The sequence below is a fragment of the Taudactylus pleione genome, unplaced genomic scaffold, assembly GCF_031769625.1.
Source record: "Taudactylus pleione unplaced genomic scaffold, aTauple2 ptg000790l, whole genome shotgun sequence".
In the NCBI taxonomy this organism is placed as follows: domain Eukaryota; kingdom Metazoa; phylum Chordata; class Amphibia; order Anura; family Myobatrachidae; genus Taudactylus; species Taudactylus pleione.
In genome coordinates, this window is record NW_028285192.1 from 589,273 (window position 1) to 661,361 (window position 72,089).

General features: G+C 45.0%; 1 protein-coding gene across 1 annotated transcript; it reads right to left on the reverse strand.

The window, feature by feature from the left end:
• Positions 1 to 25,292: 25,292 nt before the first annotated feature.
• Positions 25,293 to 53,333, reverse strand: LOC148474997 (protein kinase C delta type-like). The gene is made up of 9 exons (XM_088457874.1): positions 53,201 to 53,333; positions 40,938 to 41,023; positions 36,128 to 36,295; positions 35,620 to 35,711; positions 34,834 to 34,896; positions 33,889 to 34,042; positions 30,222 to 30,398; positions 27,567 to 27,695; positions 25,293 to 25,442 (listed from the first exon to the last, which is right to left on the reverse strand). The coding sequence occupies exons 1-9, from the start codon at positions 53,331 to 53,333 to the stop codon at positions 25,293 to 25,295; spliced, it is 1,152 nt and encodes a 383-aa protein (XP_088314000.1).
• Between the last annotated feature and the right edge of the window lie 18,756 nt (positions 53,334 to 72,089).

Genomic DNA, 72,089 nt, shown 5'->3' on the forward strand with positions numbered 1-72,089 from the left:
CCACAAACGGCAGGCGTTCGCTTGGGAACGCCTCCTTTTGTGAAGCCACCCCCGGCCACGCCTACAAAACGGCTCGAGCTGTCGATCAACATTGACAGCCACCCCTTTTGTAGTGAGCCACGGAGCGAGTGCTTTTTGCGCTCGCTCCGGGGCTCGCGTACACCGCGCGTGCACACTGGGCCACCATCGACCTGCTTGCGAGCGCTATGCGCTTGCGAGCGGGTCTGAATGAGGCCAAGAGACCAGACATGTATTTTTGTATTTCTCTTTATTATATACCATTGTATGCAATACTATACAAGTGTTTTTAACTACTAGTATTGTTTTATTTTTGATGCTGTTTCTTTTATATGTATAAAAAATACAATAAAAATTTATTGGATTAAAAAAAAAAATCAGTTGGCATGAGAGGCGGCATGCATTAGTTGAACAAAGAGGACGGAAAGGAGAGTGAAGGGAGATGAGGTCAGAGATGTAAATGGGAGAGGAATGGGTGAGGGCTTTGTAAGCGAGTGTGAGAACCTTGAATTGGGTTCTGAAAGGGAAGGGGAGCCAGTGAAGGGCTTGTAGGAGATGGGAGGCAGATGTAGAGCATTTGGAGAAGAAGATGAGCCGAGCAGCAGCATTGAGGACAGACTGGAAAGGAGAGAGATGGGAGTTGGGGAGGCCAGATAGGAGGAGGTTACAGAAGTCCTATCTTGAGATGACCAGTGAGTATATGAGGGTTTTAGTAGCATCCTGGGTGACAAAGGGACTAATATTCAAAATATTTTTAAAATGGAAATGACAGGACTGTGAGATGTTCTGGATATGTGGTTTGAAGGAGAGGGAGGAGTCCAGGATAACTCCAAGACAGCACACTTTGGGGCTAGAGGAGATAGTTGTGCCATCAATTGATAAAGAAATGGTGGGAAGTGCGGTTATGTTGAAAGGTGGGAAAATGATCAGCTCAGTCTTAGACATAGTAAGTTTAAGAAATTGCTGGGACATCCAGGAAGAGATAGCAGAGAGACAGTTGGAGATATGAGTGAGAAGAGAGAGGGGGAGAGGTCAGGGGAGGAAAAGTAGATCTGAGTATCATCAGCATAGAGATGATAATGGAGGTCAAAAGAGCTGATGAGTTCGCCTAGAGAGGACGTATAGAGCGAGGATGGGAGAGATCCAAGAACAAAACCTTGGGGAAAACCTACTGTAAGAGGCAGTGGAGGGGAAGAGGAGTCATGAGAGGAGACAGAGAAGGATCGGTCAGAGAGGTAGGAGGATAGCCAGAAGAGGGCAGAGTCACGTAGACAAAGAGAGTGAAGGATGTGCAGCAGGAGAGGATGGTCCACACTGTGGAAAGCAGCTGAGAGGTCAAGGAGAATGAGCAGAGAGTAGTGGCCCTTGGATTTAGCAGCAAGGAGGTCATTGCTGACTTTTGTGAGGGCAGTTTCAGTGGAGTGGAGAGAATGGAAGCCAGACTGAAAAGGGTCAAGGAGGGAGTGGGAGGAAAGAAAGGTGGTAAGGCAGTTGTAAACAATATGCTCAAGGAGCTTGGAGGCAAAAAGGGAGGAGAGAGATGGGACAGAAGTTGGAGAGATGGTTAGGATCAAGAGTAGGTTTTTCAAGAATGGGGGAGACAAGGGCTTGTTTGAATATAGAAGGAATAGTGCCTGATGAGAGGGAGAGATTGAGGAGGTGGGCAAGATTGGAACAGGCACAAGGAGAGAGTTAGCAGAGATGTGAAGGGTTAGGGTCAAGGGGGGAGGTGGAAGGGGGGGGACCGGATGAGGGCCTTGACTTCTCCAGATACAGGGAAGAAGGATGTCAGAGTCGGTAAAATGGATGAGGATGGGTGATCCGGGAAAGGAGGAGGTGGAGAGCTGGGAGACTGTTGGGATATGATGTCTTGACATATGGAATCAATTTTAGATGTAAAGTAGGTATCAAAGTCAAGGGCAGAGAGCGAGGAGGGGGTGGACAAAGGAGGGAGTTGAAGGTGATGAAGAGACGCTAGGGATTTGAGGACTGGGAGGAGATGTATAGTGTGTACCACCCAATTCATCGTTTCATGAATTCGGTGGTCGCAGTTTCTCATCTGATGTGCTGTAGTCACATTGAGCATGTAACCATATCTCGTGTCATCGTATGGCAGATCATGCAATGTGTATGGTGATCAGATATATATCGATACATTACCCCATCTCTGCTCATTGCTGAGGTGTGTACTTATATTGCTTTCCTTGTTTGAAAATAAATGTCTTTGAAGTGTTTTTTGTACTACTGATTTCCATGGGAAAAATAAATCCTTAGCAGAAATCACCTTTTGACTTTTGTGATATGATAGGGTGCAAATTTGTAAAGCAGATATGTGTCCATTGATTTTCAGAATACAATGCACAGTAGGATTACAGGATACAAAAAAAATATTTAAAATACATATCTGTAAAAACAATTAAAAAAGTATGGGCAAAGAAGCCGAAATGGCATCGGAGCCCCCGCATGGGGGATAGGCATGGGGATCCTGCGGGTCAATGGCAGAAAAAAAGGTGGATGGCCAGGATTTCCTGTACTACAGTAGCTTTAGCACCTTGGCAGACCCTCCAGTCATTCAGTGGCAGAAGGGCTAAACAAGCCTAGGGGGGTTTACGACGAGTTGAACGGGATGATGTCAGCATTCTGGTTCAGGATTCTTCTCCCTCCACACCACTCGAGTGTGCAGCACTGAGTGACATTGAGATCAGCACCACTTTTTACAACGCACAGGAAAAACACAACTTCTTCGAATGCTGTGTGACAGAAAACTAACTGTGCTAGAGGGGTGAAACTTGCAAAACCGCTTTGGGATAGTCCAAGGTCAATGTTCCCCCACTCCCTTTTAATTCACACAGTATAGTTTATATTTTTACAAGTACAGTCTTGTTTTTTAATAGCCAGATTTGCAGCTATTGTACTGTATATCGTGCCAAGACTTTTGTAATGATTTACAAATAAGACATCACACAAACTGGTCTCTGCTGCATATGTACATGCAGGTCTTTATTGTTTTAGAAAAACCTGTTTATGGATCGACGTCCAATTTAGAAAGCAAATTTCTATATTTTTGGGCTTTTCTAAACAATACTAAAGATTGTGTAAAGACCATGGCCCTGATTGTTTTTTTTTGAGTCCGGCCTTCTGGCGGCTCGCTTTAGCGAGCGGCCAGGTGATGGTCGCGATTGTCCCGACCATCGCGGCTTGCGACAAGACCCTTGTGGTAGGGTCTCGTCTGCCGCAAGCCCCAGTGAGCTTCCGGCTCTAATAGAGCCGGAAGCTCACAACTGACATCACTCAGTGGGGCTGTCCCCAAACGGCAGGCATTCCTTCGGGAACCCCTCCATTTGACCAGCCACCCCCCCACGACCCGCCTACGAAACGGGGCAAGCTGTCGATCAACATCGACAGCCGCCCCTTTTGGATGCGAGCCCCGTAGCAAGTGATTTCTCGCTCGCTCCAGGGCTCACGCGTGTGCATTGCCTGGCTATCGACCCGCTTGCAAGCGCATAGCGCTTGCGAGCGGGTCTGAATCAGGCCCCATGTGCATACAACAGTGTGAAGTGGACCTAAAACAGGGAGCTAAATTCATAATGGACTGATTTCCTTGAGAACATTAAACAAGTTTCTACAGGTCTCCTTTATGTGGAAACCTTGTTGTAGTTGGTTTATAGATGGTATCTTGAGCCATTAGAACTTCACATCCTTCTTTCTCATTCAAACTTATGATGGAGAACCTTTAACAATATATGTTGTTTATCTCGTCTGTTATGGGACTGTACAAAAGTCAAACCAACACGGAAATTTGTATATCATCACAACGAGAGGCATTTGGGAGGGGGATTGTGTGCAGACGTCCGTGGGCCCCCTCTCCCTAAGAAAAAAAGCAGGCGCCAGCAGATTATGATCTTATGTGCATATCTCCAGTATAGTCTACAGAAACATGGTGCCACACCATAATTACAAAGCCAGTGCCGGAGACCTGCACATGCAGCGGCCAGGTGGTAGGTAAAATGATGGGTGCAGGGTGTGCAGTGTAGGCCCCTCTGGACCAAGAGGCCCATGTGCACGGTGCCCATTATAGATATGCCTATGATCATAACCATTCAACTGGTCTGCTAATGTTTTGTAAGATACGTTCTGACCCGTACTCCCTATCCTGCAATCAGACAAGATCTTCAATCAAATTGTTAATGCAACTAAATACACCGTCACCAGTGTTGGAGGATACCAAACCCTCTGGTGCTGGTACAGCGTTGGACGCAATTTACTTTTAAATGCTGATATAAATTGATTCCAGAAAAGATCTGCATTTTGCGCAACGGGGAGAACCTGCAATTCTGCATAGTATTAAAAATGCTAATTTTTCAGCATGATACATTAATAGTGTAATATGTGCTTTAAATATATCGGAACTGAATCAGAGTAGTACGCAAACACAATGGCTTGCGTACAACTCAGATGTTTGAAGTTCTGCGCATACGCAAGATCTGTACTGCGCATGTGCAGATCTCTTTCTGCGATCTCGCAGTGCACAGACGCAGCCTGATCAATAAGCTGCGGCTGCTGAGTGGCGATGCCAGGCAGCGTCCCAGAAAACAGAGTAGTGTTGACCCACATTTTCTGGGCATTCTAAAGTCAGTGGCTTCACTGGCTTGAAAACACTGACCGTCCTGAGTAACCTGAAGGTTCACGAAAACAGTGATCTGATGCTGCGTCTATACAGCGGCTGCGCCTTTAACGTCAATCTCAGTCTATGAGTCGGCAATTGCATCGCCCCTCGAAAAAGCACTTATGGAGCAAGTCAAAATGCTTGCCCGCTTTCCCACTTATTCTAGGTACACATTGAGATGACAGGGCCTGATTCAGAGCCGCTCGTAAGCGGCCGCTTGTTCGCGCCGAGCGATGTTCGCACATCTGCGCATGCATATGGGTCGTAATGCGCATGCGCCAACCAGTCACTGCGGTCGGAAATCGTGTGCTCGCAAAATAGCGAGTGCCTGCTAATTTGAGTGACAGGATGAGGCGTTTGTGAGTGGTAACAGGGGAAGGTGCTTGAAAACGGGGAGTGGAGATCCGAACGCAGGCATGCCAAACGGTCAAAACGGGCGTTTTAAGGGTGTGCATAATTAACAAAGCAGCGTCATCGACCACGTCACTTGGTTGTCTTTTAGTCCGAACTGTTCGCATGATTGCGTTAGGAAAATCCAACCACAAGCACTGCGAGCAGTTCAGACGCCTTTCGATGTACTCGATTAATCAAACAAATAGCGTCCGGCTCTGAATCAGGCCCAGAATGTTTTTTTTTCAGATGTGGGCACCATTCTTGAGCATTGGAGCAAGTCCGGGAGTCTGAGGGAGCAGCAGAAGACCTTAGCACTGCCCTGGACATATATGTGCATATCGGTCTCCTTATGTACTGGATAGCGTATTATTTTACAGTATTAATTATTAACCCTATTGATGGTCTATAGCAGTGCACCCCTAACAGTGCATGTTTTCCACATCTCCTAGTTAGTGCACAGGTATATTTATTACTGGCTGACACATTTTAAAAGATCCACAGTTGGTGCTAATCATTTCATTTGTGATACTGAGAAGAACATGCAGCACTAGTAACATTCTATTATATTACTATTTCTATTGTGGTCATGGTGTGTCCTGGAGAGGGGTTTTCCAGGCAGACGGAACCCCCCCTGCATTTGCCTATGAGCATCCCAGCAGCAGTGGAAATCCCGATCGTCCTCAGGTAAGTATAAGCTAACCTAATTCTACCCCCTAACCCTAACCCTCCCTTAGGGGTGCCTAACCCTAACCTCACCCCCAGTACCTAACCCTAATCCCCCCTCTAAGTGGCTAACCCTAAACCCCCTTCCCCTAGCCTAAACCTAACCTCCCGGGGGGGTGCCTAACCCTAAGTCCCACCGGGAACACTAAACCTAATCCTCCCCCCCCGCAGCTATCCACGCTCGGCATCCCTTCGATCGGGATGCTGGGTGTCGGGCTCCTGCTGTATGTCTAATGACAGGCGTCGGCATATCGATGCCTGTCTTTAGACCCTTTGCCGGGATATGACAGTCGGGAAGTCGGCTGTCAGGATTAGGTCCGCCGGCTTCCCGACTGTATACCTTTGAAATATGGCTTCCATATGTACACACCATATCAACCACAATAAGGGAGGTTTAAGGAAATGCTTCAATCTCACATCATGGTACAATATGGAAGTACTTAGTTCTAGAGTCCCTTTTTGAGATGTGTATCAGATTACGTTCCTTTTTATTTTTCTCATACTACGTATATCGTTAATTGGTGTACTTTATGGTGTAATTCACCCATATTTGAATGTTTCAATTTATATTGAGTGGATAATTGTATAATTTTTCTATATTGCTGTAATATGACTGTCATGTTACTGTATTTTGGTTGTGAAACACATGCCTTATGAATTATATATACCTGTCAAAAAAATTTGTTGAAAAAAAAAAAAGTTGAACAAAAAAAAGTTTTCTTTTGCTTCTGATATCCACCAGGGGGCAGTGCAGTCTCACTTTAAACTACACAGCAGCCAGTGTGCTTGGCTCAGAACTGAAATTGCTTTATATCTGTACAATTCCTCTCATGTCTGACAAACTACTGAAAAGCGCAGTGTTTTTCTGCATTGAATAAACAGGGAGGATTGTAGCCGCTGGGAGGGACAGTGCAAGGTATTAGCATGCATATAGATGTTTTGCTGCATTCAGCCTGCTTAATGAATATGTAAATACATAACATGTACACTTGACAATAAATATGTGTAAGCCAATTACATCTTTATTTTGTTTGCTGCACTCATGTATATAAAAAAATGTGTATGTTTAACTATTCCATCTTAGGTTACAAGGATTTCATTATAAAACAAACAAACAAAACATTGAAGTGATTTCCGCAGGACGTAATCTCCAGTTCACATCAAATCTCTATTTTGCAGCACTCCCGAGATGTAAAGAAAATTATGCATTTTAGGAACACAGAAGCACTATACCAGGGATGGGGAACCTCAGGCCCGAAGGCATTTGGTCTGGCCCTCAGAGCTCTTTTCTGCTAGCCTCATCTGGCTAGCAGGGTGCCTAGAATGGCACACTGCAGCTAGAATCTATGCAGCAGTGCTGTCTGCAGCATCCTTAGGACATTTCAGACAGTCACCCCTCTGCCCTTACATCTTCAGGATTCTCTGGGCATTGCTGTAATCACAAGCGATTGTGGCCCCGCCCTATGTAATGTCACATGCAGGGGGCATGGCTTGCACCAGGCCCGCAAATAATGTTATATATATAGCAAAAAGGCCCTCGGCAGCAAAAAGGTTCCCCACCCCGGCACTATACAAACATTATTGCATGTTACAATGGCTCCAGAACAAACAGGTGTGTTTAGAGATGTTTGGTTCCAGAATGTTTGAGGACAGACCACAGAAGGCTTACTAGATCACTTTGACATGGTTATTACATTTGATAATTGGGTGGAGTGGAGATGATCTATTATAGAATAACTCAACTGATTTCCCAGAGCGTCCTGTAGACTCCCGAATTTCAGGAAGGGACAGGAGACCAGCCCTTGAGATACTTCTCACTTCCCCAGGGAAGAGGGCAGTCCGGGACCTATGACTTGCAAATTGTGGTGCTACGCTTAGAGCTCTGATCACTTGGGCGTATCCTCGGGTATTCTTGCAGAGTGTGACTTTAGAAGGTCATAAAGAAGTATGTATTACAGCATTGCAGTGATGGTCAACTGTAGGCACATTATTCTGTGTACAATTTTTAAAAAATGGCCATACTTTTGGACTGGATATCAGCTTACTGTATTTGAAAGTGAATGGGGAGGTTTGAGAGGATGTCGGGAGAAGAAAGCATATGATTGGGCCTCAGCAGAGGCTAATAATTCAGAGGACACCTTCATCCCAAGACATCACAATACACCGGTTAAAGCTTCCTTGTTCCAAGAGATTAGGAATATGTATACAGCATGCACATGTGTGGAGTTTAGTCACTGGATGTGTAATGTCAATTGTAGACAATGTGCTGTTCCTGGACGGCACATCGCTAACACCTGTATCGCAAATTTCCTGCCCCACTCTAGAGAGGTGCGAGGGAAAACACAGTAACTGGCTGATATGAGCTTGGCAGCATACAAATGAATTCCCCCAAAGACAGAGGTTCCCAAATGCGGTCCTCAAGGTTCCCCAGCAGTTCAGGTTTTTCAGATATCCATGGTTGAGCACAAGTGGTTAAAACAAATTGACTGCGGTACTAATTAAGTCACCTGTGCTCAACCATGGATAGCTCTAAAACCTGAACTGTTGGGGAGCCTTGAGGACTGTGTTTGGGGACCTCTGTCCTAAGAGGTAGATTTACTACCACTTCTAAAAAAGAACACTGGAGGTGTCGCCCCACAACTGCCAATCAGGTACATTCTAGAAAGGATTGGCTGCAATGGGAAACTCCTTCACGTCTCCTTTTAAGTACATCTACAACAGGGATGGGGAACCTTTTCTCTGCCGAGGGCCATTTGGTATACAGAACATTATTCACGGGCCTGGTGCAAGCCGTGCCCCTTCCGTGTGACATGGGGGCAGGACCACAATTGCCGATGATTACAGCAATGCCTGGAGTATCGTTAGGATGCTCGGGAGAGCTATAAGGGCAGCGGTGTGACCATCTGAAGCATCCTAAGGACCCTCCAGGCAACCCTGCTGCCTAAATTCTGGCTGCATGATGCCATTCTAGCCACCCAGCTAGCCAGAGGAGTTTAGCAGAAAAAAGCTCAGAGGGCCAGCCCAAATGATTCCGCGGGCCTTATACGGCCAGTGCTCAGGACCCCGGTGGTGAGAATCCCTACGCTGGCATCCCAGTTAGAAATCCGACGCCCCCAGGTAAGTAAGCCTAACCTAACCCCTAACCCTAAGCCTCTCTCCCCGATGCCTAAACCTAACCACCCCCCTAGTGCCTAAACCTAACCCTCCCTCCCCGCAGCCTAACCCTAAACCTCCCCCTAGTGCCTTACCCTAACCCTAACCACAGTACTTAACTTCGGGATTCCCGGCATTCTCACCTCATCCCCTTTCAGATATATCGCATCTGCCATGCTGCATGACCGATGCGATATATCAGTAAAAGACATTGTACACAGATATATCGTTCAGTGCATCGGGTCGTGTGTGCACGCGATACATCATTTGTTGGCTGTACGCACGATATGCCACCCAGTGTGTACCCAGCATAAGGGAAGCAGCTACTGTCTCTATTGGAATAGCTACAGTATTTATTCTCAACTAATACCAAATAAATGTGATGCGCTTAGATCGGATCATGTAATAGTCATCTTACAATATCATTCAAAGATTTATACTATACCCGATAACAACATGTAAAAAATTCAATAAAAAAAACATCACATTTCTAAAATCTTCTAACAATTAGAAATACCTGTTGGTAACTATATAGTTGACTTCCATGTGAAAAATAGCATCATAAACACACACAAGTGTATTTTTCCAGACTAAGGGGGAAATTTACTAGGATGGAAGTTCTATTTAACCAATCAGATTCCAGATATTATCTTCTAGAAGGTGCTAGATAAATGAGAAGTAGAATCTGATTGGCTGCTTTAGGCAACATCACTTCTTAAATATAACTCCCATCTTAGTAAATTTACCCCTAGGTGTAATGTTATGCTGCACAAATCCAAGATAATTAAATTGTGTGTACTTTTATAAGGTATATAACACAGCAGTCCAACAACTGGAGAAGAGACGTAATATCCAGGTGAATTTAGACCAAGAAGAGTCCTCCAGTAATAAATGGTGAATACGCCACTAACTTCCGAAATGTTTCTATGGGATAAAATTGTCCGCCTTGTGCCCCGCTGGGGGGTCTTACTTTGGGGACTGATGTGAGCACTCCAGTTTCACGTTAGATGTCTTAACAGTAGTGGTGTAAATTTGTCAGAGACAATCAATACGAGTAGGTGAGATTGGTTTCACAATTGAATAGACCCACGGGTTCCAATCTTCCCTTTTGGGACCTAGAATGAGACTTTTGCCGGATATAGTCAGTGCCGGAAATGTTAATGCTTCAATGTTGTATGTGACCATACTTTTGCCGCACAGCGGGAACACTAGCTGAAGAACAAGGGGTTAGCGAGTATCAGCCACAGAGTTAGCCCAGCAACAACAGTGCCAGGAGCCATTTAGCAAGCTCACAGGCTGAAGGGAAACGTCCTTCCCCCTCTTTCGATCTCCATCATGACCTTTCTATATGGGGTATATTTACTAATGTTAATTTAGATTTTTTTTTTTTAGTGATTTGCAGGGCTGCCATCAGGGGGGGGGGGCTGAGACTAGAGTCCCAGGCCCGGGCACTTAGCAGAAATAGGGGGGGGGCTGGCCCCTGCAGCGCCCTCCCCATTCCCACTTTCCCCCACACAACTAAGTCGTTTGTGGCATTTTTATTTTTTATGAAGAGCAGCAGCAGCATTGCTGCTGTCTCCTTCAGATTAGGTTGAGCCAGCGGCGAGCACTAGGACCCATCGTGGCTCTAACAGCCGTGTTCCATCCAGCAGCGCACAGGCGCGCCGATGTCCCGAATAGGAGACAGCACTGCAGTGGCACGCAAAGCAGGTAAGTTCAAATGCACTGCCAGCATGCAGTGCTGTGCCTTTAAAAGAGGAGGGAGGGGACTCGATACACAGAAGGGGCCTGGCTGTACACTTATGAGATGGGGGCCTGGCTGGACACTCATGAGATGGGGCCTGGCTGGACACTTATGAAAGGGGTTCCTGGCTAGACACATAGACAGGGGCTGGATGGACACAGACAGGGGCTGGCTGGACACACAGAAGGAGACTGGATGGACACATAGAAGGGGGCAGACTGGACACACAGATGGGGGCTGGCTGGACACAGATGGGGGCTGGCTGGATACACATGAAAGGGAGGCCTGGCTGGACAGACATGAAAGGGAGGCCTGGCTGGACACTCATGAAAGGGAGGCCTGGCTGGACACTCATGAAAGGGGTTCCTGGCTAGACACATAGACAGGGCCTGGATGGACACACAGACAGGGCCTGGCTGGACACACAGACAGGGGGCTGGCTGGACACATAGAAGGGGGCTGGCTGGACACAGATGGGGGCTGGCTGGACACAGACGGGGGCTGGCTGGATACACATGAAAGGGGGCTGGCTGGACACACATAAGGGGGCTGGCTGGACACACAGATGGGAGCTGGCTGGACACACAGACAGGGGCTGGCTGGACTCACATAAGGGGGGTGGCTGGACACAGATGGGGGCTGGCTGGACACAGACGGGGGCTGGCTGGATACACATGAAAGGGGGGGCTGGCTGGACACACATAAGGGGGCTGGCTGGACACACATAAGGGGGCTGGCTGGACACACATAAGGGGGGCTGGCTGGACACATATAAGGGGGCTGGCTGGACACACATAAGGGGGGCTGGCTGGACACATTAGGGGGGTTGGTAGTACACAAATTAGGGGGCCTGGCTGGATGCAGAGAAATGGGGTCTGGCAGGTTGCACATATAGTAGGGGCTGGCTTAAATCAGAAGATGGCAGGCTTGATATTTTTTGGGCAATTTTTTTTTTGTGTAGGAATAAGGTAGCGGGGGAGGGCCTGCCGATTTTGTCAGTCCTGGGCCCCACAATTTCTGATGGCAGCCCTGGTGATTTGTCATTAGATTTGCATTTGATTTTGCCTTTGTAGATTTACTAAAGGCAAAACCGAATGTCAAATCCAACATAAAACAAAATCCCACCCAATATCGAACATCGGCAAAACATCTGTATCTTTTACATAGACCAACATACAAATCCCACATCTACTAATATTTGATTTGAAAAAGAACACCAAATCGAACTTCAAATCCCCAAAATAGTAGACCTGCTTCAACATAAAATCAACTGCAAAATCAAACTTTGATAAATATACAGCGCCCCTATATCTCCCTCCCTGTCCCTCCCTCTCTGTCTCCCTCCCTCTATCTATGTTTCTCTCTCCCCCACCCTCCATCAGGGTACATCTATGTAAAGGGATCTTGCTATAATCCTGCAGCAAAAGGACCCGGGCACCTCCTCGATTCGTTAGGCTCCGCCCTCTCGAAGTAATGACCCGATTCACAGGGATATGGGGGTGGGGCTTTACATATTGGCTCTGACCCCAATGTGGCCAGTGGAGAGGAGGTATTGTGGGGGGGGGGGGTTATGTGCTAGTGTAAAGCTGGCTCCTCACCCCCCACTAACTGTGCTGCTGCATGCAGTTTGTCGAACAGCCACGACTTCAGAGCCACTACCCGGGTGCTGCAGGACACTTGTTCTCGGCAGGGCCACATAGATCCTGGGTGTGGCCTCCTCTGTGTGTGGGGGCCCTGGGATGACTACTCCCGTCGCTCCCCCCCACCTTAATCCAGCCCTGATTGCGGATAATATATTGTGGTGACTGGTGAGTGCTTGCAGATAATATATTATGGGGACTGGTGTGTGCTTGCAGATAATATATTATGGGGACTGGTGAGTGCTTGCGGATATTATATTGTGGGGATTGGTGTGTGCTTGCAGATAATATATTGTGGGGACTGTTGTGCGCTTGCAAATAATATATTGTAGGGACTGGTGTGTGCTTGCAGATATTATATTGTGGGGACTGGTGTGTGCTTGCAGATAATATATTGTGGGGACTGTTGTGCGCTTGCAGATAATATATTGTAGGGACTGGTGTGCGCTTGCGGATAATATATTGTCGGGACTGGTGTGTGCTTGTGGATAATATATTGTGGGGACTGGTGAGTGCTTGTGGATAAGATATTGTGGGGACAGGTGTGTGCTTGCGGATAATATATTGTGGGGAATCGTGTGTGCTTGCAGATAATATATTGTGGGGACTGGTGTGCGCTTGTGGATAATATATTGTTGGGACTGGTGAGTGCTTGCAGATAATATATTGTGGGGACTGGTGAGGGTTTGCAAATAAAATATTGTGGGGACTGGTGTGTGCTTGCGGATAATATATTGTGGGGACTGGTGAGTGCTTGCAGATAATATATTGTGGGGACTGGTGTGCGGTTGCAGATAATATATTGTGGGGACTGGTGTGTACTTATGGATAATATATTGTGGGGACTGGTGAGGGCTTGCATATATTATATTGTGTGGACAGGTGTGTGCTTGTGGATAATATATTGTGGGGACTGGTGTGCGCTTGCAGATAATATATTGTGGGGACTGGTGTGTACTTATGGATAATATATTGTAGGGACTGGTGAGGGCTTGCATATATTATATTGTGTGGACAGGTGTGTGCTTGTGGATAATATATTGTTGGGACTGGTGAGTGCTTGTAGATAATATATTGTGGGGACTGGTGAGGGTTTGTAGATAATATATTGTGGGGACTGGTGTGCGCTTGCGGATAATATATTGTGGGGACTGGTGTGCGCTTGTGGATAATATATTGTGGGGACTGGTGAGGGCTTGCATATATTATATTGTGTGGACAGGTGTGTGCTTGTGGATAATATTTTGTGGGGACTGGTGAGTGCTTGCAGATAATATATTGTGGGGACTGTTGAGGGTTTGGAGATAATATATTGTGGGGACTGGTGTGTGCTAGAGGATAATATATTGTGGGGACTGGTGAGGGCTTGCATATATTATATTGTGTGGACAGGTGTGTGCTTGTGGATAATATATTGTTGGGACTGGTGAGTGCTTGCAGATAATATATTGTGGGGACTGGTGAGTGCTTGAGGATAATATATTGTGGGGACTGGTGTGCGCTTGCGGATAATATATTGTGGGCACTGTTGTGAACTTGCAGATAATATATTGTTGGACTGGTGTGTGCTTGCAGATAATATATTGTGAGGACTGGTGTGTGCTTGTGGATAATATATTATGGGGACTGGTGTATGCTTGCAGATAATATATTGTAGGGACTGGTGTGTGCCTGCAGATAATATATTGTGGGGACTGGTGAGTGCTTGCGGATATTATATTGTGGGGACTGTTGTGTGCTTTCAGATAATATATAGGGCTCTATTTATTAACATTATTTTTACTAAAATAAAGTGAAAAAGGGTGTTTTCACACCCTTTTCACATTATATTAGTTTCACCTGTTGTTATTACAGGGCAATTGGAGTAGAATTAGTAAAATTCTACTCCAACCCCCAGTATCACTTATTTTTAGTAAAGCAGATCGCATTTCCCATAATTGTAATAGGAAATGTGATCCGACCATAGTTACTAAAAATAAATTGTAAAAAAATACCGGGGGAAGCCCTGTGATAATAACGCCACCTGGAGGTGGCGTTATCCAGGGTATTCCCCGGTTACCGGGCTCCCACTCTGCTCTAACGGGGAGAGCAGAGGCGGGAGCTGGTACCAGTAATCAGCTGTGTGGTCTAAGCAGACCGCAAGCTGATTGCTGTAAAAAAAATAAAAAAAAATTAAACATTTATTTTTTACTTACCTGAATCCAGGTACAGGTTATCAGGCCTCCGGTGATGGCTCCTCTCCGGTCAGCTGGTCTCCCATAGTACACTGGGGCCCGGTCATCAGGTGATCGGGCCCCAGTGCAGTATGGGAGATCACCTGATCGGGAAGCCCGGAGAAGATCACCGGAGGCCAGGAGGATGCAGGTAAGTGTAATGAAGGGAGGGGGGGTCACGGTGGTCCGGGATTGCAGGGGTTTAGCTTAGTGCCGGGGGCGGGGCTTAGCGTTGGTGGGGGGGTAGTAGCAGTGGTCGGTTGGCGCATGCGCAGGCTCTTAGTCGCGGTATTTTTTCAGAGAATACCGCGACTAGAGTGCGGATGGGATCCGCAGGGACAGAGCAGTATCGCAAGCTCTGTCCCTGCAAGGGATTTATAGTAAATCCCTGTGATATTGCCTGAATTCGCAATGCGAATTCACTCGGTAATATCACACTACAATCCGCATTCAATATGCGGATTGTAGTAAATAGAGCCCTCAGTGAGGACTGGGGTTAATATGGGGTTGAAATTATGCAGCTTTGCAGAAAGCTGGAGGCAGCCAAGGGGCACAGTGATTAACATTGCTGCCTCACTGTCCTAGGGTCAATAGTTTAAATCCCAAGCAGGACCTTTTTTGTGTGAAGTTTGTGTGTTCTCCCTCCGGGTGCTCTGGCTTCCTCAGACTCCGAAAACTGATGTGCATAACAATTATTCTCTTTATAGCGCTATTTAGTGGCATTATAATACTACTACTACTACTACTTATAATAATAATAATAATAATAATAATAATAAAAAGCTTATAGTGTCAATTGGAGCAGTACCTCAAGGCAACTGTAGATGTCACCATTGTATGCAGTAGCCACTGCTGACCTGCACGGTACAAAACTTTAGGATCATTTTCCATTGCTTTTGGTGTCGTTTCAGGTAGCCAGAACAGTGTTTAAAAAGTGACACATTATTTTATTTATTGCAGATTCAATAGAGCAGTGGTTCTCAAACTGGAAACATGCACTGTTTGGGGTCCTGAGGACCCAGTTTGAGAACCTGTGCAATAGTGGTTCCAGCACAGAAATGTACAGCACACAGAAACAGAAAATAAGCGTATAGTGTACACTGTGGGGTTCAATGCAGAGCAGAGTTGCCCACCCCGGGAGAAGCCTGGGGAGGGGAAGCAGGTGGGCGGAGCTGGGGATGGAGTCGGCCGAGTCACATAATTAAGCCCCACACCCCTCATGGGAATTGCCCGTGACCGCCAGATATTTCCAAGAGGGGGTAAGGCCTAATGATGCGATTCTCATAGAATTGCATCATTAGGTCCTGCCCCCAACACGCGGACCCGCTGATACATGGTAATATTCTCCCCATTCTGCCCACTTCACTAGGAAGTGGGCAGAATGCGAGAGAAGTGCCTACCCTTCAGGGGGTGCGAGGGGTTACCCAAAGAATCGGGAGCCTCCCGCGACTTCCGGGGGGTAGGCAAGTATGATTCAGAGTTGAATACAAGTCATCCATATTTGTGTGCATGGAACTAAGGGCCTCATTCTGAGATGTATGCTGTTCCGATTTCTATGCAGTTGAGCAATTATTGGTGCAATGTGCATGCCGCCAAGCCCCCTGTGCTATGCCTAAAGGGATCGCAGTGCGACAGACAGGAAGACATCGTTTGGGGGAGGAAACTTTGGAGTGGTCGGCAAAACGCAGCCAGGTCGCTGCCGTTTTGGGGTCGGGTCGTAGCAGGTGTCTCTAATTCCCTACATAAGACAGGGTTGCCGATATTCTGGCTGCCCCTTCCGGGAGGAAGCAGCCAGACCGGAAGGCAGGGTGTGTGGCCATAATAGGGGGCATGGCCTGACAGGTTTGTGAGCAGCACAATCAGGTCATTTTGGCCCCAATGCACAATGCAGAGATTACCGCCATTGTGAAGCAAGTGGCGGGGCCAAAATTACAAGAATCGCGTCATTGGCTGTGGGGGTTTCTCTTAAAACTGCACGGGAGGGGGGCCGGAGCACCTGCCTTTTTTGGGGGCCAGGAGCACCACCCGATTTTCATCCAAATTGGGAGAGTAGGCAAGTATGACATAAGATGGCACCAGCGTCTCAGTCTAGACGGCCATGCTGCATGACCATAAGGTTGCGCACAAGGGCTATTATCGGAGATCCTGTGTACAGGTTGCGAATGTGTACACAGTGCTGTTTGTGTTTACTCCGGTGGGCGTCTCAGTACTGTTAGAGGAGGGATCTCAGTACTGTTAGAGGAGGGATCTCAGTACCATTAGAGGAGGGATCTCAGTACTGTTAGAGGAGGGATCTCAGTACTGTTAGAAGAAGGATCTCAGTACCATTAGAGGAGGGATCTCAGTACTCTTAGAGGAAGGATCTCAGTATCGTTAGAGGAGGGATCTCAGTACTGTTAGAGGAGAGATCTCAGTACTGTTAGAGGAGAGATCTCAGTACTGTTAGAGGAGGGATCTCAGTACTGTTAGAGGAGAGATCTCAGTACTGTTAGAGGAGGGATCTCAGTACTGTTAGAGGAGGCATCTCTGTACTGTTAGAGGAGGGATCTCAGTACTGTTAGAGGAGGGACCTCAGTACTGTTAGAGGAAGGATCTCAGTACTGTTAGAGGAAGGATCTCAGCACTATTAGAGGAGGGATCTCAGTACTATTAGAGGAGAGATCTCAGTACTGTTAGAGGAGGGATCTCAGTACCGTTAGAGGAGGGATCTCAGTACTGTTAGAGGAGGGATCTCAGTACTGTTAGAGGAGGGATCTCAGTACTGTTAGAGGAGGGATCTCAGGCCCTAGATGGGTACATTCGTTCATATGCAAATTTGTATACATCTGCGTTCGGACCGCAGCTATCCATGTGCTTGGTTCACCGCCATCATCGTTATCAGTGCGCACTTATACCATCTCTATGACTGGTGCAGATCTGTCTGAAAACAGTTATAATAACGCTTACACACAACTCTACATCATACTTGCCGGGGAGTAGAAGCAGCTGGGTGGCAATGGGGGTTGGGGACATGACGGTCCGCATCATTAAGCCCCGCTCCCTCACGGTAAATTGCTGTGATGCATGCATATTTAAATAGGGGGTGGAGCCAAATGACAAGATTCTATTAAACCCCGCCCCATACACGGGGACCCGCGATCGCCGCAGAAATTCTCCCCATTCTGCCCACTTCACTAGGAAGTGGGCAGGAATGCGGGAGAAATGCCTACTCTACCGAGGGTGCAGGGGGTTACCCAAAAAAACGGCGACTTCCGGGAGAGTAGGCATGTTTGCTCTACATATCCTGCTATTCTGTTGATGATCCCCCTCCAAATTTTGCCTACACCCCGTTGCAATCCAGTTACTCCCCACCAGCTGCAAGTGGAGATGCAACTGAATCGTGTACGACTCTGTATGATCCATACTTGTGTACGATTGGTTCCAGAGCACGTGCAGTACAAAAAAACGCAAGTAATGCTTGTCAGACAGACTTGCAATGAACTCAGCCCGTGTTCCTCCACAAAAATGTATTCAATAATTCAAGCACTCAACACGGGATGGGAGAGTGGTAAGATATATTGGTATGGTCGGCTTCTCTAATAATGTTCAAGGCGCTAAAGATTTCTATGACCTAAAATGAGAATCTATCATCGTGTAATATTTGGTGTGATCAAATTTAAAAATGTAATTTCTTACGGCTCTCACCCCACTGAGGAGCTTCATTTAAACAGCTCTACATTTTTGCACAGAAACATGGGGCAAACTTTCAATACAAAGAATTCGGGAGAATCCCGTAGGGGGCAACCAGATGTGAGGTGCAGGAGTGAAGGTGGGCACGGCATCACAATTGCGTCATTGTTGCTCATCACCCCGCGGTATAAAGTCACGTTATGTAATATTGTGCAATGTGAGCAGGACCAGAATAATGTGATTCGCAATAAATTGCATCATCAAGCCCCCGGACTGCCCACTTCACTCAGGAAATGGGCAGCATTCAGGAAAGTGGCTAGCACTCTAAAGGGGTATATTTACTAAAGTGCGGGTTATTAGAAGTGGAGTTGTTGCCCATAGCAACCAATCAGATTCTACTTATTTATCTAGCATCTTCTAGAAGATAAAGGCTAGAAGCTGATTGGTTGCTATGTGCAACAACACCACTTCTAAAACCCACACTTTAGTAAATATACCTCTTAGGAGGCCAGGACAGTTCCCCAAAATGAGTGAGTATCCCGACCATTCCTGGAGAGTAAGTAAGTAGGAGATAGGGGTGAGCAATTAGCCCACATTTCGTGCTCTAAAACATTTGGGGATCTTTGCCTGTATTCAGAGTTTGCTTCATCTACTGTACAGTATGTAACTAGACAGCCCTATACATCCGTTTGTGAGAGTAGCACTCTTCATTATCGGTGCACAGACACGAGTGGCGTCACAAGAGGGGTGCGGGCCGCACCCGGATGTCACCCGGGTTGACACCAAAGTACAGACTCCCCCTCAGTGACAGAAGCCGAGTGCTGCACTGTAGTATTAAGTGCAGCACTCGGCTCCTGACATTGTGAGGGAGCCGGCACACTGCACACAACACAGTCCGCTCCTCTTGCACCCCCCCAGTAGAAGAACTGGACCACAGGGGTTCATTGTCACCCAGTTACACCCATTTAGCCAGAAGTGGAGATGTGGCTAAATAGCCTGCAGGTCCACAGAGGTACATATGCCCGCCTCGGACACATCCGCAGTGCGAAAACTTGCAGATGCAGCCAATTTGCGTATGACTCTTACTCAGGCCCACAGTGAGCTCTTTACGCGTATTGACTTTTTACACATGTAGTACATTTCTGCGCCAGAATCACTACTGGGTTTGTCAGGTAATTGAGATTGAAAATCTATTACATCTGGCTTACACCAAAGCCACCATTTAAAAAAAAATAATAATTATATCGTATTAATAGATGGTAAGTATCAGGAATGTCAACATGTTCTGAATGTCAGCAGACCACATGAGAATATCCACAATGTCAAAATTTTCAGTATGTCGACATTGTGAATGCGGACAGTAACGGCATATGCAATTAGGGTTAGCGTTACGTTACAACTAGGGTTAAACTGTAATTAGAGTTATGGATAAGCTGCAATTAGGGTTAGGCTGCAATTAGGGTTAGGGATAGGCTGAAATTAAGGTTAAATATAGGCTGCAATTACGGTTAGGCTGCAATTAGGGTTATGGATAAGCTGCAATTAGGGTTAGGCTGCAATTAGAGTTATGGATAAGCTGCAATTAGGGTTTGGCTGCAATTAGAGTTACGGATATATTGCAATTAGAGTTAGGCTGAAAATAGGGTTATAAACTGCAATTATGGTTAGGTTGCAATTTGGGTTATGGATAAGCTGCAATAAGGGTTAGGCTGCAATTAGAGTTATGTATAAACTGCCATTAGGGTTAGGGATAGGCTGAAATTAAGGTTAAATATAGGCTGCAATTAGGGTTAGGAATAGGCTGCAATTACGGTTAGGGTGGTATATGTTCAAAGTGTCGACAAAGAAGGGGTGTCAACATTCACAATGTTGATGATGACATAATGTCAATTAAAAAGGAAGGAAGAGGGGAAGACTTGGAAAAACAATTGCACAGGAGTAAAAGTAGGTCAGAAAATAAAGTCTACTCAGGTAGGGTCTCTACTTCAAGGAAAAGATTGGGGAGCTCCCAGTCCAGACATAATGCTGAGCATAAAGCTAAAATGAAGTCTGTTTTCCATGTAAGGAATTTGAGGTCAACAGATTCTAGTAGCTCGAAAAGTGGAAACTGAAAAGCTGAGGACTAAATTTAGGTACTAATGAGCTATCGGCAGATCAGAAGGTAACTAAATGTGCAGGGGTCCATATGTTCTTGTGAGATGGGTACACACAGGCACCTCAATCCTGGGGGCCTACACTGCACACCATGCACTCATATAATTATTATAATAACTTTTCCAGAGTTCCACATCGGTCGGTTCTGTATACTGAAATCACTGGGAAAATGGCGTGGCAGCCATTTTCCAGGTGACATCATCACGTTGTAGAAAGCCAGAGTCCACTATACTGCCGGAGAAGAGGAGGCCCGCCTGTGGGCTGCACATGGGCCCTCTCCTCTCCTAAACCGTCCCCGATATTAATAGTTGATCTAAGAAATTACTGAATCTGTTGTTTGATCAATCTGAGAGAGAAATATGACTAACTATAACAGTTATTAACTTCTGTGATAATATGAAAATAGGGCATGTTCTAATACAGCTTGGATATTCAGGTTTATTGATGATGGTACATGTGTGTAGTAATATATGCACTCCATGTACTTTTCAATATTATTAAATAGTGATTTCTATTAATTTCTGTCTATTTCACACATATTTATACAGATTACCCCCAGCGCCATCATCTCTTTTACCCAAGCCCGGGCCTGTTGAAGGGGCCTGGTGGGGACCCGGGTCCTGCAGCCCGCCCCCCACCCCGTCCAAGCTGCCGTTGCTGCCGTCAACTTATGGACAGCAGAGAGAGCGGATGGACTGCTGCTGAAGCAGCCTCTCCCCAGCCCAGCACACACGCTGCTGTCACGCTGTTTGCTGGGCTAGGGAGACCTCTCTCCATGCGTTAGTCAGACCTCCCTTCCTGTATTATATGCGGGAGTGGGGAACAATTGCGCCCCCACCCCCTAACACCTGCACACCCTATGCTGTACGTGCACAGCAAATGTAGTCTTTTTTTTGGGATGGAGGGGGTCTGGCCACACCTCCCCAGTAGGCCATGCCCCCTCCCTATACCTGGGCCCGGCAGAGCTGTTGGCAGCCCTGCTCAGGATACCAGCAGTCAGAATCCCAATGCCAGCATCCCGACAGGGTTAGGAAACCGACAACTGTTGGTATGTATCCTAACCCTGCCTCTATCCCTAAACCTAGCCCTCCCTCCCCGCAGCCTAAACCAAACCCTCCCCCCACAGCCTAAATCTAACCTCCCCCACAGCCTAATTCTAACCCTTCCCCTAGTGTCTAACCCTCCCCCTAACCCCAATACTTACCAGTAGGATTCTGGCGGTCGGGATGCTGGTGTCAGGATTCTGGCACCGGCATTCTGAGCACTGTCATCTGGACCGCCAGGATATAAACTACATCCGGAAATCAGTGCTATGTCCTCAGAAGGTCACATTTATGGGTGATAACAAAGAAATGGGCATTAATCATGGACAGATAGTCATTACACCATAGAAATATCATTTTTTTATTATAATAACTGGACATAGTGCAAATATCAGCAGCTCACACAGTATATAAAGCAGAAGCTGGTGGAAATTGGGTCCGGCCTGTGGTGGGTGCGCACCCGCGCCCGGAGGGGGGGTTTCTGAGTACCTAGAAACCCCCCCTGCCAGCTGCTCCATCGCTGCGCAGCTGAACTATTTTTTTATTTTTTTTAAAGAGAAGCTCAGGCAACTGTGCCTGCTGTCATACTGTGCTGGCTGTAGGGGGAGCTGCAGCAGCAGCGCACAGTCCCTCCTAGGCAGTTCACATGGCAGCACCAGCATTGTGAGAGGCTGAGAGGGAGCTGCTGCCGGGTGACAGAGATCTGATGGTACTGCCGGCAGTCTCTCCTGGACTCGAGCTGCACTGCAGGTCTGTGTATAACATGTGGGGTGTAATGATGCCAGAGCTGTATTTATTTGTGTTTTTAAGTGAGAGGTATGTGTCAGTGTAGTCTTTGTCAGTGTGTGTGTCTGTAGTCTGTGTCAGTGTGTGTGTCTGTGTCAGTGTGTGAGTATGTGTGTCAGTGTGTGTATGTCTGTAGTCTGTGTCAGTGTGTGAGTGTGTGTGTGTGTCTGTGTCAGTGTGTGTGTCTGTAGTCTGTGTGAGTGTGTCAGTGTGTGAGTTTGTCTGTCAGTATGTGAGTGTGTGTGTCTGTGTCAGTATGTGAGTGTGTGTCTGTGTCAGTGTGAGCCAGGACTTATTGCAGTGATCACTATAGGTTTCCTGTCCAGGCCAGACTCCCCATTTATAGTAGACTCTTCTGTGACTCCTGTTCCCATGTAGACCCGACGTCATTCTCCGCTGCCAAATGCTCCTATGCTCTGCAAGATGAAGGCAGGATCGTTTTGTTATAAATCAGTCATGTTTATATGGGGCTACTCTGAGACTGACATTAAATCATTAGTTTATTTAAACATGGAAAAGCTGTATGGTGACTCTTCTTTTAGCACCCAAATACTGTACCACTGACCACACTACTGAGCAGAATACCCCAGAACATCACACTATGTATGGCATTTCTCATTCATACAGGGGGCATAAGCAAACCCCAATAATTTTTGAAAGATGACTCCATGAACCATTAACAGTGCTTTATACCTGCCCTCTTACCCCCATTCATAACCATGTACCATTATCCCTCATTATACTGCCCCTCACACCTCCAGCCATAATAAGTACAGTGATCCCTCATTATACTGCCCCTCACACTTACCTCCAGCCATAATAAGTACAGTGATCCCTCATTATACTGCTCCTCACACTTACCATTAGTGATCCCTCATTATACTGACCCTCACACTTACATCCAGCCATAACTAAGTACAGTGATCCCTCATTATACTGCTTCTCACACTTACCACCAGGGAACACTCATTATGCTGCCCCTCACACTTACCTCCAGCCACAACTAAGTACAGTGATCACTCATTATGCTGCCCCTCACACTTACCTCCAGCCACAACTAAGTACAGTGATCACTCATTATGCTGCCCCTCACACTTACCTCCAGCCACAACTAAGTACAGTGATCCCTTATTATACTGCTTCTCACACTTACCAACAGTGATCCCTCATTATACTGCCCCTCACACTTACATCCAGCCATAACTAAGTACAATGATCCCTCATTATACTGCTTCTAACACTTACCATCAGTGATCACTCATTATGCTGCCCCTCACACTTACCTCCAGCCATAACTAAGTACAATGATCCCTCATTATACTGCCCCTCACACTTACCTCCAGCCATAACTAAGTACAGTGATCAGTCATTATACTGCCCCTCACACTTACTTCCAGCCATAACTAAGTACAGTGATTCCTCATTATACTGCCCCTCACACTTACCTCCAGCCATAACTAAGTACAATGATCCCTCATTATACTGCCCCTCACACTTACCTCCAGCCATAACTAAGTACAGTGATCAGTCATTATACTGCCCCTCACACTTACTTCCAGCCATAACTAAGTACAGTGATTCCTCATTATACTGACCCTCACACTTACCTCCAGCCATAACTAAGTACAGTTATCCCTCATTATACTGCCCCACCTGTCACTTATTATACTATTAGTAGTTCAGGTTTTTCAGTCGGTTTGTGGACGGCTAATGATCAATTTCAAAACCGACTGTTAGTAAATCTTCAGTTTCTGTAGTCGTCTATGTGAAAGTATCATTTGTTGGTCCAATGTTCTAAACTGTTGTAAAGTCAGATTTCTGGTTGGTTTTGCGTCGTTTTTTTACTTTAGTAAATCTCCACTTTGCACACAAGACAGCAAAATGCACAAGAATGCAAAATCAACCAAAACTGACTCTTAGTAACTTTAGCCCATAGTATGGAAAGGTCTTATGTACAAAGCAGTAATATATATTTACAGTTCTTCTCTCTCTATCTTACACCTGTCGAGCAGACAATTTATTACATGAGAATAGATTATAGGCTTGTTTATATCTGTGATTTATGAGTACGAGTAGCCAGTCATTGAATTAGGGTAAATAATGTATTCTGTAATCTGATAATACTGAACATTTATTTCCTATTAGTAATTTTGTTGGAATATTGACCATAGATACATCAGTGTCACTATAATGTGGTATATTGTGTTGGGGTGTGCACCATTATACACATCCTGTACATGGTGTGATTAGGGTGTAGAGATGCTGGTGACTGGTGGACCTCAGCAAATACAGAGTTGTGTACACAGCAAATCATTCTACAATCTAAATGTTATAATTTAGTCAAATACTGTAATAGAGTTGATTGTATATAAAAATATTACCTCTGCTGTCCCAAGTTTTGAAGTACAGAGGAACTGCTGCTGCAACTAACATGCCAGTTTTATGGAATGCAGAGATTATCCAGGTGCAAGAAATAATGCTGCTACAGACTTGAGGACACAGCAGATGTTACTACTGTGATTGTTGGTAAACAGCAGATGTTACTACTGTGATTATTGGTAAACAGCAGATGTTACTACTGTGATTGTTGGTAAACAGCAGATGTTACTACTGTGATTGTTGGTAAACAGCAGATGTTACTACTGTGATTGTTGGTAAACAGCAGATGTTACTACTGTGATTGTTGGTAAACAGCAGATGTTACTACTGTGATTATTGGTAAACAGCAGATGTTACTACTGTGATTGTTGGTAAACAGCAGATGTTACTACTGTGATTGTTGGTAAACAGCAGATGTTACTACTGTGATTGTTGGTAAACAGCAGATGTTACTACTGTGATTGTTGGTAAACAGCAGATGTTACTAATGTGTTTGTTGGTAAACAGCAGATGTTACTACTGTGATTATTGGTAAACAGCAGATGTTACTACTGTGTTTGTTGGTAAACAGCAGATGTTACTACTGTAATTGTTGGTAAACAGCAGATGTTACTACTGTATTGTTGGTATTCAGCAGATGGTATTGCTGTATTTGATGGTAATCAGCAGGTGAAAATTGCTGTGATGGAACCAGGCAGGATGTTATGCCGATCACTGGTTGTCCATGGTTCTCCACCGGTCACTTACAAACGAGAATCCACGGAACCGGCGCTCCTCCACCTTAGATATTGGTGGCTCCCGTGATGCTTGAGGTGGTACCAAGTCATCCAGTTTATGATGTTCACAGGTGGTAACTGGGGTCTAGGAAAAGGAGACAAATCAGATCCATCATGTAAACACAAAATAAATACACAGTAATGGGGCTCTTTGTCACTGTGTCATAATGAAAAATAATTATGTAATGTGCAAACTCTGCTTACTATAGATAAATGTATAGATATAGATATATGTATAATGGTAACTAGATGCCTCACTGACTTTGGGTTGCTGTATAATTACATTTTAGTTTGGATTTACCCTTCTACAATATCAATGCATGTTGCATGTGAAAGGAAGAATATTGCCATAGGCAAATGCAAGGTTTTTTTTGGTTGCCCCTCTCCAGCCCACACCATGACCACAATAGAAATAGTAAACTAATAGAATTATACTAGTGTTGCATGTTCTTCTCAGTATCAGAAATGGTCAGCACCATCTGTGGATCTTTTAATGTGTCAGCCAGAAATAAATACACCTGTGCACCAACTAGGAGATCTGGAAAACATGCACTAAGGGGTGCACTACTATAAACCATCTATAGGGATCATTAATCAAGTGCACAAGGAAACTAATGTGTACATATATGCCCAGGGCAGTGCTAGGTTCTTCTGCTGCTCGCCTAGACTCCCGGACTTGCTCCAATACTCTGGAATTGTGCCCACATCTGAAATAAAAACATTCAGCTCAGGCAGGATGGCCCTATTGCCACATCTAATGGGTTAACTATGTTTGCTGGCCTTTTATATGTCAGAATTATGACACACACAGTACTTTGGGCCTGATTCACTACCGTTCGCATCTGAGATTACTTACGCAATCGACCGATCGTTGCATTCTGCGCATGGAACGCAGTGTGTGAACTGAACACTGCGATCGCAGTGACTATGCAGATCCATTGCAGAGTGATTGATAGAAAGTGCCGTTTGTGGGTGGTCACGCGGGGTGGTCGGCGAAACACAGGCGTGCCAGTGCGTTGGAACGACGTTGCCTGGGCGTGTAAAAATTATCCACTGCAATGCCGTATGCAGCCTGAGGCCTCATAGCATGAGCTGAAGTTAGCAATTCCTGAGTAAGGTCAGAGCTTGTGCAAGTGTGCATGAGGCTGCGATGGTACTCAATAGTACAGATGGTTTTGCAGTTGTACTAAACAGTACATATGTATGTGTGTAAGGTAAAGTGGGCGTCCTTATGTTCTGCGATGGCATAGTGATCGCAATGGATTAGCATACTACTATCGCAGTGAGACTGCGTGCATAATCGCTATTGCATTAGCAGTTACGATCCTTGCTGAATCAGGCCCTTTGTATGACACAGTGTAAGTGCTAATGATGCCCTCTCCATGGACTGGCCACACTCGCTCAAAATCAAGGATTTCTAAACTCCCTCTAGAAATTCTGCATTTGCCACCGATTGCAATAAATTGGCTGAAAGTAACATATACGGCTGATAATAAACATATACTGTCCATGTGTTTACAATTGAATTTCAAAAACATTCCACAAAATATTCTCCACATTCTGCATTTGGCCACAACATTTTTACAGCAGTAATTTAGCCATACTGTGGGCCTGATCCAGCAAGGATGACAAGTAAGAGATTGCATGTACTTGTCCGCTGCGAGAATATGCTAATGAATGTCATCTCAATGCCATCGCACAGCCAGCATAGAGATGCCTACTGCTACCGAGTAACATCGGCCCCTCACGCACAATTACAACAGGGTTGACCTTACTCAGAAATTGCTAACCTCATCGCACGCAGTGTGTGCACAAGCTGTGTATGTCGTTGCAGTGGCTAATTTATGCACGCCCATGAAAATGGACAGACACGCCTGCGTTTCACCAACCACTCCCCCGCCACCATCCCCAAATGCTCACGGCCTGTCACTCACTCTGCGATGGATTCCTATCTGTGTAGGTAAACGCAGTGTGATCGCAATGCTAACTCGTGCAGTGCATGCGCAGTACGCACCATCGGCGGATCTGCTTACACTGTTGCAGTTGCGATCTGTAATGAATCAGGCCCATTGTCCCTCTAGATTGGCATTTGTGTGACCATTTGTACAATGACATTCATCTCTCCTGATCACCAGCATTGTCTATGAGATAATAGGACTGTATGATGGAGCACATATTGTGTACATTCCTATATTGTACATATACTTACCGGTGGCATTATGAATGGGGGACATATCCTGCCAGCCTCCAGGTCTTCCCAGTTAATGGGCCAGAAAAACTGATGATCTTTGATGTTAATATATAGTCGCTGCCTTCTTTCTGGGGATTTGCATAGGAACTATCAAAGGAATAAACAGAAAAGTATAGAGTGTTAATGGTAGATAAGTACTAGCTGACCAATGTCATTCCTTTTCCTTATGCTACTTTATTCTCAGGGTGACATATATAAAATATTAAATTTTGTCTTACAACTACAGCCATGGCCAAAACTTTTGAGAATGACACACGTATTGGTTTTCACAAAGTCTGCTGCTTCAGTTTTTGCATATACTCCAGAATGTCATGAAGAGTGATCAGATGATTTGCAATTAATTGCAAAGTCCCTCTTTGCCATGACAATGAACTTAAGAGCTGATTCAGAGAAGCTCGCTAGATGTGTATGCAAATTGCGTAGGTAGTGCAATCGCACAGCAATGCATTTGCACACCCAGTATTTCTTAGAGAGCGATCACATAGTGTATGCAGACACCCCCCAGCCTGTCTTAAGATCCTCACTTGTGCACATCATGCCCAGGAAGTGTATCCAACCATCGGTACATTACCATACCCTGCCGCAAGCACTGCGAGCACTTCTGTGTAAATACAAGCCAGGTGACATGTACTATGATGCTGTCTTATAATTATGCACACTTCTAAAATGCAGTTGAGATGCTCAGGCATGCCTGTGTTTGCACCTCCACTCCCTTGTTTTTAATGGCCAGCCCCTGTTACCACCTACAAACTGCTTCCCCTGTCACTCACTCTGCTGGGCTGTCTATGCGCAGTGAGCGAACACATTGTGAGCTTTCGCTAAGGTATGCGCACTGCGATGCATACACACTGCATACCATCGGCAGCAGTGAACGTTTGCATCTTAGCAAGTGGGTCTGAATGAGCTCCTTAATCCCAAAAACAAAATTTCCACTGCATTTCACCCCTGCCACAAAAGGACCAGCTGGCGACATGTCAATGATTCTCTTGTTAACACAGGTGATGCTGATTGAGTTAGAATTAACAGACTGGAAGCTTTAAAAGGAGGGTGGTGCTTGAAATCATTGTTCTTCCTCTGTCAACCATGGTTACCTGCAAGGAAACACATGCAGTCATCGTTGCTTTGTACAAAATGGGCTTCACAGGCAAGGATATTGCTGCTAGTAAGATTGCACCTAAATCAACCATTTATCGGATCATGAAGAACTTCAAGGAGAGAGGTTCAATAGTTGTGAAGAAGGCTTCGGGGTGCCCAAGAAAGTCCAGCATGCACCAGGACCGTCTCCTAAAGTTGATGCAGCGGGATTGGGGCACCACCAGTGCAGAGCTTGCTCAGGAATGGCAGCAGGCAGGTGTGAGTGCATATTAACGCACAGTGAGGTGACGACTTTTGGAGGATGGCCTGGTGTCAAGAAGTGCAGCAAAGAAGCCACTTCTCTCTAGAAAAAACATCAGGGACAGACTGATATTCTGCAAAAGGTACAGGGATTGACTGCTGAGGACTGGGGTAAAGTTATTTTCTCTGATGAATCCCCTTTCAGATTGTTTAGGGCATCTGGAAAATCACTTGTCTGGAGAAGGAACGGTGAGCGCTACCATCAGTCCTGTGTCATGCCAACAGTAAAGCATCCTGAGAGCATTCATGTGTGGGGTTGCTTCTCAGCCAAGGGAGTGGGCTCACTCACAATTTTGCCTAAGAGCACAGCCATGAATAAAGAATGGTACCAAAACATCCTCCAAGAGCAACTTCTCCCAAGATCAGTTTGGTGACAAACAATGCCTTTTCCAGCATGATGGAGCACCTTGCCATAAGGCAAAAGTGATAACTAAGTGGCTAGGGGAACAGGTCCATGGCCAGGAAACTCCCCAGCAGAGCTGTAACTAGACTTTTTGGTGCCCTGAGCCAGAAAGGACATTAGCACCCCCTATTTTTCAAATAGGGACATAATGCACCCAAAAAAAGGGGAAAGGCCTCATGGGGAAGGACCAGGGAAGAGATGGGGTAGGCCAGAAAATGCTTGGATGAAATAAGAGGAAGCTAGAAGTGAGAATGATAATAAACAGAAAATTAACAGGCCTGAACATTGCCGCTTGTCCTGCGGTGCCCTAGTTACAGCCCTGCTCCCCAGACCTTAATCCCATTGAGAACTTTTGGTCAATCCTCAAGAAGTGGGTGGACAAACAAAAAGCCACAAATTCTGACAAACTCCAAGCATCGATTAGGCAAGAATGGGCGGCCATCTGTCAGTATGTGGCCCAGAAGTTGATTGACAGCATGCCAGGGCGAATTGCAGAGGTCTTGAAAAAGAAGGGTCAGCACTGCAAATATTGACTCATTGCATAAATAAACTTAATGTAATTGCCAATAAAAGCCTGACACTTATGAAATGCTTGTAATTTTACTTCAGTATACCATAGTAACATCTGACAAAAACACAGAAGCAGCAAACTTTGTGAAAACCAATACTTGTCATTCAAAACATTTGGCCATGGCTGTACATTTGCTGGGAGTGTATTCATTAGTATTAATGTATGTTCTCAGACCTGTGCCTTATTTCCCCTGTGACTGTATAATCTCCTGACCCTGTGATAAGCCTGTATACTGCATACTCACTCGCTTTAGGATGTTAGTGATGCCAGGACTGAGTTCCTCTGGGTAGACTGGGTTATCGTTGAGGACAGATTTTATAACCTCAACAGACTCTTCACCACAGTAAAAGGGTTGGTCTCCTGTGGCCATCTCAAATACCATGACACCCAAGGAAAAAATGTCTACCATGGCATCATACGGCTTCTTTCTAAGCATCTGTAAAAACATGATGGAGAAACAGATGATTAGTACATTGTCCAACCTGGCAGGAGGCACCGGGTTATGCTGACACCTCTCCTTTTTGTGCACAATGAAACATCTGATGGAAGGAAGAATATCAATGAACATATACAGGCAATTACACAGACAGCATTCAGCTGAGGGTTTATGTGAGAGAAATCAATTACTAAATTAAAATAACTGTTATGATAAATAATGACCGTGTATATTATACTAGAGAGCCAAAGCAAACACCGAGGCAAATGAGGCAATCACAGCAATAAATATGGAGAAAGTGCAATGATTACTTATATAGGAATATGATCATGTACATAAAGCTGTGGTGCCCAGTAGAGTAGTCAGCAGTTGGTATACATGGAGCTGCAGCGTGATGCTGGCACATTAGTGGGTGGAGAGACTTGGCAGCATTACTCGTCAGTGGAATCCTCTGTGAATGATGGAAGACAGAAGACACAAGTGACGGGGAAGCTACTGATACTTTCAGCCGCTTATGTCACAGGAAGTGCTGGATAAGCTGCAGCGTGCAGAAGTACACCTGGGGGACTGCAGAGGAAGGACAGCTTGGCCATCTTTTTGGAAGCTATTTAAATATGGAAGTGGGAACATCAAGAGGGGTTAGAGCTCCCTGACTGAATGTACCACAAGGTCATAAGACTCATTTGGGGAATGAATACCCTGTGGAAGCCATTCATACACTGTACTGCCTACTATATATTGTTACTGAATCATTCCTGGTATAGGCTTTTACGCTTTGGTAAAAGGTTTTTATTAATGTAAACTCACTCATCTACTAAGCTCTCACCCACACCTCACCTCCCTACATCTCCAGCCTCATCTCCTCACATGCTTCCTCCCACCCTCATCTCTCTGCTAATCTCCCTGATCACCACTTCCCACTCTCACAGTCAGGACTTCTCCTGGGCCTCTCCTAACCTCTGGAACTCCCTCCCTCACTCCATTAGTCTTTCACCTGCTTCCCAGACTTTACATGTATTGTTTTCATTCTACCCTACTACCCTCCCTACTACCTCTATAGTCTCTGCCCATCTCTACTTTACCCTCTGCCCCCTATTGTGTCCACCCATATCCCCTAAAGATCATAAGATCGTGAGAGCAGGGCCCTCTTTCCTTTTTTCATCTCTACATAATTATGCTAAGTGAACATTGCAATGCTTGGGTCTATTCATAAATAACAATGTTCCCACACCATGTTGCCGCATATCACAGTGATATGCAATGTGACATCTTATATAGGAAGAAGCGGTGATAGCCTCTTTCTCTGGCCAAAAACTCCACTTCACTGCCTAATAATTACAGCCCATGTGACTACGGGCCTAATACAGAGGTGAATGCAGTGGAGCGATTTTTTTCCACATACTGTGATTGATTAGTAACGATGGGGGGAGGTAACGGGGGTGAGGATACAAAAACACAGGCATGTCACCACCGTATTCTGGGCCCCTCCTAGTCAGTCTCTGCGCATTTGTTTGCAGATGGACTGGGCCCGGCCTCTTAGTTGAGACGGACATTATGAGACACCATAGGGTTGCTCAGAAGTTCAATTCTGGGACCGATGTTGGGGCTATTGTATGTAAGCGGCGCATCCGAGACACCGGCCGGTGGGGCATCTCTGTACACAAGACAGTGGCTGAGTCATTAACATATTTTCACAAGTTCGCTGCATCCAAAATCTCAGTTACAGTACAAATGCAACAGCTGCCACCTCTGCATAAGCCCCTATGTAACATTGCTTACTTGGATATATTAGTCTGTACTTATATAATTTTGTGTCACTTCTCTTCCTCTTGAAAATATTCTTCTGGACTATAACCTGATTCAGAGATGGACCCTAATCATGCTGCAAATGTGTACACAGCGACTGTGCAAGAATATGCAAATGTCACAGTCACCTAGATTTGTATTGAGCCGCTCACCGGTGACTTCACAAATCCAAGTGACTGTACAAAGACCCAGCATTAGTCATAGATCAGTTGATTATCGGATTTCTGAGTAACCCTATTGTCACACAGAGTGTCCACGGCAACTGAGAACCATTTTTCTGTGTACAGGATCACAGACAGCGACATGCACCCAAAATGGTCACCAAATGCCTCCCCCTTTACTCCCCCCAAATGTACCCGGCCTGTCAATCACACTGCAAGAAAATAGTCGCTCCGACAGCTGGCGGCAATGGAACTTGATACATGCTCAGATTCCGATAATTGCTCAATTGCGCAAACATCTGCATTGCGGTCCTGATTCAAAGTAATATGCAAACCCGATGGTATGTGTACTATTGCGATGTTAGAAGACTGGTGCATGTGCAGGATCTGTACTACACAGGCGCCAGTCTCTACTGCAAGATCTCTCACAGTTCCCCAAAGCTAGAGACTGATTCACAGGCTGCGGCCATTTGGGGGCAGGGAGTGGGTGGAGCTAGCCTCCATGTCTTGTCCCATTATTGCAGGAGTGTTGAGGCCAGGGTCTGCGTCTTCCAACACAAACTTCCTGGCCTCGACTACGCAGCTGCTAGGTGCAATCTGAGTAACCTCAGGGTTACTTAGATTGCAGGTTGTCTTGAAGAAGATCTGATGCTGCGTCTTAGGGCACAGCAATTGTATCTGCGATGCTGTCATGAGGCCTCTATGTACACCAGACGCTTCCTGCTGCATTAGTATATCAGCTGTACGGTATTGCACAGCTAATTCCCTGCAGCTGTGCAATACCACACAATGCTGGCTTAGGCCCTGTATCCATCCCTGACTCAGACCCTGCGTCCATCCCTGACTCAGACCCTGCCTCCATCCCTGACTCAGACCCTGCGTCCATCCCTGACTCAGACCCTGCGTCCATCCCTGACTCAGACCCTGCGTCCATCCCTGACTCAGACCCTGCCTCCATCCCTGACTCAGACCCTGCCTCCATCCCTGACTCAGACCCTGCGTCCATCCCTGATTCAGGCCCTGCGTCCATCCCTGACTCAGACCCTGCGTCTATCCCTGACTCAGACCCTGCGTCCATCCCTGACTCAGACCCTGCCTCCATCCCTGACTCAGGCCCTGCCTCCATCCCTGACTCAGACCCTGCATCCATCCCTGACTCAGACCCTGCCTCCATCCCTGACTCAGACCCTGCGTCCATCCCTGACTCAGACCCTGCCTCCATCCCTGACTCAGACCCTGCCTCCATCCCTGACTCAGACCCTGCGTCCATCCCTGATTCAGGCCCTGCGTCCATCCCTGATTCAGACCCTGCGTCCATCCCTGACTCAGACCCTGCGTCCATCCCTGACTCAGACCCTGCGTCCATCCCTGACTCAGGCCCTCCGTCCATCCCTGACTCAGACCCTGCATCCATCCCTGACTAAGACCCTGTGTTTAGATATCATTAAGAACCAAGATGTTGTCCGATTAATAGTGAAATGGAGATACAGTATGAGAAGCCTGTAGACAATTAATCTGTTACTTACCTCAGGGGCCATGTAACCCACCGTCCCAGCAGCTCCTGATATCTTCTGGCCATTGGTGTTTTTAACTGCAAGGCCAAAATCACCAATTTTGGCATGGCCAACAGCATCTAGGAGCACGTTCTCCGGTTTGATGTCCCTGTGAGGAGAATGAGTGTAAGTTCTGCCTGTCAGACAGCTACCAGCTGTATAACTGTTTGTTACAGAGAAAGATTCCCAGAGACACAATAAGAACCATGTCAGCGTCACAGTGGGAAAAAGGGATCAGTGATGTAAAACATGGTGACTGTAGGGAGGCAATCACTGTGACTGACAGCTGCATAGAGTCACTATGGGGCCTATTTATTAGTTATCAGGTTTTAGACCTAATAAACATAATTTCTTATCTATATCTATAGTGGCAGCCATTGCCGTGCAGACATCCTATGGATCCCTTTCCCAATAACTATCTGAAGATGGTGTTAGCTAATGGGGCCAAGCTCCAGAATACTTCACATTCCAGAGCTTGGTAAAATCGGCATATACAGTATGCAGCCCCCATAGAAACCTATAGAAACCTATGGCGGCTGCTTTTGTGATTAAACTGGGGGATTGCAGCAGATATCCCCAATATGTGCTGAGATTCCCTATACATACATTCAGGGGTTACTTAATATTTGCAGGTACCACCTAAAAATTGGTATTTTCAGGGGAAATCTATGATAAATAGGCCCCTATGTATGTGGTGGGATAAAGATGGAGATAAGAGGATGTGTGAAGCAGTCACAAGAACCTCGCCCTACATATCATGTAACTCAAGAATGAATGATCCCCCATTTGCAGAAAAGGGCAGAGACACTTCTCTATAGCCTGACCCCCAGCAACATAATAGCTATACTGTAACTGCATATAGGGGGTTACTGTATGTGATCATTAGAAATAACGAGTTACCTATGGATAATGCCCCTTGAGTGGAGGAATTGGAGCCCACAAAGGATTTCTGCTGTTAAAAATCTGATGAGGAAGAAAGAACATAAATATTAATAGCAAATATTTTTAAAGTAAAATGACCAATAATGAGATAGTACATTCCCCCTGATATAGTATCAGAGTATAAGAGTGACACGTGACATATTATTATCACACATGGGGCGGGATGCATGATGCATTGCACTCGCGATGCATTCCACCGGTCATCGCATGCATGCTGGTGTTGGTATAGCTGGTATGCATGACGATCACCGCAAAGGACCGCTCTGTCGGTAAGAGCGTCCCTTTGCGATGGAGGGACATTCGGGTCTTTGACCCAGAAGCCCCTCTGGCATGTGCTGTGGAGAATGCTGGGAAGGATTTGATTGGAAACCTCTCTCAGCACTCTGCTGAGAGAAGCCCATGGGCTCCTATTGGTAATCCCAACAGGAAGATGTCATTACCCACCGCGCCCTCCGAGGCTAGGTGCATATGAGAAATGCACATTTTCGACCACATTTCTGCCCTTGATGCATCCCGCCCATGCTCTTTGTATAGCTGAGTAACACAATGGAGCCCCTGTGTCCAGGAGACTCTGTATTATACACAGACCTGTCACCATGGACACCTATAAAGGCCCAGCCTGGATTTGTTAGGCCGCATAGGCCGGGTCCTACTACAGCCCAGGTGCAGGGATGGAAACACTGATGTTCCTATTTGTCATATCAATAATAATAATAGTAATAATATACCCACGTTCTCTTTTACCTGCTAGTGGCATCACCTAATGGGGCACTCTTCTCTATTAGCTGGTATAGATCTCCCCCACTCAGGTACTCCATGATGAATATGATGTGTTCCTGTATAGGAATCAGAGAGTATGATATAAGTTACATTATGGACATTACTCTGACACACAGCAGATTATAATCAGTAATACTCAGTCACCACTAGTGATGTGAATGAGGCCCAATGTATACGCTGTATACAGCCCGTCTTCTGTCTGAGATGGGCCTCTACATATATAATGTCCACAGGACACGGGGTAAGTGATTGAGTCAGTGTTGGACAGTGAGGAGCATGGGATGAAGGATCCCAGATACTACACAAATGTACAGAATTAGGATAATAAACCTCTGTGTCAGAATAATGCGTCATACAATATGTGCCATTGGAATTATGCGGGGTCCAATAATGGTAAAATAATTGTCTTATATTACAGAAGCTGTGATATTCAGAAGTTAGTTTCAATTATGACAGATACAGAGACTCTTACCGGGGTCTGGGATGCTGCATAGCCATGGGTGAAGAAACTGCTGTTGCCAGTGACTTGCAGGATGTCCCGCTCTATAAATATAGGGTTCTTGCCCCTTAGTAGTGTCCTCTTCTTCACCAGTTTTACTGCCAGCTGCTCTCTGCTGTTGGGGTGGGATGCCAGCAGTACCTGCATGAGACAGATAATTTTACTGGTATGAATACCCCTTTCCCACTGCTGCAATAACCCTGGTTATTGCCGGGTCGATCCAGGTCACTGCTGAGTGGAAAATGGTCCTGGAAAAATAACCCAAGTCAAGTGACCAAGGAATCTAACCCAGGTCATGACCAGAGTTGATATCAGAAAGGAACTGAGTATCGGTCCACTATAAACAGCATGACCAGAGTCACGATGACCCGGGTCATTCCTCAAACCAGGGGATGGCCTGGCTTCAGTAATGCTTGGAGAATACATCAGCTTCAAAAGTCCACTGTAATGCCGGACCCGGGATATAACTCAGGTCCAGCTGCTGGTGTAAAAGGGGTAAAACCTGGCTCTGACCCGTGCTTACTCTGTGCTCAGTGCTCACAGCTGGGTTTTTGGTGGGACAGGGTATAAGAGTTAGAAGCAATTTGCAATGTTATTTAGCTGTGGAACCTGCCTGGTTGACACTCCCAAAGATCATTGTACAAACAGGAGACAGCAAGATAAATTGACAACAGCAAGGTGAGAACGTCCCATCACCCCGTAGGGAAAGTACAGGGGATGAGCGTCTTCCCTGAGCCCAGGATTGTAGATCTTTTGTGCCCAACATTTATTACAGAAAGCCCAATCTCCCCATCTAGTAGATCCTTGTGGGTCTTCACTTGTTCCTGAGATACCAACCATCACCAGCTTCTCAGCCCCTATAGTCTCTGTAATAGCCTGTACACAAGCAGGACATTGAAGTGAGCTTATTTGGTGACTGTTCTGGGCAACAAAATGTAAGAACAATGGAGCCCCAGTTTTGAGCAGACAGCACCATATCCATACCTCCCAACTGTCCCGCATTCAGCGGGACAGTCCGGTTTTTCTGGGACTGTCCCGCTGTCCCACCCATGGGCCGCAGTGTCCAGCAGTAGGGGTAAGTTGGGGGAAGCATACACTGCTGCTCTGCATAGCAGAGCAGCGGATATGCAGAGCACAGCATCTATTCACAGCATGGGGGAGAAGCCCGGGGGCAGCCCAGCATCTCAGAGATGCTGGGAACGCCTTTTAGTGATGTAAATGGGGGTTTGCCATTAGGCAACATCCCCTTTACCATCTCGTAATGCCCCCTTTTCGGGCGCGCATCTCCAGTCACAAATGTTGGGAGGTATGTCATATCTAACATTGGCATATTACAATACAAAAACGCAGAGTAGAACTGTCCCCTAGCACCTCAGAGGTAACAGAGGATTTCAAAGCAGGGAGTGGTACAACAGGCTGTATGATAATAACTAATATCATTGCCATGCATGTGTGCCCTAGCTCCGCCCTGACACCTACACTGGCCACACCCCTGTCAGCTGTACTAAGCAACAGTCCAAAACCATATATGGAGGTGAGTGTGGGAATGTGCCACTGTATCCTCTATATTTGCCTTGTTACATAGGCCCCATTGTATTTTTAATGGAGAGCTCCCAATGTAAACACCTATGTGCATGTAATGATAATTATATTTAGATATGAGCGGTACAGATTCTGTGGAATCCAAACCGCTCTGAACATAGGGGATCCCAGTCCACCCGAACCCTGTTCGAGTGTTCCCTGCCTGACTCGGATCCCCATTAGAGGCCGAGCCGCAGCCTCCTGATGTCGGATTCTCATGAGAGAATCCGACGTCAGGGCTCCTCTAGTGTAGGGCAGACCACTGTGATAGCTGTCTGCCCTACACAGACACAAACACACAGCCGCCAGTGGCAGCTGTGTGTTTGTAAAAGCAGCCAATGAGAGTCAGGCAGACTCTTATTGGCTGCTGCACGGAGGAAGACGGTTGGAGCTCACTCATGAGCTCTGTCTTCCGCCTCCCTCCACGCGTAACAGAGTAGAGCAGAGTGTACAGAGACAGGAGCGGGGATTCAGGTAAGTACTACTGGGGGCCTGCTAATGGGGGCACTAATACTGGGGGCCTACTACTGGGGGCACTACTACTGGGGGGCATACTACTGGGGGCATGCTAATGGGGTCACTGATACTGGGGAGCATACTACTACTGGGGGCATGCTTATGGGGGACTACTACTGGGGGCCTGCTACAGAGGGCATACTACTATGGGGCATACTACTGGGGGAATGCTAATGGGGGCACTACTACTAGGGGGCATACTACTACTGGAGGCATACTACTGGGGGCCTGCTAATGGGGGCACTACTACTGAGGGCCTGCTAATGGGGGCACTACTACTGGGGGGCATACTACTATTGGGGCTTGCTACTGGGGGCACTACTACTGGGGGCCTGCTAATGGGGGGCATACTACTGGGGGGCACTACTACTGGGGGCCTGCTAATGGGGTGCACTGATACTAGGGGGGCATACTACTACTGGGGGCACTGCTACTTGGGGCATACTACTAGGGGCATGCTAATGGGGGCACTGCCACTGGGGGCACTACTACTGGGGGCCTGCTAATAGGGGCACTACTACTGGGGGCCTGCTAATGGGGGCACTGCTACTAGGGGGGCATACTACTACTGGGGGCACTGCTACTTGGGGCATACTACTAGGGGCATGCTAATGGGGGCACTGCTACTGGGGGCATACTGCTACTGGGGGCACTACTACTGGAGGCCTGCTAATAGGGGCACTACTACTGGGGGCCTGCTAATGGGGGCACTGCTACTGGGTGGCATACTACTACTGGGGGCACTACTAATGGGGGCACTACTACTGGGGGGCATACTACTGGGGGCCTGCTAATGGGGGCACTACTACTGGGGGGCATACTATTGGGGGCACTGCTACTGGGGGGCATACTACTACTGGGGGCACTGCATAGGGAGCCCTACTACTAAGGGGACTGCATAGGGGGCACCACTACTGGGGGCATTGTGTAAGGGACACCACTGCTGTGGGCATTGTATAAGTGGCACTACTACTGTGGGCATTGTATAAGGGGCATTACTACTTTGGGCTTTGTGTATAAGGGTCATTACTGTGGGCATTGCGTAAAATGGTCACTACTGTGGACATTGTGTAAAAGGGTCACTATTGTGGGCATTGTGTATAAGGGTCACTACTATGGGCATTGTGTAAAAGGGTCACTACTGTTGGCATTGTGTAAAAGGAGCACTCCTGTGGGCATTGTGTAAAAGGAGCACTCCTGTGGGTATTGTGTAAAAGGGTAACTACTGTGGGCATTGTGTAAAAGGGGCACTACTGTGTCGTAACATAAATAAGAGACACTACTTTATGGTGTAATGTGAATCAGGGGCACTATGAGCCATATTCAATTAGAGGCGAAGTTTTCGCCTGTCCGACTGTTCGCTTCATTCGCCTGTTTCAGAGGCGAATTTATTCCGTGATCGTCCCCGCTTTTCGCCTAATTCAATTGCAAAACAGGCGAACACGGAAATAGGCGAATGCGGAACAGGTGAAAAGTACTGAAAGAATTGGGGAAATCAGTCTGTACCCCAGAAAAAGATGCACTAACATAGGGAATCAATATAGATGTGTACTAATAGCCCTAATAAAACTATTTTGCGTACTTAAGTTGTGTAAATTGGCTGCTATTAGCGTCTTTGTAAAAGTGGTGAAGAATGGCATAAAGCTGTATTTTTTGGTGAAAATAAGTAGTCCAGACAAATTTGGGGAGCTTGAAAATGGGTGCTAGCATATTCTTATGAATATCCACCTGCTGCATGCACCTGCAATCCCAAAAACACCTGACCCATACTTGTGGACCCCCAAGAAGTATTTTTCGCTACTTTTAATGTTTATCCCCCCACTTTTTAAATTTACACCCCAAAAATGACATGCCTTTTTTGGGGTGTTCTTAGGTTTTAGTTTCTGGTTTTTTTTGCGTATTTGTCCTTTGGGGGCTGTCCCAAGGGGTCTGAGTTGTTTCCCCATGTTTGCACCCCAAAATAAAGATTTTGCATTTGTTTTCACCAGCTATTGATTGGAGAATCATTTTTGGAGAATTGTTTCCACTTAGGCGAAATTGTCCTGGAATTGAATTTGGCGAATTTATTTTAGGCAAATTTTTCACAAAAAAACAGGCGAATATGGCTTTTCGCCTCTAATTGAATTCCCCTCTATGTGCTGTGTAATGTGAATAAGATTGTGCACTGTGACTCCTAAGGCCGTAGCCCACTTTGTAAACAAGTACTGTGATTCTGCTGGCCGTACCCCACTGGGTGGGTGCACTACTTTTCATTTCTGCCACTGCTGTGTGGCAATCTGTCATTGATGTGCTTTATTACTGTGGTGTCTGCGCCGCTGCTTTGTCGCTTGGTAACCAGTCAGATCACTGCAACCTTTGGCCAATAATGGTGAAAACTATAATTTAAACTGTGAGGTGGTCTAAATTGACTGTAAATGACTGGAAATCAAGGTTATTTAGGTTAATAATACTCTAGGAAGAAAAAAAAGCCCAATTTATGTGATTTTAGCTTTTGTTTGTCAAGTTTTGTAAAAAAATCCAAATCCAAATCCAAAGCAAGACGACGAATTAGAACCAAATCCAAATCCGGCAAAAATGGTCCTGCGCACATTCCTAATTATATTATATAGTTATTAAAGCAAAGTTCTTAAGATATATTTGCTGCATTGTTTACAGGTAAGTCACCAAATATGTACTAATCACTTACCTTCCCGAAACCGCCCTCTCCAATAATACTGTGGTAGATCAAACATTCCAATATATGAGAGGCAGCGGCTGTTTCCGGGGGGCTGGCTGGAGGGGTCCCACTTACACCTTGTGGCATAAAGAGAAATCACATTTATTGACTGATATAAACATAGATATTTGGCAATATTTCATTTAAAGGTTTGAGATAATTATATCATAGAAAGTATTTATACTCTGTATTATATAGTATCTGGTAAGAATATTGTTATGTTGCCTAATTATATGTTGTTGGGGTGTAAGAGAAATGAAATAAATGAATAGGGAATAGCTGCCAGCATTGGATAGGACAATGTAACAGTCACAGGTGCTGCAGAATAGTAATAACAAGGTATAAAGATGTTGCAGAGTTAGGTGATAGGGAAAGGACGTGAATGGTGGTGAGAGGTGAGAACATGACGTCACCGTATTGCACGTAAGTACTAACCTACACCTCACTTACTTCTCTATTACATTACATGTGGGGGGAGATGTATCAAACCTATAGCAACTAGGGGTGTGCACCGGACACTTTTCGTGTTTTGTGTTTTGGTTTTGGATCTGGATCTTTCTTCGTGTTTTGGATCTGGATTGGTTTTGCCAAAACCACCCTTCCGTGTTTTGGGTTCTGGGTTTTGTGTTTTGGATCTGGATTTTTTCTTAAAAAATAAAAAAAAAACGCTAAAATCACATAAATGGGCCTTTTTTTGTTCCTACGCTATTAATAACCCCAATAACATTAATTTCCACTCATTTCCACTCTATTCTGAACACCTCACACCTCACAATATTGTTTTTAGGCCAAAAGGTTGTACCGAGGAAGCTGGATGACTATGCTAAGCGACACAAGGGGGCGGCACAAACACGTGGCCCATCTAGGAGTGGCACTGCAGTAGCAGACAGGAAGCCAATCAGCGTTATGGTGCCCATTTGCATGTAGCACGAACCCGGGAGATCCGTGCTACATGCATCTGTGTGATTGGCACAGAGCAATGACAGGTCCGTGAGACCCGTCTGTGCTGCTGTGGTAAAAAAAAAAAAAAAAACCTGTGTAAAAAAAGAAAAAAATGGCGTGCACCCCCCCAAAAAAGAGCAACCAGCCCCGGGCATTAGTAACCCAGTGCTGGGTGTGCTTAAATACAGGGGACAAACGACGTAGGGGTCCCCTGTACTTAAGCACAACCAGCATCGGGCTAGTCAGAACCAGCGCTGGTTGCCAAAATACGGGGGACAAACGACGTAGGGGTCCCCTGTATTCTGCGCAACCAGCTCTGGGCTCTGATCCGGTCCTGGTTCTGTAAATATAGGGGACAAAAAATGAGTAGGGTTCCCCTGTATGTTCCAGAACCAGCACTGGACTTTTTCTAGCGGGGGGCTGATGCCACAGCCAGGGGAGCCCTTTCACCGGGCCCCCCAGCCGCAGCATCAACCCTGACCGCTAGTCAGCCCAGGCCGGGGATCCCTGGAGAGCTGGGGACCCCCCCAATAAAGGGGTCACCCTCTCCAGGGCACCCCAGGCCCAGGCTGATAGCCCGGGGCTATCCCCGCCACCCCTGGTGGCGGTGGGTGGCGGGTTGATTGTGTGGTGTGGTGTAAATAAAGAATATCAAACATTGTCTTTACAAGTAGAACTGCAAGTCCCAGCTAGCCTGCCCCGCATGCTGGTACTTGGAGAACCACAAGTACCAGCATGCAGGGCATTAAGGGCCCACTAGTACCTGTAGTTCACCTGTAAAAAAAATGTTTAAAAAAACACAGGACACACACACCGTGACAGTATAAGTTTATTAAACATACATACACACACACACATGTACACATACTCACCTATGTAACCTGTAGCATCGGTCCACTTGTCCGGTAAAGTATCCCTAGGGGACCTGTGAAAAAAAACATACTCACCATCTCCTATGCGAGGTTCTGTCCTCTTCGTTCCAAAGTAGGCATCCCCGGACTTGGCAAAAAAAAAAAAACGAAAACGCGATCCACGAACTTAGTACCGTTCTATAGAACGGTACTTCCCGAATGAGAGCTTAGCGGCGGGGTATCACCATGGAAACCCCGCTGCTAAGCGTTCATTGGCTGAGAGAGGTCATCTCCCGTCTCTCAGCCAATGAACGGCTCCCTCCATTGTAGTCAATGGTGGGAACCGCAGGGTAAACTTTAATAACCTTGCGGCTCCCAGCATTGACTACAATGGAGGGAGCCGTTCATTGGCTGAGAGACGGGAGATGGCCTCTCTCAGCCAATGAACGCTTAGCAGCGGGGTTTCCATGGTGATACCCCGCCGCTAAGCTCTCATTCGGGAAGTACCGTTCTATAGAACGGTACTAAGTTCGTGGATCGCGTTTTCGTTTTTTTTTTTTTGCCAAGTCCGGGGATGCCTACTTTGGAACGAAGAGGACAGAACCTCGCATAGGAGATGGTGAGTATGTTTTTTTTCACAGGTCCCCTATGGATACTTTACCGGACAAGTGGACCGATGCTACAGGGTTACATAGGTGAGTATGTGTACATGTGTGTGTGTGTGTGTGTGTGTGTATGTATGTTTAATAAACTTATACTGTCACGGTGTGTGTGTCCTGTGTTTTTTTTAAACATTTTTTTACAGGTGAACTACAGGTACTAGTGGGCCCTTAATGCCCTGCATGCTGGTACTTGTGGTTCTCCAAGTACCAGCATGCGGGGCAGGCTTGCTGGGACTTGCAGTTCTACTTGTAAAGACAATGTTTGATATTCTTTATTTACACCACACCACACAATCAACCCGCCACCCACCGCCACCAGGGGTGGCGGGGATAGCCCCGGGCTATCAGCCTGGGCCTGGGGTGCCCTGGAGAGGGTGACCCCTTTATTGGGGGGGTCCCCAGCTCTCCAGGGATCCCCGGCCTGGGCTGACTAGCGGTCAGGGCTGATGCTGCTGCTGGGGGGCCCGGTGAAAGGGCTCCCCTGGCTGTGGCATCAGCCCCCCGCTAGAAAAAGTCCAGTGCTGGTTCTGGAACATACAGGGGAACCCTACTCATTTTTTTCCCCTGTATTTCCAGAACCAGGACCGGATCAGAGCCCAGAGCTGGTTGCGCAGAATACGGGGGACCCCTACGTCGTTTGTCCCCCGTATTTTGGCAACCAGCTCTGGTTCTGACTAGCCCGGTGCTGGTTGTGTTTAAGTACAGGGGACCCCTATGTCGTTTGTCCCCTGTATTTAAGCACACCCAGCACTGGGTCACTAATGCCCGGGGCTGGTTGCTCTTTTTTTGGGGGGGGGGCACGCCATTTTTTTCTCTTTTTACACAGGTTTTTTTTTTTTTATTTACCACAGCAGCACAGACGGGTCTCACGGACCCGTTAGTGCTCTGTGTCAATGACACAGATGCAAGTAGCACGGATCTCCTGGTCCGTGCGTGCATCTGTGTCATTGAAATACACAGCAGCACAGACGGGTCTCACTGACCCATCTGTGCTCTGTGTCACTGTCAATCACACAGATGCATGTAGCACGGATCTCACGAGTCCGTGCTACATGCAAATGAGCACCATAATGCTGATTGGCTGAGAGCCGTGACAGACGGCTCTGTCAGCCAATCAGCACTTTGCCCATTAAAGGCAAAGGCATTTTTTTTTAAATGGCCGCTCGAGGCAAAACCTCGAGATCCGACAGCAGATCTCGAGGTTTTGCCTCGGGAGAGGGATCCGGGGCAGACAGGGAGATCCGAGCTTGGGCTCGGATCGCCCCGGATCCCCGAAGTTCGGGTGGGTTCGGTTCTCAGGGAACCGAACCCGCTCATCCCTAATAGCAACCAATCAGCTTCTGTCATTTTAAAGCTTTTTATTGTTAGACAATTTGATACATCTCTCCCTTATTAGTGTTTTCAAGCAAAAGGCTTTTTACCTGCTCTTCCCTTTTTAAATTTCTTTTGATGGTCTGGGGCTTCACTTTTGTGAGTTCTCTTATTGCCCCTCCGAGCTGTGAGCTCTATGATGGGAGCACTGGGTCCCTCTCCTGGGCTGTCATGTCTCAGCTCCTCCTTCTTTTTCTTATTGCAGCCAGTGTCCCCGGTCTTGTCTAAGGGTCTCTTTACAGCTGATCTCTTGCTGATGGTGTTGTCTACCTTGGGCCTCTTATTAGGGGCCTTACCTGGCTGCTTTGATGTTCTAGCCTGGTTCCTGTTGTTCTTACACTGATGGTCCTCTCTCACCTCAATATCTCCTCCCTCTGTGATATTGGGAGAATCTCCTCTTCCCACACAGATATCCTCCTTATTACTCCTACTACTCTCCTTAATAGGAGACCTGTTGTTATCTGGTCGCCTTTTCCTCTTTCTTGATCTCATATCAAGATAAATCAAGAAAAATAAAGAAAAATTCGCTAAGCACGAATAAAATCGCCTTCACACTGCAATAGGTGAAAACACACAAACGTATCTTATGCAGGTAAGCAACTGAGCCAGCAGCTCTATGACATCATAAAGCTTTGTGACATCACCAGCTGCTGTAGGCCCAGTGTCACTGCCTGTTACCCACAGTGCCTATAATACAACCATGTTTATATAAATTACTGGTGGGCCCTGTCCCAAGCACTGTGATGGGAATCTTTGGGGTCCAATGTGTCACCCAAATCTCATATGTAATTACTGTACTTATTTAGCCTATCAGGGTCAGGTGATACCTGTCTGCTTGTAAAAAACAATAAAAATGGGCTGCTATAGTGTGATCCACAGGTTACATTCAGCTTTTATTTTATATCAGTAAAATTATATACAAAATTATTAAAATTTAGCAAAATATAATAATAGAGCAATCTTAGGGCCTCATTTACTAACGAGTTTTATCACCAAAATGAGTGATAAATGTCACTGTGTATGATAAATGGTGCTCCAGCCAATCAGCTCCCAACTGTCAACTGTTAGAAAAATGACAGTTGGGAGGGAGCTGATTGGCTGGAGCACCATTTATCATACACAGTGAAACTTATCACTCGTTTTGATTATAAAACTCGTTTGGAAATGGGGGCCTTAGTGTCAAAAAGATAGGAAATTATGAAATAAAAACTACTGTATTTTTATTCCTGAGATATCTCAAAAACTTTCTGGGGCTGTTTCAGAGTTGGGTGCAATGCAAAGAAAAAAGGAATCACTTTGCACCAGGACAAACCATATTGTACTGCAGGTGGGGCGGATTTATAATATGCAGAGATATTTAATTTTGGGAGGGGCGTGTCCTATCTGAACTCTAATTTGAAGTGTAAAAATAAAGCTGCCCAGCATTTGTAGGCTACATGCTAAATCAGCCATTATTTACCCTGCATTCAGAAGGACAGCGTAAGGCAGGTGCAATCTGACTGAGCCAGGTTAAACCCCGTGGTTGTGATAGCAGTATACCTATGAGAATGTTGTTGTTAGTGTCAGACATTAGAATTAGCCTATAGGGTTCCTAGGGGGTGTGGCCTTGCTGGTATATTCGGTCTGATATGCATACAGTAGATTCAGCCTCTTTGTTTCTGGAAATAATGTTTTTGTTTTTGCATGTTTGTTTGCTATGAGTGTTGTGGTGGAAAGAACGGTAGTGTGTTTTTAGTCGTTATACAAGTTAGATGGGTGCGCTCTACTTGTTCAATTATAGGCCAAAATGTCCTACAGGGAAATGACACAGCCCATCCGGGCGTGCTTTTTCTGGAGAGTTGAACTCTAACGAGTGATGTGTTTGGTCTGCCTGTTTTTTGTGGGAGTGTCCGTTCTTTGTTGTCCACCACCATACTAACTTTAAGCTCACAATCAATTTCAATTGGCAAGATCTAATGGTCTAATTCGATAGCCCAAATTCAATATTTAATTAATTATTAATAATCTGTTGTCAAATAAAATTGACCTTTAATTTTAAATCCAACTGTTGTTGTCCGTGTGTTTATTTTTAGATACGTTTTTAGTCATTTTAAGTCTGTAAGGTATAGTGCACATATCAACCATAAGGGAGTTTACTAAAATACATGCATTTGCACCTTTGCATTGTAACATGGTTTGTCCAGGTGCAAAGTTACTGGCTTTGTTTTAGTTTACGTTGCTCCAAATTTAGAATCAGCCCCTTTATCTCATGTTAGGGGTGTTGCAAATAAGGGCCAAATGTAATTGCAAGCGAATTGTGGAAGCCGCCATGATTCCGGCGAGATAGTCTTTACATTTAAAGTGATAATTAGTTTAAAGGCAATATCAGCTTTAAACCTAGTGACTATCTCACCAGAATTGTGCTGGCTCCTGTAAATCGCAGGCTATTACATTTGGCCAAGATACTTTAATATCTACACTAGGGGTCAAAAGATTTACAACACCCCCATTTTTTCAGTTTTTATTGACATTTTTTTTGCAATTCAAGTCCAGTTAATAACCTTACACAGGGAAGCCCTGAGCTGTTAGAGGATATGGAAAAGAGTTTAGCTTAGCCAAAACTGTGTAAATGTTACAGTTATAAGAAAACACCTTTTTCAGGGAACAAGCAATGGGCTAAGGGCTTGATTCAGAGCTGCTCGTAAGCGGCAGTACGCTCATTCTCAGCGATGTTCGCCCATCTGCGCATGCGTAGGGTTTTTAATACGCATGCGCGCAGGGCCGCCATCAGGGGGGGACTGCCGGTACTCGAGTCCCGGGCCCGGACCCTGGCAGAAAGGGAGGGGGTCCAGTGCTGCTCCTGCAACTGCTGCATAGTCCCCCGCAGTGCCCCCACTACCCCCTTGAGTGAAAAGGGAGTGGGGCGCTGCTACCAACCTGAGAAACCCCTTCCTTCACGATTCCCCTACTTCCCCCTTCAGTCGGCTTGAAATGGGGGCGGAGCCAGTGTCAAACCCCGCCCCCGAACAACCGCGAATCGCGTCGTTCCTTGGGGGCGGGGCCTAATAATGCATGATGCCAGCCACCCACTAGCAACCAGGTGCTGTGCAGAAGTGTAAGTAATAAATATTTTTGTGTTTGTCTGTGTTAGTGTGTATGTACTGTATATGTCTATGTGCTAGTGTGTATATATGTGTATGTACTGTATATGTCTGTGTTAGTGTGCATATATGTGTATGTACTGTATATGTCTATGTGTTAGTGTGTATATACGTGTATGTGTACTGTATATGTCTGTGTTTGTGTGTATATATGGGTATGTACTGTATATGTCTGTGTTAGTGTGTATATATGTGTATGTACTGTATATGTCTATGTGTTAGTGTGTATATACGTGTATGTGTACTGTATATGTCTGTGTTTGTGTGTATATATGGGTATGTACTGTATATGTCTGTGTTAGTGTGTATATATGTGTATGTACTGTATATGTCTGTGTTAGTGTGTATATATCGGTATATACTGTATATGTCTATGTGTTAGTGTGTATATATGTGTATGTACTGTATATGTCTGTGTTAGTGTGTATATATGGGTATGTACTGTATATGTGTTAGTGTGTATGTACTGTATATGTCTGTGTTAGTGTGTATATATGGGTATGTACTGTATATGTCTGTGTTAGTGTGTATGTACTGTATATGTCTATGTGTTAGTGTGTATATATGTGTATGTACTGTATATGTCTATGTGTTAGTGTGTATAAATGTGTATGTACTGTATATGTCTGTGTTAGTGTGTTTGTACTGTATATGTCTATGTGTTAGTGTGTATATATGTGTATGTACTGTATATGTCTGTGTTAGTGTGTATATATGGGTATGTACTGTATATGTCTGTGTTAGTGTGTTTGTACTGTATATGTCTATGTGTTAGTGTGTATATATGGGTATGTACTGTATATGTCTGTGTTAGTGTGTATATATGGGTATGTACTGTATATGTCTGTGTTAGTGTGTTTGTACTGTATATGTCTATGTGTTAGTGTGTATATATGGGTATGTACTGTATATGTCTATGTGTTAGTGTGTATGTACTGTATATGTCTGTGTTAGTGTGTATATATGGGTATGTATTTCTGTATGTGTTAGTGTGTATATATGCGTATGTATATATCTGTATGTGTTAGAGTGTACATATGTGTATGTATGTTTGTGTGGATGTATGTGTATGTACCTATGTTAGCGTGGATTTATGTATATGTGTTATATATACATGTACATGTGTGTTATGCTGCATATATTATATGTGTATGTGTGTGTTTAACAATATATATATATATATATATATATATATACACACAGTATATATATATATATATATATTTATTTTATTTTAATTATTTTATTAGAAACCCCCTCCCTCTCCCTCAGAAAATCCTGTATTTGCCCCTGCACTTGTTTAATAAATTTTCTTTTCCTTTGGCGTTGGGGTGCATGGACCGCACAGTCTCCAGACTTAGGGCCTGATTCAGCTTTGGGAATAGAGTAAGATATAGCAAGTAACTGTGAACCTGGACAAACCATGTTAGAATGTAAGGGGTGCAAATAGTAATACATATATTTTGTGTGGTAAATACTGGCTGCTTTAGCATGTAGCCCACAAATACTGCACAACTTTATTTTTACACTGCAACTTAGATGACAGTTTGGGCTCATCCCTCCCAAATCTAAATCTATCTGCACATTTTACATCTGCCCGACCTGCAGTGCAGCATGGTTTTACCAAGGTGCACAGTTACTTGCTATATCTTACTATATTCCCAAGGCTGAATCAGCCTGTTAAACCCAATTAAGCTGGCTTGGGATAAACTGCACAGAAGGGTAAAAACAACTAACCAATAAGCTCAATACATTTGTGAGAACTTCAGCAACAGTGTTGGAAAGAACTTCCCGAACTCTGAGCCTTATACAGAGATGTACGCCATGCTGATATTTATGCAGATTGAGCGATTGTTTACCATCGCACATGCATGTAAGCTGCACTGTGCATGTGCATAGATTATTTTGTGACTGCGCTCGCACAGAGGAGTCAATCGCAGAGTGAGTGACAGGTAGTCAGCATTTGGGGAGGTAACGGGGGGGCGACTAGGCATATGCAGGTGTGTCTGACCGTTTAAATGCCATTTCATGGGTGTGCATAAATAAGCCATTGCGATCTCCTTCGCAGCATGAGAGCTCTCTGTGTGTCAGTCGCTGTGTTTGAGATAGGTCAGACTTGCCACCTATGCTGCATGGCTGCCCAATCTACATCGATGTTACCGATGTTTATGCTGGTGTGAGACATCGGATGCATATGAGAAGGCAGCAGTGAGCGTCTCTATGCTTGTGCAAGGTTTGTAGACATTAGCATATTTCTGCAATTGCGACCCATGCAAAATCGCAGCTCTGAATCAGGCCCTCTATGTGATTTCCATGGTAGAAAGAATGACTATGAGTAAAAAATGTAGATTAAAACTTGTACAATGAGACAATAAACTGCAAGCACTTCACTAAGAACTGGAAACATGTGGGTGTACTAAATCTTTTGAATTTGTACCCCTATATTGGGCCTGATTCATCATAGATCACAACTGCATAAATTAGCCACTGCGATGCCATACAAAGCCAGGGCCGAAATCAGGGGGGGACTGGCAGGCCTCGAGTCCCGGGCCCGGAGACAGCGGAAAGAGAGGGGGCCCGGGTGCTGCAGTCCTGCACTTGCAGCCCTGTTCAATGGAAATACAACACTGCCGGCTGCTTGTCATTTATTGTGCCGCCGCAAGCCAGCAGGAGCTCGCGGACCGGCAGCCAATCAGGAGCAGCCGCTCCTGATTGGCTGCTGGTCCGCAAGCTGTGATTGGCTCACAGTCACGCCATATTGGAAATGCCGATGCACGGATGCAGCGCTACTACTAGAGCCACCCCAGCCCCTCCCTCTCTCTGCTCTCTCAGCGCTGACTCTGGTTGGCTGGCTGCACCAGCGCAGCCAGTTGAAAAAAAATCGAAAAAAGGTACCATACTACTCCCCCCCAGTCCAGCAAGCTGTCCCTGCCATTCTTCCTTGCCCTGTGCTTCTCCCAAGTCCTACCAGCCTTCCCTGTCGTGCCCCCTCCTCACAGGTTTTAGTAGCAATTGCAGTAAATAAGTATATGGAGTAGTGTCTCTTTATTTACTACTATTGCTACTAAGACCTGTGAGTGCCGCTCGTGACTCTCTTTTATATATATATATATATATATATATATGCTGCTTTACTGCTTTTCAAATTGGTTTACGCAAATTGGTGTCCGACCCTCTGGTGTAGCTCCACCCACCTCTGCCAACCCCCCCACCCTCCTTGGTGGGGGCCCTGCCTATTCTCTCCCCACAATTTCTGATGGCAGCCCTGTACACAGCTCAGGCTTGCCTACCCTCCTGATTTGGCCGGGAGCCTCCCGAATATTGGGTGCCGCTCCCGGCCCCCCGGAAAGGCAGGCAAGCATCCCGACATTCCCCAACCCTTCCGACCTCCCCCCAGAATACACTAGAAATCCCCACAGCGGGGAGACTGTTGACACGATTCACGCTGAATCGCGTCATCGTGGCCCTGTCCCTGCTTCACAGTGCTGAAAATAACGGCATTGTGAAGAGGGGGCGGGGCCACGATGGTGCGATCGCACAGCCCCGCTCTCGGCTCCACCCCCAAACGTGTCACAGCTGTCCGGACATGACCCCCGCTGTTAGCCGACAATCAGCTCCCTCCCGGAAGGAGGGAGCTGATTGTTGGCAAGTATGACACGGCCTGAGGTTACATTGCATGTGATGAGGTTAGCAAATTCTGAGTCAGACCTGTAATTGTGTGTTAGGATCCGATGGTGCTCGATGTTACCGATGGTTTTGCAGACTTGCAATGTGTTACGGATGTGAATAAGGTGAAGTGGGCGCCCTTATGTTAGGCTGTAACGGGATTGTGATTGCAAGCATTAGCATATTTTCGCAGTGGGTCTCCGTGCGTAATTGCAGCTATGATCGCAATAGCAATTGTAATGAATCAGGCCCTGTGTTACTTATCTCAGGGGGAACACTGATGGTAAGTCTGGTCACTGAGTGATCCTTAAATGGACCCAGTTTTCCAAAATATTGATTATGTTTTATTTTTGTAGTTCAAATACCTAAATAATATTATGGGGTGCGTCCACCATTATAAATGTGAGAATTATATTACACAGTGGTGATACTGACATGCATTGTGCTATTGGTGCTTCAATAAGTTTTATTTCTTATGTCTCTAATGTAAATATTTAATAGAATATTTATTATTGAAATGTTAGAACTCGGGGGGAGAAGATCCCTGACAGGTGCTCACTGTCATAGTGTCCCTAGTAGGGTCCTCCTCCTAGGTGCCATTGAAGACCATCAGTAGGAACCTCCGGCCGTTGTCACTAAGGAAAAAAAGAATAGAATTAACTATTCAGCGCGTTTCGTCCTTTAGGGTGACAAGCAAGGGAATAGTCACGGGTGATGGTGACCTTCACTGGGAGGATAAACGGTTATCACAAGCACTGGTGCCTCAGCCACCCAGGAATCACCTAATAGTACTTGTGCACTGAGGGTGAAATGTGGGTGTGCAAGGATCACTGATACCGGAAGGAAGGGGACAAGGACAGGACACACACACGGAGTGTATACTCACCATTGTAATACTTGTCACCTTGATTGAGGGTCAGTCAGCACCTGTGAGGAGATATTACACAGCCACCCACACAACTACCTCCATACTAACCTAAGTAAGACCAAAGGTTGTCAATTTAAGCCTAAGGGACATTAAACCACAAGTGTTTTGAGTATTGCCAGTTTAATAACATGTTGGTTATTGCCACTTTAAGTGTAGCTGGTCTTATGCAGCCAATAAATGTTTCATGAGGAGTGGTCTAAGAGTATATAATGGAGTGATGTATGCAAATCTGCCTCTTTGTTACAGTTTTTTTCCAGGACAGGAAAGTACAAAGTGTGATGTGAATCTCCTGTATTTATCTCCTTTTTTCCTTTTCTCTTTCTCCTGTTCTCTACCCTCCAGCTATTCTTTTGTTCTCTTACCATATACTTTCATTCTTTTCCCCTATTCTTCCATGCTTTCCCTCAATCTTCTATACCCCTGGGATTCCTTCCTGGTCTCCCCCTCTTGCCCTTCAAAATGTCCCCCCATCACTCCTGTTAACACTGCCCGCTATGTGTGCTGCTGGGCTAAAACAGCAGGCTCCTGTGCTGCCCAACTCTTTCTCGCCCCCCCCCCCCCCGAGCAGGCCGCTGCGCTTATCGCGGACAAGGCCTGAGGCAGCGCTTGCACAGTAGGGCAGGGCCGCAGCTATGGCCGTGGCTGTCAGTCCTGCTCTTTATCTTTGCTGTACGGAGGCAACTGGCGGTATCCACCGCCTCCGATGCTGCCTCCACGTGGTGCCCGGCGTGGCCGCGCGCCTTAGCAGAGCCGAGGCCAGAAACTTCGGTCCCGCCTGTGCTGTGAGACGTAGCGCGGCTCAGCATGTTGCCGCTGGCTCCGTCTCTATTTTGTTTAACCAGAGGCAGGCAGCATTGGCTGCTCCGCTGGTTTGGTTCAATGAGCGGCCTGCGGGCCGTTGGGCACCCGCTATTGGGGTGGCGAAGGGCGAAGGGGGCATGGCTTTGCCCCGAGTGCGGCCACCATCTTAATACTGGGGGGCTGCTGCTGCCTGCTCTAGGCGCGGCAGGAAATCCTCCCAGGTTCCACAGTCTGCCCTATTTGTGCCCCATAGTATAAGGGACTATACAAAATTAGGATCCCCTTAGTAATGTCACTAATTAACTAACTGGCACACTTCAGTCCCTGTTGATCTTTTAAAATGTGTTACTAGGAGATCTGGAAAACATGCAATGAATATGGTTGTGCAGCCGGTAGAAAATAAATTGGACAGCCAGTAATAAATAACGTGGTGCATCGACTAGGGGATCTGGAAAACATGTAATGAATATAGTGGTGCAGCAAGTAGTAAATAAATTGGAAAGCCAGTAATGAATATAGTTGAGCACCGACAAGGTGACCTGGAAAACATGTACTGTTCGGGGTGCACTGATATAGCCCATCTATAGGATCAATTATTAATACTGAATAATACCCTATCCAGTACATAAAGAGACCAATCTGTGCATCTATGTCCACGGCAGTACATATTTCTTTTTCTGCCCTCCCCCAGATTCCCCAACTTGCTCAAATGATCTGTAATAGAGCCCACATATGTAATAAAAAGATTCAGCTCAGACAGGATGACTCTACTTTTTACATTGAATTGATTACTGAAGCTGTTTGTCCTGGCTGTATATGCAAGAATTATTTAATTCCGTATATTCGTATGATGCCTGTTATAGCTGGTTTTCAGTGCTGATTATGCCCTCTTAGTGGTAACATGCTAAAAATCAGGCATTTGAAAGCCCCTCTGTAGAAATTCTGCGTTTGCCTCTGAGCCCTGTCCCCCTTTACAAACAAGGGCTGTTAGGTTTGCCCAAGCGGGAGGCACAGGCAGGCCCCTCCTACATATATTTAGCAGAGGTCGCGTGTGTGACCAGTAGCGGTGGGCTCTCCACTACCGCAGTACGCAGTTACGCCAGCAGTTATTTCGTCTCCTATGCATAGAACTAGGCAGTCCTGGCTCCGCTGACCCAGAGTGCTGCCTGGTCGGCTGCCCAACACTGCGTCAGTTGTTACCAGAGTTGGGACCATGGCGCCCGTAAAAAGTGTATGTCATAGCACCCACCCCCCTGCATACACACTCCCTGTACTGAACCGAGCTAGTGGGGTATGGCAAGCCTGCGGGGGAATACTGGAGTGAAGAGTAAAAACAGCAAACAGTGGCAGTATCCAGTATCTGGGCACTGAGGTCCTATTGGTAATAGAACATTTTAGTTATGCACTATCTGACATTAATGGGTAGCTGCTTTGACACTGCTTATTTAAGTATAGCACCTAGGATCTAACTGTGATCTCCTTTGAATCATTGATATCAATTGATGAAAGAGCTTGGCCCACAAAGTCACGGTGCTTGTATTTTTGGGCCCACAAAGTCACGGTGCTTGTATTTGTTATACACAGAGGGCTATGGCCCACAAGTCACATTGCTTGTATTTGTTATACACAGTGGGCTAGAGTCCACAAAGTCATGGTGCTTGTATTTGTTATACACAGAGGGCTTTGACCCACAGTCACGGTGCTTGTATTTGTTATACACAGAGGGCTATGGCCCACAGTCACGGTGCTTGTATTTGTTATACACAGAGGGCTATGGCCCACAAAGTCTCGGTGTTTGTATTTGTTATACACAGAGGGCTATGGCCAACAAAGTCACGGTGCTTGTATTTGTTATACACAGAGGGCTATGACCCACAGTCATGGTGCTTGTATTTGTTATACACAGAGGGCTATGGCCCACAAAGTCACGGTGCTTGTATTTGTTATACACAGAGGGCTATGACCCACAGTCATGGTGCTTGTATTTGTTATACACAGAGGGCTATGGCCCACAAAGGCACGGTGCTTGTATATTTTATACACAGAGGGCTATGGCCCACAGTCACGGTGCTTGTATTTGTTATACACAGAGGGCTATGGCCCACATTCACGGTGCTTGTATTTGTTATACACAGAGGGCTATGGCCCACAAAGTCACGGTGCTTGTATTTGTTATACACAGAGGGCTATGGCCCACAAAGTCACAGTGCTTGTATTTGTTATACACAGAGGGCTATGGCCCACAAGTCACATTGCTTGTATTTGTTATACACAGAGGGCTATTGCCCACAAAGTCACGGTGCTTGTATTTGTTATACACAGAGGGCTATGGCTCACAGTCACAGTACTTGTATTTGTTATACACAGAGGGCTATGGCCCACAAAGTCACGGTGCTTGTATTTGTTATACACAGAGGGCTATGGCCCACAAAGTCACAGTGCTTGTATTTTTTATACACAGAGGGCTATGGCCAACAAAGTCATTGTGCTTGTATTTGTTATACACAGTGGGCTATGGCCCACAGTCAAGGTGGTTGTATTTGTTATACACAGAGGGCTATGGCCCACAAAGTCATGGTGCTTGTATTTGTTATACACAGAGGGCTATGGCCCACAAAGTCACGGTGCTTGTATTTGTTATACACAGAGGGCTATTTTTTATTTTTTTTACACACAGCCACTTCTTGCAGTCAGTGTGCCCCCTTACACAGTCACCGCCACTTGTGAGTCTCTGGACACCACACTTAATCAGCAGAGTATAGTGCAGCATACATCAGCATGCAGTGTGCCCCTTACATACACAGTCACTTTTGCCAGCGCAGCCACTTAGCAGAGTATAATGCAGCATCAGTGTGTGTCCCCTTATACAGCCACTCTGATCAACGCTAGTGATCTAGCCACTCAGTGCCCCCTCAGCCCAGTTGCAGAGTAGCGCACTATCGGAGTGTGCAGGACAAATGGCACTGAGTCACGGGACTCGGCACCTTATGTAGAGGCGAACTCTCGCCTCTCGCGAGAGTTCAGCACTCTTGCAAGATCCCATGTCAGGACGCAGACGTCTGGCTCGCAGTGGGGATCAGAGATGGCAGGAACACCCGAGCCTCAGCTCAGGTGGACTCGGATCCCTACTGTTCTGAGTGGTTCGGATTCCACAGAATCCGAACCGCTCATCTCTAACTAAAATTTGCACCAACAGCCAAGATGGACAAGTTTGACACATACATGGACCTCAAATAATTATTTGCTAAGACACCCATGCCCCCAACACAAACCAACAAGTAACGACATATACAAACACACCAATCATAAACCCACCTATCAATTCTACCCCAGTTACATCATGGAGAACCATATACAAAGGAACAAAAACATCATTATCAAACCGGCAGACAAATGGGGTGGAATAGTCCTACTAGACAAAGCTGACTACCTTAAAGAAGCGTTAAGAATACTTAGAGATGAAAACACATATAGTAAGCTGAAACAGGACCCCACCAAAAATTTTTAGTCAGTACTTCAGAGATTACTTAAAAAGGGACTTCTTGAAAGAATACTCACGAAACAAGAACATGAATTCATTAATATAAAAAATTGGTAATTCCTGTATTTTACTACTTACTCAAAATTCATAAAGACCAGACACAACCACCAAGCAGGCCCATCATATCCGAAATTAACTCACTCACCGCCAACCTCTCACAATATTTTGATACCTACCTACAACCATATCTAAAGGCTCAAAGAGCATACCTCCGAGACACAACAGACATTCTCAACTGACTAAAAAGCATGAAATGAAATGAAGACTATTGGTTAGTTACTTGTGATGTGGCATCTTTATATTCCATCATAGATTAGGAACAGGGTTTAGAGAGCACCAGACACTACCTCACTTTGGACCCAGAAATGGAAGAAAAACAAATAGACTTCATCATTGAAAGCATAAATTTTATCCTAACACACAACTACTTTTGGTTCGGCGATGAGTTCTACATACAGACCAAGGGAACCGCTATGAGAACAAGGTTCACGCCAAGCTTTGCAAATCTCTTTATGAGTTACTGGGAGGACAAAAACATCTGGTCCCATCCTAAGCTCGACGCGAACCTCGTTACATGGACGAGATTCATAGACAATGTCTTTTTTATTTGGAAAGGAGACATCATTTCACTCACAAACTTCATTACATACGTCAATGACAATGAAAACAACCTTGTATTCCCCACCAAATATAGCAAATCCCTAGTAGAGTTCCTAGACTTAAACATCTTTATCGAGAACAACAAAATCCAGACAAACACGTTCCGCAAAACAGTTGATGTGAACAGTATGATGTTAGCCTCAAGTGAACACCACCCCAACTGGTTGAATAACATACCAGTTGGGCAGTTCAAGAGGCTAAGACGTAACTGTTCAAAGCTAACAGACTATGACAAACAAAGCACGACCGTAAGATCACAATTTCTGGAGAAGAACTACAACAAAGACCTAGAACAACAAGCATACAAAGAAGTGAGAGAACAAAATAGAGAACCACTTCTAGAATATAAATCAAAGACAGAATCAAATAAGCAAAACAAAGTCCTCTTCATCACACAGTACAATAGACAAGCAAGTCAAATCAAACACGTACTGAAAAAACACTGGCACATATTACTCCAGGACGAGACCTTGGGGGACATCCTACCACCTGTACCAAAGATAGTGTTTCGTAAAGCACCTGATGTGAGAAGCTAAGTAATCAAAAATCACATTCCCCCCACCAAAACTATCCAAACAACACTAAAACCAAAACCAATTACAGGGGGTTTCTACTACTGTGGGACATGCATAGCATGCAAAACAACCAAAGAAGCACAACACCCATACATGCAATAACACTCACTAGCAATGGAAAGGAACTTAAAATAATACTGAATCTCATAGTCATGATTGAGTAACACAGGTCTAGAGACATTTAGTATTGTACACTGTAGTTTCCTGTCCAATGACAAGTACCAATCCACCAAGGGTAGAGCGCAATCAGTAACCTTATGGTTATTTTCACATAAGTTACTGTAGGGACCTGTGATCGACGATCGCGGGTCGCTACAGTCATCGGTAAGTTGGTGGTGTGCTGGATGATCGATATTGATCATCCAGCATACCAGGGAGGGTGCATAACGATCTGCCATCGATATCGTATCACTGGCAGATAGCTACGTGTGTGCGCATCATTACTGAGTGTTGGAGAACAGCTGCCACAGACAAGTGTGTAACTGTATCCGCCGAGAAGCCGCTGCTTCATATATATAGCCCCAAGTGTCAAGATGAAAATGATATGGTAATAAAAAAGAACTGTAAGAATGCCCCCTGAAATGTGCTGATATTTGCATGTGCCTAGTTTGCCTTTAGGGTGAAAACGAACTACAGCACTAGTCAACATACAAACCAGATGCCATATAAACTTGTAAAGCTACATATATACTAAAAATTAAAATGAATAGTCATGTATCGGAATGGATCTGAGAGGACTTGAACATTTGCTCATGGGCCTCCCCTCATGTCTTGAACTGCAGATGGTTCACCTATTTACAACACAGCAGTGTTACTGAGGTATGGATAGGTTACTGTACTCAGTGCTTCTCAAATTCAATACACGGACACACTAACAGTGCATGTTTTCCAGGTCTCACAAGTGAAATAATTAGAACTACCTGTGGATCTTTCAAAACACATCAGTTGGTAATGAATACACCTGTCTCCAACAAGGATATATTGAAAACATGCACTGTAAGTGTGTCCCGAGGGCTGGATTTGAGGAGCACTGCTCTACTATGAGCTGCAGCCAATAACCTGATCCAAAATGTAATCCTAATGCATGTTTTCCAGGTCTCCTCATAGAATCACAAGTTACATAAATAGTACATTTTAAAATATGTTAAGTCAGTCAGTAATGAATACACTTGTGATCCAGCACAGAGTATGGGAATCATGCACTGTTTCCTGAGACCTGGGGATATATTTTTTAGAAGTGGAGATGTTGCCAATAGAAACCAATCAGAATCTACTTAACATTTAACTAGCACCTTCTAGAACAGGGGTGGGCAATAAGCGGCTCTTCAGCTGTTGTTGAACTACAAATCCCAGCATGCCTTGCAACAGTTTTAGCATGGCCAAATAGAAAAACTATGGCAGGGCATGATGGGATGTATAGTTCTACAACAGCTGGGGGGCCGCTTATTTCCCACCAATATTCTAGAAGGTTATAGCTAGAATCTGATTGGTTGCTATGGGCAACATCTCCATTTCTAAAAACTCTCACTTTACTAAATAGACCTCCTGGAGTACAGAAAAACTGATATAGTCTAAACATGGGCACACACTATACCAGAGTATATCAAACTCCGCCTCTACATACTAAGTTTTAAGGATATCTATGTTTGAGCACAGGTGACATAATTAGTAGCTTAGTCAATTTGATTTACCTATCTGGACTCAAGCATGGATATCCTTAAAACCTGGACTGTGGCGGCGTGGCTTGGACGCTGAAGATTACGGCAGCATGGCGCCGGAGCTCCGCTGTTTTTAATCTTCAAACAGCGCCTGCTGCCGTGCTATCCCGTTCCCTGGGTCAGTCCTGCACTTTCTGACAAATTAATGACCCCCGGGCAGATAATTCACCTGCCAGACAGCCTCTCTAGCCTCCAGACGAAGGGCCCGGGGAGCCAGCAGCAGCGGAGACGCCAGTGCTGAGGCTCTGACTTCTCCCTGACACGTCGGGATAAAAAGCTGCCGCATCCCCCGCCGCCGATTTATATCCCCGCTCATTACTCACCACAGCTTGTGGAGACATGAGAGAACGCCGCCGGTCGGGCCCTCGTTCCTGTCCCAACATTACAGGTGACAGTTATTCAAGAGAGGGAACTCCCTGGGGAGAAAGGAGTTCCGGGCACCATTTTAAGTTTATACAAACTCTCACTTTCTCACTAAGCGCTCCCCTTCTATTTTCAAAGCGGCATTTGAGCACAATATTATCTGAAAGTTCTCTAATTAATTACCACAACAGCCTTAGTGCTCCTAATTAATAGGCACCTAAAGAGCTCTACATTAACCCCGGCATTCCAATCCATAAAGCTGCACTAGCAGCACCTTAAATACAGCAAGATATCCCAGTGTTAAAAGGAGTTGAGGCTCTAACATCAGATGGAGCATTCTGGCCCTTCTCAAAGGCAGCCCAAACAACAAAGAGCTCGCTCTGAGAAAAGAAGAGCTGAAATCAACATGGCTTCTGCCTCTGAGACACAGTGCTCCATTGCAGACATGGATACAAGCACTGCTATATCTCAGCCCTCTTCCCCTGCCTCAGATCATCAAGATAACCTTGTTACCTATGGAGAAGTGGTTAAAGTGATCCAGGAGGCTATGGGCCCTATAATGGACACTCATTCAGCTAAACTAACACAAGCGGTCTCGGACATAAAATCTCAGTTTTCAGACCAATGAGAATAGACTGGAAGTCATGTTCCACGATATTGAGGAGTTAAAAACCAATACTGCTTCTCTACAAAAATCACATTACCAAGTATTGAGTAAACTTGATGATTTAGAAAATAGATCACGAAGGAACAACCTTCGCATCACTGGCCTACCCGAAACCCTTAAGGGCACAGAACTGTCTCGATTTCTTATGTGGACCTTACCGGAACTACTGAATATAACGGATATATGTTCTGATATGGTAGTGGAAAGGGCGCATAGAATTGGCCCAATGCGTGACTCTAAGGACTCTAGACCACGTGTTATTATCCTCAGATGCTTAAACTTTCTCCACAAGGATGCCATTTGGAGCGCTTCACGCTGACATGGAGAACTTCAGTGGGAGGGATCTAAATTCCATATATTTCAAGACTATTCTGCAGAGGTGACGGGCAAGGAGAGAGTTTTCTCCTCTTTGTTCCATTTTATACAAGGCCAATCGCAAATTTGCTCTGCTTTACCATGCGAGACTGCGATTGTTTAATGGAGATTCCTTTAAGGACTTCACTTTGGTTGCTGATGCGAATCTATTCATTTCCGAGGAGATGGTGTCTTCCTCTACATTGGACCCATGAATCTATTAAGCCATCCACGTGAGCTGAAGTCAAAGTGCAGTTTAGTTTTCTTCATATGTCTTCATATATTTGTTTTTGAAGTCTAATTTAATACAAAAAGCTAACGTAAGGGGACTTATTTCTATGCTGTCTGATTATTAGAGGTCTCTATAAATTTCTTAGACATATCTTTTTTATTAAAATTAGACTAGGAAGTTCTAATAAGTATAATGGTAACGTTATATTATGTTATGCTGTATGACGATTTATTTGTCTTCAAATGCCGGGGTATGTCAAATGCATGCCTAAATTGTTAAAGAGATGTTTTTGCGCTCTAATGCGTTGAAAATCTGTCTGTATTCAAATCTTAGGGAACTTCTTGACCCTTAACAGTTTTTTGTTTGTCTTCCCCCTTTTTTTTCATTTTAGTAATCCTCATGTGTCTTGTCTTGCTTATCTTATGATACGATCTATATGGTGTTCTCACTATCTGATGATATTAAAGTGGCTCAGTGGTTACTACGCTTCTTCCGTATTTCATCATGACTAGTTTTGTTTATGGTACCTGGAATGTGGGTGGGATTAGCTCCCCGATAAAAAGAAAGAAAATCCTCCTTTATGCGAAAAAACTTAAACTTGATGTTGTTTTCTTACAAGAGACACATCTCCTCCCTCCTGAAGTGATTAAATTAAACATGCTGGGATGGTCAGTCTTAGCCTCCTCCACATATTCTTCTAAGGCTAGGGGGGTAGTCATCTTGGTAAACAAAAATCATAATATAATTGTCCACTCAACTACTACCGACCCACGTGGCCGTTATGTTATTGCAGACATATCAATCAATAATTCTAGATTTACTCTATGTAATATATATGCTGCTAATTCACAATCCAAGAAATTTTTTCTACATATTCTTTCTAAATTACATATGTACTCAGATGCACCTCTTATTCTTGGAGGAGATTTCAATTTAGTTACCTCAAATGTATTAGACAGAAATACTATGTTAACAAGACCTTCCCCCCCAAAGATTGGTGTGCCCTATGTATGTGACCAGCTGGGATTGGTAGGTGTGTGCCATCCAGTGGAGAAGGCTTTTACATGCTTATCTGCGGCTCATGGCACTCTCTCCCGCATCGATTACTTGTTGATCTCCAACCATTTGTTCTCCAGAGTAATAAACTCTAAAACAGAACCAATACATATATCGGATCACGCTTTGTGTTGGATACCGATATCGGGTACTACAGATAGGGATCCTTTCCGCCAGTGGCGTTTTCCATCTTACTTGTCTAGTTCTATTAAGTTTCGTAATATGTTGGAGTCCACATGGAGTGATTTTAAACATAATAACTCAGATTGTGAACATACTGACCCGTTCCTCTTTTGGCAGGCCTCCAAACCTGTGATGAGAGGTGCTATTTTATCTTATTGCAAACATAGAGAAAAACAAATAGGATCAGATTACTTGGAATCCCAGGCAAAATTTACATCTGCATACCAAGATTTTAAAAGTAATCCTAATCTGATATCCAAACAATCATATTATCTTCAAAAAGCCCAGTTTGACAATGTTTTATCCTCTATGGAGTCTAAATATACTTTCAGTAAAGAATCGAGATATTATACCCATGGGAATAAATCAAGTAGATTATTATCTAACTTAATAAAAGGACATCACTCCCCTACAATTATTAAAGCCTTAAAAAAAGATGACGGTACATTGGTCAGATCCAATGCAGAGATGATAGCAATTCTTAAATCATTTTACTCTCAACTATATTCTGATCCGGTCCTGGATGAGTAAAAAAAACAGCTTTTTGGTCCAACTTGCATGTACCGGCTATGTCCACAGATCAGGCTCTATCTTTGATAAAACCAGTAACCACAGATGAAATAATAGCAATAATTTCTTCTCTAAAAAATGATAAAGCCCCAGGTCCTGATGGCTATTCTAATGATTACTATAAGATTCTCTCCTCAAAAATTTCTGAAACCCTTATGGTAATATATAATTCAATTCTAATGGGTAATAGTCCTCCACAAAATTTTAATTCTGCCACCATCAGAGTTCTACCAAAACCAGGTCGGGATCCAGAACTCCCCAGTTCATACCGTCCGATATCATTATTAAACACGGACTATAAGATCTTCACAAAGTTACTAGCAAATAAACTTAAATTAGTCCTACCATCCATCATCCACGCTGATCAAACTGGATTCATCCACGGCCACCAGTCTGTTGCAAATATTAGGAAGGTATTTTCAGTTATGCAATGGGTGGAATTCACTGGTTCTCACCATGCCAATGTAATACTATCAACTGATTCCGAAAAGGCGTTTGATTTAATCACGTGGGACCACTTACTTGAGTCATTGCGAAGGTTTGGGGAACCGGCGGAGTTCACTCAATTAATAGCTAATCTATACTCAGAACCTATGACACAGGTAATGAATAATGGATATCTGTCCTCACCGTTCTATATAAAGAGGGGTACACGCCAGGGTCGCCCACTGTCGCCCCTACTTTTTGCACTAGCTTTGGAACCCCTGGCGATTGCTCTACGAGAATCCTCACTTTTTACTGGTATTATGGTGGGGAAGGTAGAGGCTAAGATGGCACTGTTCGCAGGTGACATGCTTCTACTAATATCTAAGCCTAATGAATCTATTCCAGTAATTGTCTCTTTAATTGGAGATGTTGGGAAGTTTGCTGGTTATAAAGTAAATTATACTATATCTGAAATGCTTCCCTTATCAGGAGATGTAACAGGATTTGATTTGCACCCAATAGTTTCCCTGTTTCCAGTGGTCACAACTACTCTCAGATACCTTGGAATTCAGATTGCTAGGTTATTAATAGATTTATACACGGCTAACTTTAGACCTGTATTATCAACCATTTCTAAGATATTGTCTGGTTGGATGAATTTGCCCTTGTCTTTGTTAAGCAGAACTACTGTGATTAAAAGTATTGCCTTTCCCAAACTAGCATATTTGTTGCAGATGCTTCCTTTGGACCTCACAAAGAAAGATGCTTCCCATGTGGACTCTTTATTCTCAAAATTTCCATGGAATAATAAAAAACCAAGAATAGCTTATTCTAAGATGCAGCTGCCCCGCTCTGAAGGTGGGGTAAATTTATCCAATTTACAATCATTTAGTAGAGCATCACATTTTAGATATATTCTGGATTGGTTTTGGTGTAGATCTATATTTGTAAATTTTGACCTAGAAGTAGAACTATTTTTCCCTTTCTCCCCGGGGGCACTACTTCACTCACCCAAAAAAGACATTCCAGCACAGATATTTTTCAGTACTTTATTTTTTACTACATATCATTCCTGGAGGTACACCAATATCAAATTACAAAGAAATCCTTGCTCCTCCAGGTTTACGACCTTTTGGGGAAATCCAGCTTTTATTCCAGGCCTGCAAAATTATGTATATAAGAGATGGAAAGAGGCTGGCATTGTATCGATCAGAGATGTTTTTGATCCGGGGGGAGTCTTGATGTCTTTTTCTGAATTAAAAAATAAGTATGAGTTAGTAGACAGACATTTCTTCATGTATTTGCAAATTAGACATTTCATTAATTCTATGCCCAAACCTATGTCCAACGCTGAGACACCTGACCCTTTGCAGACTATTTTTTCATTTTCCCATACCAGTCCTTATAGACTTATATATTATAATATGTATCTCAGATATTCTCAGTATGGTAAATTTTGGGAAAACACTCTTAAAAAATGGACAGCTGAGGGCGTGGCCTGATGGTCTTTCAGCACAGATGTGCCTTGCTGGAGCACCTGATAATTAACATATAAAAGTGCTTTTTATCCTATTATTTTATGACCAGCGCTGCGCTCCTGTATGACTGGGGGTTCCTGCTGCCCTCCTGCCTGGATCTCCTTCTCCCCTGTGGCCGCTGTGATCCCCGGTGGATTGTGGCCTACCTGCTGCCCAGAAGCCGCTGCCTTGTGTTTGGAGCCTTGCCCGGGTCCCGAGTGCGGCTGAAGCTGTGACCGCCGACTGGTTGACTCCCTCCCTGGAGGCTCCGAATTCCCCCTGCGTGGCCCTCCGTGTTTCCTGAGTCCTCGCTGACTCTGGCGCTGCGCTGTGACCCCCGGTGGTTCGCGGCCTACCTGCCGATCACAGGCCGCAGATTCAGGTTTGGAGCCCGGCGGACTCCCGGGTGACGTCACTCCCACAGACGCCGCCTTGCTCCTCTGCATAGAGGTCTTACCTGACACAGCCTTCACACTTGCCTGTCGACCTGCTGGGCTGATTCCTTCCCTCTCAGGGGCTGCTGGACTTGGTGGCTGCTGGAGTTCTCCCTGGGAAGCGGTGGGTGCCATCTTGGATCTGGGCATCCCAGTTACTGCTCACCTGCAAGCAGCACATATCCTGCCTTGTCTTCACCACTTCTCCATGCAGTCTACATGGCTGCCTTACCAAAATATGATATGGCTATTTGTGGCTGAATAAATGTTTCCTCAACACTCCTCTACCAGCAAGGTACAAATATTCTACTTTGCCATGTTTTTTCAGTGATATCTATTTTCCATCCCTATGAGACCTCTACAGTTCATGTTTACTTAATGCACTGACCGCAACGGAAACCATTTGCCTTTTCATCATCGTCAATACTTAATTACCGAAGAAGCCATCATGCCTAACAAACGGAGTAAGCTAGCCACTCTTGCGCCTCCAATCAAATTTGTACCCCAGAAAACCGCCGATTCATTGTCTGCGGGAAGATCTTCACTGACAACCAAAGCCACTCCCACTCCTAGCCATGCAGATTCTCTTGATCTAACTACTGATGCTCCGCTGACAGTCCGTACACTCCATCAAATGCTTCAGGCATTCCTTACGGACCTTACCTCCGACTTTCAAGTCTCCATTAAACAACTGACCAGTGAAGTGACCAGTATCGGGGATCACACGAATAACTTGGAGACTAAGATGCAAGAATTAGTTTCCTCCCACAATGACCTGCTGACATCCAATAACTCTGTCTTAACGGAGTTGGTTGCTGTTAAAGATAAATTGGCGGACCTCCAGGATAGATCCAGGAGGAATAATATTAAAATCAGAGGCATCCCGGAGTCCATAATTAATGCCGACCTCCAGAACTTTGCTTTGAATGTCTTTCAAAAATTGTTGCCCTCCGTGGAAGCTCGTGATTTGCTGATCGATCGAATCCACCGCTTACCTAAGCCCCGATCAGCTCCGGCAGGTTCTTCTAGAGATGTCCTTCTACGGCTTCATTTCTTCCACATCAAAGAAGATATATTAAGGGCTGCCCGCGAATCGGAGGATACGGAAGTTCTTAATAACCTTCAATTATTTCCTGATCTCTCGGTCCACACTATTAATAAGCGAAGAACGTTCCAACCTCTCACGAAAGCACTCTGGGATAATGATATTCAATATAGATGGGGTTTCCCGGTAAAGCTTTCGGTGCGAAAGGATGGCTCCACGTTTATCATCTCCTCCTTGGAAGCTGGCGCCAAATTACTGGCTGAATGGGAAATACCTGTCTCGATCCCAACATCCTCCCAGGGTCCCCTTCTACAACCGGAATGGTCTCGAGTGGGATGAGGCAGTGTCGTTTTGGTCATTTTGGTCTTTTAGGACTTTTTCAATATTTCCTGGTTTCCTACTGGCCAAGAGCGGTTCAACATTGGGCCATTTTGGAACATTTTAGCATTTGCTACAATTAAGTTCCTTCCTCAAGAACATTATTATTTTTGTATATTTAGCTTTGGTTCATTAAAGTGAACATTCTCTGCTGCATTTTATACGATGTGAGTGTTCCCGATGTAAGGTTTGTTGTATCCTTACAATTTCAGATTAATGTTTTGCTTAAAGTAAATGTTTTTCAGAATTATGACCATAGATTCCTCCCTCTCCCCTTCCTCCTTTAAAATTAGTTTTTTACTATGATTATTTTTCTGTATTTAGGACAAGAGAGGGATGGTAAATGTGATTTATTGGTCTTTGTTATACTATGTTTTATAATAGGTCTCGGGGATGAGGAATGACACAGTCCTCCCCCACATGTTAACTATTTTGCTGTATTGTTTTTTCGCGGCAACTACTAAGGCCTGATATACTGGGTCTTTTGGGTTCTATATTCTCTATATGTGTTTTTGTCTTCTGTTTTACGTGTTTTGGTTTTTCTTCCCATTTTTTTTTTTTATCTTTTTGTGTTTTATTTTCTTTTTATTTTATTTCTTTTTCGTTATATGACAGGTACATTTGGGCCATTTTTACTTACACAATATCTTATTACGCCTAATGGTTAAAGTCCTTTCATTGAATGTCAAGGGCCTTAACTCTCCTCATAAGAGACATCTGGCCCTTTCTACATTCCACCAACATGGGGCCAATGTTGTGGCTCTTCAGGAGACACATTTCTCATCCTTAGCTCCCCCCATATTTAAGGATCACAGATATCCTTTATGCTACATGGCTAATAGTCCACTTAAACGTAATGGTGTTGCCATACTGTTCCATGCTAATACCCCATTTATATTACACAGGAAGATAGCGGATGGGAACGGTAGATTTCTCATTCATATTGGTAAAATTGAAGAGACTCTTGTCACCCTGGTTTCCCTCTATGCCCCTAATTCTCGCCAGATCCCCTTTCTACGAGAAACTTTTGAGGAGATATCTAAAGTTAGACAGGGAGCACTTATTGTGTTGGGCGACTTTAATTTGGTCTTAGACCCTAAAATAGACAGATCTTCCCCCCAGGGCCTTTCCTCCACCCCTCGTGATATAGGCCCCTCGCTGGATTTTAAGAAATTGCTGGCAGAGTATGATCTATATGATGCCTGGCACACCCTATTACCGGATGAGAGAGACTATACCTTTTTTTCCTCAGTTCACAATAGCTACTCCAGAATAGACCTTGTCCTTTTAGATAAAAGAATTCTCCAATCTACAAAAAAGGTTAAAATTCTCCCCATTACTTGGTCAGATCATGCGCCGGTCCTATGGATTTGGGATATAGGTTATCATCTGACTCCCAACCATCCCTGGCGTCTTCCTGAGTATCAATTAAAAAACCCGGAGATTTTGAAGGCCCTTACCGACTCCCTTATGTTATATACTCAGACTAACTCTCCCTCTGATACCTCTATTTTCACACACTGGTGCACCTTAAAAGCGGTCCTCCGTGGTACCTCTATTCAAAAAGGAGCTCAACTTAAGGCTCGCTCTCGTGAATTACAAACTGGCTTAGAATCCACTTTACGGTCCCTGGAGTCCCAAAATCAGCTTCGCCCTACTAGAGTGCTACGCAAACAACTCCAAGAGGTTAGATCACAGCTCCAAAAACTTTTTTTGTCACGAATGCAAGTGGCTTTTACCCGATTACGCCATAAATTCTATACGGCAGGCAATAAAGCCTCTCGTCTTTTAGCGCGTAAGCTTCATGGGCATCAAGCTCGTAACAGAATTAACTGCCTTTTAACCCCCTCTGGTTCGAAATGTCTTAACCCCCTTGATATAGCAAACTTATTTTCGGACTATTATGCAAAATTATATAACTTATGCGATGACTCCTCAATCCCTCAGCCTTCGATTAATGTAATTTCCTCCTTTTTGGATGATTTATCTTTCCCTACCTTAGATGCGGATGGCCTGGCGTCCCTGAATTCCCCCTGGTCTTTGAAGGAAATTCAGGAAGTAATTAAGAATCTACCCAAGGGCAAAGCCCCTGGTCCTGACGGTTTCTCAAATTCTTTCTATTCTGTATTCACTGAGACCTTGTCCCCGATTCTTTTAAATTTATTCACAGAAGCTTCTGATAAAGGTTCTTTCCCATCCGAAATGGTAGAGGCACAAATTGTCACCATTTCCGAAACGTGGTAAAGACCCCTCAGTGTGTAAAAACTATAGACCCATTGCGCTCCTTAACACGGACGTAAAATTTTTTGCTAAACTGATAGCCATTCGTCTGAATCTATTGCTCCCACAATTGATCCATCCTGACCAGGTGGGTTTTGTTCATGGGCGACAGGCTCCCGATAACACCCGCAGGGATTTAGACTTGGTTGAATGGGTGACGTTTAATAAGCTGCAACTCCTCCTTCTCTCTCTTGATGCTGAAAAAGCGTTTGACCGGCTACATTGGGACTACATGCGCCAGGTTGTGTAGATATGAAATCCAGGGTGACATCCTTCGGTCGATCAATGCCCTTTATTCTGGCCCTTCTGCCCGTGTTTTTAGTAATGGGTTTCTCTCCTTACCTTTCCCGATCTCTAACGGTACCAGACAGGGGTGTCCTCTCTCTCCACTGATATATGTGTTGGCCATTGAACCCCTTGCACAAAAAATCTGCCAATCATCTGAGTTTCCAGGGCTCTCCATCCACAATACCTCCCACAAGTTATGTCTGTTTGTAGATGATGTTTTGCTGTTTGTAACCGATCCGGAGATCTCGTTGCTTCCTCTTTACACTATTTTAGATACTTATAGTGCTGCTTCCTTCTATAAATTGAATGTTACGAAAACCGAAGCTTTACCTATTACTATTGCACCTTTATCCTTATGCTCTTTAAAGAGACGTTTTCCATTTGTTTGGAAAAATTCTTCTATATCCTATTTAGGATTTAACATACCATCCTCTATTAATGACGTATTTAATGAAAATTATGTTCCCCTCTTGACCCAACTATCTTCCCTGGCCACTGCTTGGATGAGTCACGAGATATTCTGGTTGGGTCGCATAGCGGCATTCAAAATTATGTTATTACCAAGATTGATGTATTTATTCCATGCCATTCCCTATGCTATTCCTCGCAAATTATTGCAGCAGATGCGCCGCCTGATGATTTCTTATGTGTGGAGGGGTAAGCCCTCTAGAATGGCTTATAGCCGTATGGTTCGGCCTAAATCCCTGGGTGGCCTTAACCTACCTGATCTGAATAGATACCATGAAGCGGCCCTTCTATCTCAAATATGTGATTGGTTTCTTCCCCCTTCTGTTAAAGTTTGGGTAGACTTAGAACATGCCCTTATCCGGCGATTCCCTCTCCCCGATCTTCTTTGGCTACCCCAACAGCATAGACCGAGATTCCCCTTGATATCTAAAACAATCCTAGATGCCTTAAAAGTTTGGGACTGTAACCTCTCAACCCATTTCGATTTTACCCTCCCTGCTAGAACTGTTTCCCTTCGAGCATTAAATATAGTATTGCCCAATCTCCATATGTCCTACTGGATAAGTCTGGGTATGGAGTCTTTGGCAGACTTTTTCTCCCCATCCTCAATTTTAACATATATTGGCCCTGATTCAGAGCCGGACGCTCTGACCAGTTAGTTCTCCCAATTAAGTCCCCCGCCCATCTCCACTGGGAAACAGATCTCCAGCGTACCTTTACCTTTCCACAATGGGAGAGTATATATCTTCTTCTTTCTCTATATCCACATTTACCAACCATATTGAAATGTATGTAAAACTTTTAAATAGATTATATTTAACTCCCTCTAGGTTACATATAATATGGCCCACTGTCTCTAAGTTTTGTTGGCACCTTTGTAACTCTGAAGGCTCTATTTTCCACGTTTTCTGGGATTGCCCCCTTATACGCCCCTTTTGGGAGGAAGTATTCAGTCTCATTAATGACGTACTCGCCCTCCAATTGACCTTAGACCCCTCCCTTGCTCTTCTCCATTGGTATCCAAATTCTGTTCCTAAACCTGCTCGGTATGTTCTTGGCCATATACTGATATCCGCTAAAGCCACTATAGCCCAGCACTGGAAGTCCCCTTCTCCTCCTCCATTTGCTAAGGTTATAACAAAAACACAATTCCATTTTGAGATGGAGACGAGAGAGGTCACTTATTCTGTGGCCGCTTCGTCTTCCACTATGAAGTGGAACCCCTGGTATCTATATGTTACGAATGGAGGAAGTGCGGCTGTGTCCATATCGTCCCCAAACCAGCAGAGTCCTTCTCCTTTTGGTCTTAATGAGCTTCCACAGTAGGACCACAACACCTAATACATTATGTGCTTTTATATTTATGGTTGTTTATGATTAATGTCTATGAATGTACTGTCAATCTTTCCCCCCTTGTATTTTATTTTTCTTTTTACCTGCATATACCCTTTTCTTTATTCTGTACCCCTATAAACATTTTGCAAGATATTCAATAAACATTTATTGATGAAAAAAAAAAAAATGGACAGCTGATATTGCTGATATCTCAGATTTAGATGCCTTATTAAGTCATAATTTAATGGTATTTAAATATCTACAAACTGCTTCACTGCAGGAAACACATCTCAAAACAATACACAGAGCATTTATATCACAGGCTCAGAGAGCACATATTGTTCCAGATGAAACCGGCAAATGCCCAAAGTGTAAAATGCAAGGAGCTACATTCTTTCACAATTTTTGGCAATGTGGGAAGATAGCAATATTTTGGCATAAAATTATTAATTATATCAATCAGATATTCAATTTGAATTTATCTAGAGATCCAATAGCATGTATGTTGGTAAATTTGTCGGTGTGGGACCTGGGTTTTTTGGGAAAAGAAGTTATTCCTGTCATAACTGTTATCCTCACTGTTGCAAAAAAGTTGATACTGAAATACTGGATCAAGAGGTCTACACCCTCTCTGGCTGAGCTGAAAAATATTCTTCTCCGAATCATTTATT

Bases quoted from the DNA above. Each gene is read 5' to 3' on its own strand.
- LOC148474997 (XM_088457874.1), bottom strand. From the start codon at position 53,333: ATGCTGAGCCGCGCTACGTCTCACAGCACAGGCGGGACCGAAGTTTCT. The intron at 41,024-53,200 runs GTACAGCAAAGA...GGACCCCTCCAG, and splicing joins GGATACCGCCAGTTGCCTCC to CCAGCCCCCCGGAAACAGCC. The intron at 30,399-33,888 runs GTCTACAGGCTT...CTTAGAAAGAAG, and splicing joins AGGTAAGTAACAGATTAATT to CCGTATGATGCCATGGTAGA.